This window comes from Lepeophtheirus salmonis, chromosome 10, assembly GCF_016086655.4.
Source record: "Lepeophtheirus salmonis chromosome 10, UVic_Lsal_1.4, whole genome shotgun sequence".
Lineage (NCBI taxonomy): Eukaryota > Metazoa > Arthropoda > Copepoda > Siphonostomatoida > Caligidae > Lepeophtheirus > Lepeophtheirus salmonis.
This window is the reverse complement of record NC_052140.2, coordinates 23,775,777-23,847,865: the sequence shown is the minus strand read 5'-3', so window position 1 is coordinate 23,847,865 and position 72,089 is coordinate 23,775,777. Positions and strand designations below refer to the sequence as shown.

Genomic DNA, 72,089 nt, shown 5'->3' with positions numbered 1-72,089 from the left:
ACACTGGAGGGGAATAGTGTAGTTTTCAGCTATACAAGTTGATTCCAGATTTTCCCCGAGAGTATCTCTTAATCTATTATTTTTTATAAACTGTCTCAATCGTTTACCTGCGTAGGCCCTTCAATAAGTTTTTAGTCACAACTACAGAATACATAAACGTCAAAATATATTTTATACAGGTAAAAATATTATTTCACGATGCAGCAATATTCTACATATTACTACATAAATTCCTCAAAAAAGTAACAGTTAAAAATTATGAATTTCTCAAATAAAATATTTCATTCTATGTCATATTCTTCTTCATAGTGGGCATTGACAAATATAGGCATGATAATTAGCCAGTTTAAATTCTTTATATGGCAATAGTACTCGCATTGCCCGGAGGTATCAGGTGTCGACCATCATACAAATTTTGCTTTAGAAGGGTTATCCCACGTTGCTTGGGCTAAGGAGGGAGCGGAAAATCACATTGCAGGCGAGCATTATAATAAAGCACCTGTATATGATTATAGATGTATTGTTATGAATTTAAACAAAATTGTTTTATTAACTTCAAATAACATACTAACATGTAAATGCATGAAAAAAATTGTTCTTTAGTTGGTAAAAAAATTGCCATGTCAGAATTAGCAAAGAACCTATAAATTTTTTTTGAACGGATTTTGCAAAAAAAAGTTGTTAATGGGATTTATTAGCATTGTAAAAAGAAACACAAACCTACCTAGTTGGTTTTTTTGTACTTGCAAAACCAAAAAAGTTATGGAGAATAATGTCGTCAAAAAAATAACCTTTGATAGCAGGTTCATTTTCTCAAATATTTCAAAAACCATGAATTCAAATGTTCCTCAAATTAAAAATACTATATTGAAATGTTACAGTTAAAATCAAAAATAGAAAAATTATTCAGCAAATTAGAAATATTTCGGTTAAACACCAATTTATATGAGTCAAATTTATATGCAGACAAATATCCAGACAAATTTTTAGAAACTTTATTCAATCTACGAATCCAGTATTCCATTGGAAATACTTTTTTTTGTCATCTGAAAAAAGAAGAACAGATTTCTTATTTTTGCTCATAACTTTTTAATTTTGAATAAATTTGGAAAAGTACTTATTCGTATAGTTGTTTTTTGAGACACCAGTCATTTTTTGATAACTCAACCCCCTATCTAGTCTCTTGGACTCAATGTGTGTAGGTTCTGTACTTGATAGTTCTTAGAGAAGAAAATATGGTTAATATACCAGGTATGCGCCTATTAAAGGAGACATCTTTTTTTTTTTAATTTGAACGTTTATTGTGAAAGGATGGTTACAAATTTAATTTTCAAAGTATGTACCTTCGCTAGCCATACCTTTTTCCCATCTTTCAGGCAAATTTATGGATGCCTTTGCAAACCAGCCATCGATCTATTTTTTGGCTTCAGCGTAAGAATCGAAGCGTATATCCTTGAGTGCCTGGCCCTTCGATGCAAACAAGAGATAATCGGAAGGCGCCAGGTCTAATGAGTAAGTTGCATGAGCAAGAGGATCCCAGTTGTACGATTCAACAAGCTGGCGGGTGGCTATAGAGCAATGCCGTGGTGCATTGTCATCAAGAAAAATTACCATGTGTTGCCTGCTTCATATTTTGGACGTTTTTGGCGTATAGCATGGTTCAAATCGGCAAATTGTTGTTGGTAGCGATCACAATTAACGGATCACACTGGTTCCACTTTTTGGGTGACCCACAACGCTCTTCATTTCTCACGTCAAAATCACCACTTTGGAATCTTTCAAACCACCTGAAGCACTGTGTTCTGATTAGAGCATGTCCACTGTAAGCTTCCACAAGCATTTAATGGGCTTGACAAGCGTTTTTCTTCAATTGGTGACAGAAAATCAATAATGTCTGCACATTGTAGTTCGTAGGCAAAAGTCACATTCATTGAACTAAATGTTTATGAAGTATTTTTTTTATTTTTTCTTATTTTAATAAGACTAGAACTAAATGCTTGCAAGATTTAATTTATTTTATACAGTCCTTTGTATAAAATGGACATATGTATTGGATTGTATTAATCATTTTAAAAAGTATTTTCTTCTCAACAAGCTTAAGAAAAAGCCAGCCGATGTTGTCGCTTGGTTCAGTGATAAGACGCCCTTTAACCTAGGCGAGATGGTGGCCAACGACATCAGATTTTATCTGTCGGAGTCTCTTGGTACCAGGTCTGATGACGTGGTGCATGTGGGTAAGGAACAGCACTTTGCCAACCTCCAGGTCCTGGCTGTTGTTGCGTCCGACGATCAGAAATGTGATCTCATCTTCTTGTAGGACCACGAGAGGCTTAATTCCGTGACGTACTGCCAATACTTGATCGACAAAGTGTTCCCTTGGGTTGGTGCTACTTACGAGGACAGGAAGTGGTTACAGCAGGACGGCGCCAGCTGCCACACTAGCAACTTTACCCAAGAGTTCCTTCATATTGTAACTCCAGCCTTCTTCGATCGGAATTCTTGACTTCTCAGTGTTTGGGCATTTAAAGGAGATACTGTCGGGAGTCCAATACAGTCCAAGGACAACCTGATGTCTGCCCTCAAGAATGCCTGAGCCAACCTCGACCAGAGCTTCATTGCCAAGTCATGCAGCAAGTTCCGGTCCAGGCTAGAGTTGGTAGTGGAGAACATGGGCGGCCATATTGAATAGACATGTGACTCTCATCTTTCATGTATTTTATATTAATACGTCGACCACTTTCAAAATTACAGAACTATTTAACTATTTAAAAAATTTCAGAGTGTTCAGTTTTAGACGCACACACATGTATAACTCAGGACGTCCCCAAGGAGTGAGCTGGAGGGGCTGATATTTTTCTAAAAAACTTAATTTTTCGACAATGAATATAACTTTTTAGAATTTTTTTGACAACTGTGTTTTTTAAACTTTTTGTTACAAAAAAAGCTAAAGTTTTTGAAAATATATATAAGTTTTTGAATTTTTTTTTGAAAATGTAACTTTTTTGAGAATAAATATGGATTTTTTAATTTATTTTTAAGAAATTTAATTGTTTCAAAAAATTAATTTTTTAATTTCTTTTTAAAAAAGAATCAAAATCCAAGACCCCCTCCAAAATATAATCCTGCGGACGTCCTGCCCCTATCATTGAAGCTAAAAATGCTTTTTACTGGTAAGGGAATACTATATACTATAAATATTTTAGAAGATATATAGGACTCATTTAGTTATAAGTATTGTTGTTAAATCTTTAAACATACATTTTTATATAAAAAGTCGTTAATATATCACCTAACCTTTTTTGTCTCAAATATTTTCAGTCTTGATTTTTTTTTCTTTTGTCAAAAACATAATGATTTATGTTAAGAATTAAAAATTTATTTTCCATTTGAATATTTGCTATAGCATGCACTATTTCATATAAAAATGGAATAGTTATAAAAATGATAATTTAGAACACTCATTTTTAGGCATTTTTTCTATAAATTTATTCAGCCATTTTCATTAGTTCAAAAATAGGATATTATATATATCATTTTGAAATCGTCTATCATTGCGTAATAAATATCCCGGCACTTCCTAAACAAACTGTTGAGCAATTAGTTATAATCAACTATTATGATCGTATAAATTGCTTAAATATAAAATTCAAAGAAAATAAATCAATATTTTTGTAGATTATATAATTTGTTAAATAATATTGTAATTTGTCATTTCATGAGAATTCTTGAAGCCTCAGCTCCAAGATATATGTCTATTGAAATTTTGCGTTTGATTTGGAGATAGTTTTGTAACTTATATTAGTTCATTCTTCATAATTAGGTAATCATTTATATATTAAAATGGATCGACATTTTGCTCCTTAGAGATATTGTAAAATTATAGAATTTTACCATACGGACCTACGGACGCCCCTGACATTAGTCTCATTACTAATCACGGCGTTACCTCGCTAACACAACAATACAGTATGTATTGCTTGTTAGCTGTCGATTCCCTCGTCTCCCTTCATACATCATAGACGATGATGTTCTAAATCCAGTCTGTTTTTTAGCTGGCCAACAATCTGTTATGTAGTTCCTTTTCTAGCTCGTGGAAAAGGCTACTACAAAGTTTACTTATATTTTTTAGTTTGGATTATTCCCTTTAGTGGGAGTCAAATGAGAACACCGCTGTGATCAATGGGATTCATACACTCATTACTTATTCTTCGAATCTGATTCATTCCCCTACATACAATAACATATATTTATAGACGTTTGGGGTTTAATGCTAGTTTTCTAGAACTTTCACCTCATCACCTGCTCCCAGCATGTGATGTTTGGCCTTGGTGATTACCATCATACGCGTATCATATCCAGACACACAACTCAAATAAACCTCTCAACACATCATTTATCACCAAACATTATATTAAAATAACAATAACTCATGATAGCTTAAATCTGAGAAATATATATATATACAATAACAACTATCGTTCACATCATCATACATAATACTCCAGTTGGTGATACTACAATAATAAATGAATTTTCTTTCCCTCAACTGTTAACATTTTTATTTAATTTCTGAGTAGTTAACATTCTTTCCTAAATAAATTCAATTATATTCAAAATCCGATAGAATGTTCGTGCATGCTCATAAAAGATAGAAGGTAATCCTTAGGATTTGTTGCAGATTTATAGTTGTAAGTCCTTGTTGGACTCAGAGTAGAATTGAGGATCGAAATAGGAGTCATTCCAGCAAATATCCTTGTTCATATTATTTTCTCCTTCCTTTCTTTTTTCAGCTGATTGTAAGATATCTAATGAAAAGTAATGAGTATTATTCTTTCTCTCCTCCAAAACATTATTCAAATTGTCTGGGTTATTATGTTCATTTTCGTTTTCTTTATATTTAAAATGCCTATTTTACACCTGATTTTCATCATTGCTTATTAATAATAAGAGTACGTCGAGTTTTGAAATAACATATCTGGCCTCAACATGATCATTTTTTATTTTCAACAAACAGCTGTAATCGAAACCTCTGAAAGTCTACTTATATTTGGCATGAGGTGAGCTGGAAGACTGTAGCTTCCTCGAAATGAAATAATTTTAAAAAAAGTATCACTTTTGAAGAAACAAAATTAATGAAAAATAGGGGATTTATTTTTTAGGATTAATATTCTAAAAAAAAGCTCCTATTATCTTAAAACTTCATCCATTGGCTTTAGAAATAAAATAAATAAAACTTAACAGTTGCATTCAATAATAATTAATGGCAATAATATTTAGTGATATTTGAATTTTATCAATGAATGAAAATCTCTATGAAATGGCCAGAGTTGTATAGTTTTTTTTTTTTTTGATGGATTATGGACGATATAAATAATATAATTTAATTAGAGAAAAATGATTCACTCTTCCCATTTTAATTGTTAATTTATTGGATACGAGTACACCATTGAAATCATATTGTAATACAATATAGTAACATGGGAATGTCTGTGTTTGTATTTGTTTGGCAATCATGCCCAAACTAATGAATGGATTTTGCTTAATTTTTTTATATCAGTTTTTAAGGCCCAAAAGACAGTACTGGTAACTCTTTTTTTTGGCTTTCAAGTCCATGTCGACCTTAAAATAGCATTTTTTCTAAAAACGATTTTTTTTGACAAATAAACGGCTATTTTATATTCAATAAAAAATACAGACCGGAAAGTTCTAAGAACTTTTCTTACTTACTGGTATGTATTTTTGCACATTTAAAAAAAAAGAGATTATAACAGAAAAAAAGAAATACTAAGCCAGTTATTTTTCACAATAATAGGACAGCTGTAAATCCATTCTCTCACTTGATACGTCATGGCTAAGGTTGATAATTTTGGTAAGAATACAAAAGCGTGCCAAAAGAAGGGAAGAAATTATTTTGGCATCATTGATTAAATAATATACATATTCTTCTATCAATCAAGAACGTTATGATTCCTGCCTTTATTATTTAATATTATTATAATATTAGATGCTGATAGTCGATAGAGAACTGAATAAAATGCCTAAAATAACGTCACCTTCTGTCTGGATTTCTGGAAATGGAGGCCCAGGAATTTGGAAAATACTTACCGGATGAGAAAGAGATGGTTTGTGGGATTTGTCGATATAAATGTGCCTTTAGTCCCCTGTCTAGAATTACACGCCACTCATTGTCCTCATCTCATAATTAGAGTATGGATATTCATCTATAAAATCAAGTTAACGAAGAATACATCAAGTCAGACTTTAACTTTGATCTCATAAAGATGCTTATTCATTACTAATCAGCCTACGTTCAAAAAATTTATAGAGAAATACACAGGTAAATTCTTCCCTTCCCGAGGAACCATCATTAATTAATGGAGGATGTTGGTAATGATGTCAATTATAGAAATACACCCATTGTAAATTGTGAAGTGAAGATAATTTTTAGCATGTTTAGAGTCATCCACACCAAATTACGAAATGGAACTCTGAATTTTGTACAATTTAACAGTAAGTATTCATTTTTCTTTTTAAAATCTAATCATAAAATATGATTTTATATTAGCTAAAATTATCAAGAATTATGATACACAACTCATTAAATGGCAAAAACAAGTGCTTAAATGGTCACAACAACGGGAGTAGTAGCTTTGGATGGTTCGCAACTAGTTTATCTGACATTAGTGGCTTTACTTAAAGACTTGGGTATGATCTTTAGGTTTTCAATATTACATAGTCAATAAATATTACTTTTTATCACTTAAAGATTAGCTATGGTTGATAAGCTTCAAGAAAATGTGTTCAGAAAACTCATTAAAGGCAAAAACAACTGCTTAAATGGTCACAAACACGGGGGTAGTTACATTGAGTGCAGCATTATAATTAGCAATTGTGCATATCCTTCATGATAATAGTATGCTGTTATACAAGCATAAATAACGTGGTGGGGATATTTTTTGATGGCCTTAATAAGGAGTAATATCGCCGGACATTATTACATAATTAGCTTTTGCCCTAAATCTTTACAATGAATTTAATTCTAACATTTTTTTATTAGGATATTAAATGTCAAATTTTTTGATTTTGACATTTACTTTATTATTACTAATTAGTTAGATCTCATCGGTAGAGATATATCTATCATGTGCACAATTGTATATAGCAACTTCCACATTAGAAAAAAAGGGTGATGATCTTTTTGATTAAACTCCACGTCTGGCTTGTGTTTAGCAACTTAAAGTTATGACATATTTAACTGAATTCATGTCAGAACAAGAAAATATTATTTGGATCAATCTATTATTTCAATATTCTGTATTTATAATTTATTGTTATTATTAGTTATATGATTACAATTGTTTAATTGTGTACATTTAATATAAATGTATGATGGTTTATTTTTTATTGTGTAGATTATATTTAATTTAATCCTTCTTTTTAAACTTAGAACTTCAAATACATTTTGAAATACTCTACCTGATCGTTTTATTAGTTAGTATTCTGAGAATATGGTTCATAAGGAATTACAATTTTATGGAGTGTGACGTTCTCAAATTTACTGTAACGGATAAAAAAACCGTCTAAGTCAATTATACGTAGTATATCTTCATTAAACATTTTTGCTAATAAATACTTTCGTTATACCCTATACCCTCAAAAATCATGAAAAAGCAGGCAGGTGATAATCACATCAGTATTTTAAACAATGATACCATAAGTCTTTCTACCCCCCTTCTCCTTGCACGCGTTTTTCTCTACAGAATTATCAACTTTAGTCATGGCTATTTGATGATGTATTCTTTTTGATAAATAAACAAAATAATAAGTTATTCTATACTTATGCCCCGTTTCCAAAAGAACAGGAATACAATTTCCTGTTAATCCGTCGTCGTTTATAAAAAATATATATTGGCAATTTAATTAATTATGTAAAATTTTTTCATATAGAAATACAAATTTTTGCATCATATAAAATACAAATTTTTAGCTACTCTTTTAATAAAATATTACTAACAATATTATAATATTGTATCAAATAATATACTATATAGATTTTAATATCATAAAATTTATAAATCATTTTAAAAATGGGGAATAAGTAATATGACGGTGATAGTCAGAAGTACATAAGATATAGATAGGAGTTGGTATAATTGACCTATTTGGCTAACTACCATATAATTTTGGGCCTTTTTTCTGTTAAAAAAGGAAAGAAAAGGTTGCGCCTTATAATAAAGGTAACAACAAGTTATAATCTCCTTTAAGAAATAGTCTGTAAAGATATATCACAACATGCAACGATAATATTTTTTTATTTTTTTCTATTATATGAAGTAAAAGAGTTCCAAATTAAAATATAATTTTTTAATGTCCGGGTAACAGCAGGCAAGCCTACTCTAATATCCTTTTATTTGTAAGTACCGATGATTTATGAATAGAGTTGTAACGGTCCTTAATTTGGGACAATGATTCATTCCCGTCCTTTCCTGTTCCTTCCCTGTAATAGATCCTTAAAAAACCTACTAAATGTATCCATTTAGCATTGAATTAATTTTGTAAAACTTATGGTATCTATAAAATACAATAATTATTCTAAATTTTAAGGCAAATGAAAGGATTTTCTATACTAATAATGAATGGTGAAGATTGATTGGCTGCTATTTATGATGATATTATTTTGCAAATATTTTTCTATGGGACGTGTCCTTCAGATTTAGTACATTTTAGAACAATGCATCCCTATTATATATATTTTGTAAATAATTAATCATAAATTATACATTTTTCTTTAATAATTTTGCCCATCCTGTCATTAGAGTGTGTTTTTTTATCATAAAAATGACACAACATTTTTTAACTAAAAGCAAATTATGGGAAATAGATTTACAATACTGGCTTTTGTTTTTAAGAACATAAATTTAAAAAAAAAATAGTAATATCAATCTCATCTTAAGTTATATTTAACAATAGTCAAAACATAAATTATGATAAATATATTAAATGAAGCCCTTCAAGTAAGATAATTATCTCAAATTAAATATAAGTTAAGCAAAACAAAAATAGGATAAATACATATATAGGCTGAGGACTCACAAGTTAGAAAACAGCCGTTTCCACTTTTCCATATTTTTATTTTGTGCCATTTTTATGGCAAACTTTTTTGCAGCAAAAGTTGGTATTTTAACGATTTTCTACACTTTTACTCAATATGCTCCCCTTCTCTGAATGATGGCTTCAATACGGGGACGAGCAGAAGCACAGCTGGCCTTGGAGAAGTCTGACGACTAGTTGTTTCACTTTTCCTTGATCACGGCCTTCAGAGTATGTCATTCGAGTGAGAAGTCTTGTTTTTCTTGCCCTCCAAGACGCACCAAACAACGAAATTTAGTGGTTTACGTCGGGGGAGGACAAAGATCAGAACTCTACCTGCCAGAAGGCAGCCATGCTCCCTACAGAAATGCTGCAACTTCTTGGACGTGTGTGCTGTGGATCATTCTTGGATAAACACATTGTTGTCCCTGGGGAATGTCCTCTTCAACCATGGTAAGACATCGTACCTGAGGACCTTATAGTTGACTTCGGTGTTGACTTTTTTTTTTGACCTTGCAGAAGTAGGGAGGCATCTTGCTGTTGGCGGACGCCACGATAGCGAGGACTATGTTCCAAGGCGGATGTTTGGTCCAAGAAGGTTTCCTTGACCTTTTTTATTCAGCCAAGAAGTTATAATTTATCCTGTTCAGAACACTTGTCGACTAGTGCTCGGAGCAGATCGCACACCCTCTACCGTCTTGCTCGTTACTCGGACATTTTTGATCGCACAAAAACATAAACATTGTTACAAATAAAAAATTTTGGAAATTTTTTGAAAAATTCACAAAACTTTTTTAAAAGTCTTCAGTTGTTTACAAAAAATTTCAGAAATCCGCAGTTCTTCATAAAAAAAATTTTTTGGAAACAAATTTCAAAGAGTAAATTTTTAATATAAATTTTTTTCCAAATGGTTTTTTTTACAATTATGTCCCTTTAGGCTCACTTTGAAGAATCAGTGTTTCTGCAGAAGTTTTCAGAACGACATTGGCGTTATGTACATAATGCAATTCCTGCTTTATTTGAACATATTAAGATAAAAAACTGATGAGAGCTTCCGTTTAGAGAAAAAAAGACTTAGAAAAACTTTAAAACACAATTCTAATATTGGAACATTTGTACATGCTAAAACACATGGAACATCAAATAAGGAAGATTATCCTGATCACAAAGCTCAAAACCCATTCTCATCAGACATTTTTATACTAGAAGCCCCTGAGATTGAAGTTTTAACGTACGTACCATGCTCAAATTTAGCAATTTAGGAACGGCAAATTAATCTTTATCTACAAAAATACAACATGTTCAAGCAAAACTTGCCAGGAACAAGGCTTCAATAATGTCAACTAAAGAAAGGCGTAAAAAGATATCGAAGAAGTAGTTATCTGTAAATGATACAATAGTATATTACTTTTATCATTTTATTGTTTTAGGCTCAGTTTTCTCGCAAACCCTATATTAAAGGGTTCACTTAAGATGTTTGTCCAAGAAAGGAAAGAACACTAAAATCAATTGGTCCAGTCCAACAGTTATAAAAACACTAAAATTAAGGTAAACAAATAAATAGAATGAATAAATTTACAATTAATTTATGCCATATTTTGAAGCTATCCCCTTTCTCATGAATTTGTAATGGTTTATTACACTTTTCTGATTTGCTTGTGGTTCATGAGGGTATGAATCTCTTCTTGATCAAGTATTTTCTTTACCCTCACTGAAGACACTGCGCAGGAAAACTGAAGGCATTTAATATGAAAGCGGTATTTTAAATGATGTTTTTGACGTTTAAAATAACTACCTTCAGTGAATAAGACAAAAATTGTGTATAATTGATGGATGAAATGGTCATCAAAGAGTCTAAAGACAATGATCAACAGCTAGACTATCCAATGGGGCAGGTTACTCTTCCAGAGCACACATGCGAATATGCAAAACATATTCTTGTGATCATAGTCGCTGGAATTTAAAGTAGATGGAAGTAAGTCGTTGGTTATTTCTTTACTCCAGATTTAGTTAATGGGTATGTACTGGGAAAAATTATAAAGGATGTCGTCATAAGAACTTCTGAAATTGGTCTATGTGTAAGATCAATTACCACAGATATGGGCCCGTCAAACCAGGCAAGTTTCTGTTGGTAGGGAGTTAATTTTGGAAGAGAAAATGAATTTGTCAACTTCGTCCCTCATCCTGCAAATCCAAAAGACAATTTTTACTTTCTTTATGATGTTCCTCATCTTCTAAAATTTTTCGAACATCTTTAGGAAACAATATTGAAATTATTTTGCCATCATTTTTGGGAAGAAAGACATTTATCAAACCATATTATTTCTGTAAACATCTACAAAAAACTGGTAGAGTTAGAAAAAGCTAAGGAATTGAAAATTGTTCCGAAGCTTTTTGAAAGTGTCATAAACCCCTTCCACTTTTCAAAAATGAATGTTGCGAATGCAATGACTTTTTTTCCCCCCATGCAACTAGTGTGGGCCTAAGATATTCGACAATCCAGGAGTCTGATGTGTCAATCTTATTAATGTAGAATTTATTGATCTAATTCGTCCTGGTTCGAACTCATGACATCTCGATCACCGATGACGTTTTTAAGTCATCAATGAAGCTATTCAAACTTTAAAAAAGGTAATCGAAGTCATTCGTCAATGCCATGTAGAAAAAAAGGTTATTGGAAGCCACGGCAAACTGGTATCATTTTTTCGACAACTTCCATCTTCCAGTTGCACAAGGAACTCCTTGATGAAGGATTTTCATTCATTTTAACTGAAAGATTTACTCAAGATGCCGTGGAAAATTTATTCAGCCTTATTAGGTACAAAAGCCCAACTTCAACATCATTAGAGGCTCAATACAATCTAAGAATAATTGGATAAATAAATCTGACGAAACGGATAATGCATTTTTTCTTCAAGAACTGACTCGTCAGCTAGAAGAAAATAATGTGTAGTCTGAACAACAAACTGCGGTTTTATATTATTTTGCGAGCTATATTTTCAACCAAATTAAGACATATCAGTCTGTTTGTTTGGATTGTCTTAGTTTTGTTATTTTGGACACTAATGATAGTGGCCCGTAGTCAAAACTCCTTGATCTAAAAGATTATAACGGCCAATCTTTATGCCGCTGTATCAAGAAATTTTTTGAAAGTTTATTCATTGCAGCCAAGAAGCGATTAAATATTTTAGATTATGAATTAAGAGAGTATAACAACTCTTTATAAATATTAGTTTGTGCAATGGCTGTAGATGATTTGATCTTATTTATTTCCTTGATATTTTTGTCGTTGTTGTAGATTTTTTGTTTGTCCGTTGTTTCCCTTGAGTACTTTACCTATTTACGGTAGAACATCATTTGAAAAATGTTTTTTTTCTAAGAAGATGAAAAAATAAATAAAGTCGGGTATGTTTTTCTCAGACCCAACCAAATCAACGTCCTAAACTGTTCCATACTCAACCAGGAGCTCTCCAAGTAATCAAGGAATGCACCTCTTCTTTTGACAAGCATTTCCGATAGATATTCCAAACACTCTTAGTTTCTTTACTCACCTTTTTAATGTCGTACCCCATGGGTTTACAGTAGCAGCGTCGGTCTTAATGCATATATTTTCCACCTTCCACTTCATTACCATATTAACCCTTATCAAAACTGCATTTGTTTATGCCAGGTTTATTTGAGCCCCGCCTTCTTTATTTAGGATCCACACCTCATCCTTAATTCTTTCGGATCCTTCACGATTACCACACCAAATAAAGTTGAACTAGCGTCACGCAAAACTTCATACCTGTCAGAGACTCATGCACTCCATGTGACAGATCTGACGGGTTGGATCAGGGAATGTCACTCCAAGACCCTTCACCACATGATCTCTTCACAAAACTCACGGCTACTCTGAGCCAACCTGCAACGGGGAAGCGGACAACTAGCTTCCTGCAGAACGAGACCACCTGCCTTCTTGTTATATGCTCTCACCTGTGTATTAACCACACTGGGCCTCCTCTATCTTAATCTACCATATTGATCCTTATTTAGCTCGAGTCCTAAAACACTCGTCTCATCAATTTTCTCCAGGGGTTTTGTCTCGAGGCCATACTTCATGAGAATATTTCTCCGCGTCAATCATGTCCTAATTGACGATTATGTAGTCCAAATCGTGATCCGTTTGCTTCCACTACTTCGTTATTCCTTGATAAGACAGATGCTAGAACAGATTTGATAATTTGTGGAGCACAATTTAACCCTAATCCAAGACAAGCCATTTTATACATTTCTTCCATTTAATTCAACATCATTACTTCGGAGCATTCCTTGTGAACCTTGGTTTGCATATAGGTATTGTGCAAATTCAAAAGACCGCTATTATCTGAGAACTGCCTCCACTCTCCTAGTTTATCCCCACATACATCTGCGTCTGCACTACTCCATTCCAAATAACCATTCAACTCCCGGAAGTCCAAAACAGATCTAATCTTCCCTTTCCTTTTTTTGTTCGACGGCCATGAAGGGAATCACAACACCATGCGTCCTAGTGTTGACTTCTAGCCAACCATTTTGGGTCCTTTTATTTATCTCTTGGTAGAAGTGTCCCTTAATCCTATGAGAGATTTCCCGACAACTTTGCTGAGTCTCAGTTCCTTCTTCCAATCCCCCTTTACGGTACACTCTCCATCCTCCAATTTTACTATATAGTTTTCCCCACGAACATGCTCTTTCATGTAGGTGCATGCTCCGAGTATTAATCTTCCCTTGTCCATAATAACCTTATACCTTCCCAGAATATCGTTGCCAATAATCACCTCCACTCCTTCATCTAACTTTTCGCTTATAAGACATTTCACCACGTGTAACTGGCCTCTAACCTCAATTGGTACAATTGCTTCCTCACTACAGTTCCCAATGGATCCATCCACCACCATTATATTTCTCTTAAATATGATGCACTCGCCCTGATAATTGTCGATTAATCGCCAAACCTATTTTTCTTTTATTTTTATGATTGTCTTTGGTGTTATTGCACCTATTTGTCTCCATGGGATACTACTGGCGCAGGCAGGCCCCCCGGGAAGTTTCCCTGATTCCTTCTACATTTCTTTGACAGGTGCCATACCTCCCCATACTAAAAACATCTCATCTTTTCCGTGCATTCCCGTTTGAGATGGTGTCCACCACATCCATAGCAGGTCAATTTTTGCATTTGCACAGCTAAACATTTCTCCGATGACGATTCATCTAAGGTGGGGGGAGGCTTTCATTTCACTCGTCAGACCCTGTAACATAATTGCATGGTGGCTCTCATTCATGTCATCTACAGCCGGTGTTGCTCTCATACGCGAGCTGACATCCTGGGGCATTGCTGATATAAATGTGTGATGAGTTTGTCCCAATGAATCTGAGACTCCTATCAAACAAGTAAGGGGCTTGATTTCAGCCAAACAAACCTTGACATACTCCTATTACTTAGCATTGAGGGCCTTGTAAGCCGTAAACAGACCCATCGAAAATACCTTCCTCAGGGCTTATATAATTTCCTCTTCTTGTTTTATTCTCCTTCTCCGTTAACTGGTAGTACAACTGAACATCCAAAGTTATAGGTATTACTTTTGCCATTTCATCCAGTTCTAGCAATTCCTTAACTAGTTCCACCTGACGAGTCCAGACCTTTATAACACTTGACCAGTCGAACCTTGGCACGACGTTTAGAATCTACATACTTTTACTGACCGTGATAAGTTGTCTTCCCCTCTGATGATTTATATATAATATGATATTTATTTAATGCCTTAACTTAGATTGAGATTGATTTGACAAGATAATTATAGGTAAGAAGAATCGACATCATAATGGAAGATATCAAAGAATGTATCTTTTCTTTATGACGGGATAAGATATGAACAAACTAACAAAATGTTCAAAGCCGTAAGAAGACACACAGGTTAAGAGTATTCTAAACAAATAAGTGGACTTTAAGCCGTTCACAATTATTTCGTTGAGGCGTACATTTGGTAATTCTTTACTTTCATTAAATTCGTTTTTTTTTTTTGCAAGATGTGAATTTTTAAGTATTTCTAATTATTGTTGTGTCAGTCCTTATCTTTTGGTCAAGTCCTGTCGAATACCAGTTTTATCATTCCTGGAGACCGGCCCTTTAGACCATCAGTCCTTCTAAATATAACTACTGTATTTTCCTTTTTGCCTTGACCATGAATTGAAACAGTACAATTTACAATGATCTAAAATTAAAATAAACAAAAACGACAGTCCGACTCGAAACACAAGTTTTTCAACTGATTTTCAAAAAAAATAATATAATTCAGAGTCATTTTTCCCCTTAAAACAATCACCATATTAAAAGTGGGATTAATAAAACTTATGCCAAAGTGTTTTTGTTATAATTTTGTATCTTCCTTTTAACTCAACATATTTACATTTTTAGGCAGAAAAATAATGAAAAACAACATTCTTCTTTAGATAATTATAACTTATTCAATATCCATAACGATAAGGAATATCATAGTTTATATTATAAAAACATATTAAATGTTTAACTAAAAAAAACAAAGCATATAAAAAATATACATTTCCAAGGATTTCTGTTCGATTTTGTATTTTTTAAGGCATCCCATATTTTATAGATGTGTTGAAGTAAACTAACAACATTATCTTCATATTGTGTAGGATTTCATTTTCAATTTCATGACGTCATACTCCGTAACAAATAATAATAATTAATATTACAATACCGGGTTTCGTACAAATTCAAATAAAATCATTACACAATGCAGCAGCATTTTTCCCCGCAGGCTGAAACCACTTTAATTATTATTATTTAATGCGTAGAACACGAGTATGACCATTATTACTTTCAACCCTCAAAAGATTTGGCCTTTAAAGCCTTTTTTTTTTAAATTCACGTTTTAGGGTATAACTATGATTCAGTACCATATTTCGACATGAAAGAACGATATGGAGGAAAATCAAAAAGGACACAAACCCTTCAACATTGGAAAAAAGACTTATTGATTACTTTCTCTTGATTAAAATTAATAAAAAATGAATAGAACCACGAAAAAATGAAATAAAATAAAGGACCTTAAATAAAAGCTAATATCTTTTTCTTTTTTTTTTTTTTTTTTACTTTAAGTGCTTTATATCCTACCTCAAGTTATAGAATATAGCCTATATTATAATTTTTTTTTAAATTCATTAAAAAATGTCGTTGGAGGGGACCAAATATTTTTGGACTTTTTAAGTTGTAGATCAGGCACAACTTATTTAGGGTGCTGATTTTCTAAGGCAGAAAAGCCTTTTAATTGATTTAAAAAATAAGTGGTTGTTTTCAATATCGGAACGTTTAAAATTTTAAAATCATCTAACCTCTCATCTCTCTTTTGAAAAATCGTTTATTATGAGTTTTCCTTTATTGTTTTCTGACATCACTGCTGCATATCATAACCTCCGGCCCACCGTGGTTTGCCAAGGCTGGAAGACTCAGCGGGCCTAAGCTCACTTTTTTAAGTTGGAGATAGCTGGATTGCTCAAGTCTGGAGTAATTTGTCCCTCCTTGTCATCGTTCTCCTCAGCTGTATATGTAGTGGAAACCCCTGAGGGAGGATTCCGGTTGTGTAGAGACTACGGCCGTCTCAACAGAATGTCTGAACTCGACAGATACCCACTCCCTAACATGAGGGATTTCTTACAATGCTTAGGAGGCTCGCATGTATGGAAAAGCTCTTTCGTGGCATTCAGTGAGTTTTTGACTGCTTCGATGGCATTCTGGTGACTTCGAAGTCACTCGAAGAACATCGGTGTCCACTACTCAAAGTTCTGTCAAAACTGCAGGAGGCTGGACTTCGCCTCTCCGGGAAGAAGTGTGAATGGCGAAAACGTGCTTTGAACTTTCTTGAAGGTTGTATCGACTGCAAAGGGAATTTCCCCTTTAAATGATCATGTAGAAGTGATGAGGAATATTCCTCCTCCTAAGTCTTCCTTGAAAGGAACTCAAGGCTTTCCTCGGTATGGCGCAATACTATTCCAGATGTGTTCCCAATCTTGCACATTACACAGGCAAACTGTATCCGTTGTTGCGCAATCATACAAGATTATTTTGGGAAGAAGAGCTTGATGAGGCCTTTCAGAAAATAAAGATTGCTCTGTTGGAGTAGACCTTGTTAGCTTTTCGTGACGAAAGTGCGCTTCCAGCGCTTACAATCGACGCCTCGTTGAAAGTTATTGGTACATCACTTGAGCAGTGGGTTGATGGTGCGTGGGCTACGTTAGCCTATTGGTACAAATCCCTCACCCCAGCCGAACAGAATTATTCTGCATTCAACAAGGAACTCCTGGCATTATATCACTTCTGTTGGTCCTTAAAAGGGGTCAAATTCACAATATCTACTGATCACAAGCCGTAGGTACTGCCTTTGGAGTCTCGTAATCCATCATGGAATTTGAGGCAATTCAGATACTTTGCATTCGTAGTAGAGTTTCACTGCAAGATCCTTCACAAGTTCGACTAATCCAATTATGCTACGGACACATTATCACGACTCCTAGCTCAGTCCCAAGTAGAGTTATTTTCCTTCCTTGAGGAACTTGTACGTGACCAGGTATTGTCTGATACTCGGAAGTTGGAATTTAAATCCAAGCAATTTACGACGAGAAATTTTCGTAACAAAACACTCCTGGGTTTTGGTTCACAAGAAAAATTTAGAGCTATAGTGTCGTCGGTAGATCTAAGGAAAATAATTTTTGAAACTGTACATAGTCTCTCACATCCTGGATTTAAGTTGTCTCTTCGTAAAATAGGAAAGTCATTCACATAGTCATGCCTGAGGGCTGACGTCAAGACTTGGACCAGTGAGTATTTGTCCTGTCAAAGAAACAACAGCACTGAGTTCACACAAATCTTTTGGAACAACGACATTTAATTAAAATCCCAGTAGGTTAATTACCATCCAAGTTGACCACGTTGGGCCACTGCCTCTATCAAAGGGATATCGATTCCTACGTAAGGTTTTGTATAGGGCTATGAGATGGAGTGAGTGCCTTTTTCGCAGGATGTTTATCGAGATTCAGAGTCCCTCAGACCATACACTCAGATCGGGGAGTTCAATTTACTGGTTCCGTATGGAAATGCTCGGGACAACTCCTCAGTTCGTGTAACCTATTCACCATCTCGTTTCACCCTGAGTCCAATGGCATTATTGAGAGGTTTCACACGACTTTCAAGACTTATCTCGCTTCAAGCATCAAGAAGGGTAATCTTAGGTAGATGCTCTGCCATTTGTGATGTTGGGCCTTTGTTCTGCCATCCCACCTATTCTAGGAACAATATTATCTCCATGCACTACGTCGTAGGTTCTGCTCCGAGGCTACCATTATCGTTGACTGAACGCACTGGTGCGCCCAACGATAAGAGCTTGTTTCAGACGTTCAATGAGATGAAGCATGCTCCACCAAGAGGTGTTCCTGAGCCTCTGACGAGAGTGAGGGCCGCTTTGGAAGCTTTTAAGAAGTAGGATTATGTTTGGGTCAGAAATAGCCAATTAACTGTCTCCTACATATTTGGGGTCTTTTAAAGTTATGTCTAAGTCGGACAGACCTTTAGTCTGGACATGGGACATCAAACCGACTTTGTGTCAATCAACCGCTTGAAACCGGCTTTCGGAGTTAGGATATTCCTTCTACGTACAAGGACAACTCTCAGTGATGAGAATCTGCATCTAAAATTATATACTTGCATTTAATTCATATTTTGTTTTACCGTATTACTTTATTCGCATGCAACTAATGTATTATTTTACACAAAAATTAATGGTTTGTAATTGACGCAGACTCTTGGGGGAGTATTATAGGACTTTTAAGACAATACAGGTTGAGATCCTTTTATATGTTATATGAGAACTTTGTTGAAATATTTTAAGTTTAAGTTAGTAATTCTACTTGGCGTGTTCCTTCAAGTATATAGTATTATTTAATAGATATCTAATAAATTGGTTTCTTTGAATGCTATTTATCAAAAATTTTCATGTTAGATGTTGGATATTTATGCAAAGAAGTTTTTATTTCATTATCTTTGTGCTTTAGACTGGATACTTTACTAATGTGGCAATAAAGAACCACGCAAAGTGAAGGCATATTTCACATGTAGGAAGAATAATCACTATATGGAAATTGTGTATTTATTTTAACTAATTGACAATAAAATAATCTAACTTATTGCTTCAAAAATAAGAAACTATTGTAATAGAGAGGTTGCATGATTTTAAATGTGAATACTTTTTCACAATATTAAGTAATTTATTTATAAGTAGCTCATATTATTATTGTCATTTCCTACCAGTGAAGAAAATCCAGTGTAAAATGGTCAATGGGCATGTTAAAAAAAAAAAACAATAATCAATATGGTAGGCCTGACAATTTGAATAATTTTTTAGAAGAGAGAAAGAATAATGCTGATGACGTTTTATTAGATGAGCTACAATCAGTTGTGACATGGAAAGAAGGAGAAAAGGATATAGACAAAGAGATTTGCTAGAATTACACCAACATCAATCCCAAATTCTACTCTGATTCCAATAAGGACTTAAAATTATAACTCTGCAACCAATCCTCAGGGTACACTCCGTCTTTTATGAACACACACACACATGTTTAATTTGGTTTTGAATATAATTGAATCTATTAATGACAAGATGTTCAGTACACAATAATAATGACATCTGCGAAGGAAATAAAATCATTCATCAGATTACCAATTCCCCCAAAAAAACTGGCTGGTCAAAAATTCACCTGATTTACATCACTGTTTCCTGTTATTTTATCATTATGTGAATATAATCAATTTAAAATATTATAAGTGTTCAAATTTTAAGTGGTGCAGTCGGATGTAAACGGATCAATTGGACCTATTTGGCTCATTTGAGAATTGACAAGATTTAAAGAGCTTTCAGGACTGAAGAGCATATATCTGGTGGGAAACTACGTACACGTAACGAATCATAATGGGTGTTTCTAAAAAGTATGAGCTAGGCTATTATTACTCTGAAAGTTAGTCCTTATAAAGGTCATTTAACCCAAGAAACAAATAATTGAGTAGAGCGAATACATTAGAATTCCTTTGTATGAGCCATCAACGTGCAAGACGTAGACTGTATATATCAGATAATATTGTTGAACTGTTGGAGTTCAAGGTGAGAGGGGATATCAACAAAAAGATATAAATTCAATTATTGAAGATTGAAATTTTAAGGAATCAGTAATAGAAGATGCTTTAGTAAAACGAAGCAATTCTTTGAAGAAATCTGATAGTTCAAAATATCTGGATATAGAAAGTCAAAAGGCTCTTTCAAGAATTACTTACAAGCAACCTGAAGTATTGAGAAAATCAAACTGAATTTTTCGAATGATGATTGAATTTTGAAGATTATCGTCAATTACCATCGATGGAATCCTATTTGCAAGAGAATCAACTGGCAAATTTGAGGTAGTTTTTGGATTTCGATATGCGATAAAAATTGAGATTATCAATGGAAATCGGGGATGTGTCAGAGTTGGCTATTTCTAAGGCTTAGAATGAAATCCAAAGTTTTTTTAGTCTCTATACAACATTATACTCCATAAAGTAATATTCTAAAGAAAACATATAAAACAGAAGGTCAGCCATTCGAAGATTTATACATCGATGAGTACAAAAAAATGTTAGTCGACAGAGTTAATTAATAAATGTGGTAATGATGAGAGTTTTGAATAGAATGTAAGAGTGAGTTTGATTGTTGGTTTACAAGATGAAGGTACAAGACATAAGCTAATGACTATTCCGGAAAAAGAATGTATTCTCCAAAAGGTGGCTGATGTTTCTCGAGCAGAAGAGACAGAAAAAAGAGGACAATGAATGTTTAAGCTCAATCAAGATATATAATATACAAACCCCTATTAGAAATTATCAGGGCATAGATAAAAGTCTGAAATGATTTGATGAAAGAGTTAGTAATTGTAAATAATGCTCCAGAAATCCTTAAAAAAATATCTTTCCAGCATGGAAAAGAGAATGCATGAAATGTGAAAAACTGAGTCACTTCATGAGTTCAAGGATGTGTCTGGAGAAAACTGAAATATTGACAACTAAAAAAGTTTAACTCATAGCCATCCATTCAAGTCAGGAAAAGAGACAAGACAAATAAATATCTAGGTGGATGTAATTATGCTATACCAGACTCCAGATCTGAAGCAACGATCACAGATTTGCAATTTTTTATAAAATGCTTATTCTATATTCATATATGAGAAACCCCTTCAAAAATGGTATTAGTAGACCAACGGGGAAGTCATTTTCCCAAGTAGGAATAATTAATATTAGATATGGAGGTAAAGAAGTTGAAGAAGATGTAATTCTAGATGAAAACTGTGTTGGAATACTTATTTCATGGACTATCTGTAAAAAACTAAGGACTCTTCCTGAAGACTCTCCCGCTTAATTACAAGACAATAGATGGATAATATCAAGCATGATAAAAATCAAGAAAAATGTGGATTAAATAATTCCAACAGAAATGAAAAAAAATAAAAAAATAAAGAAACCTATATACAATGAATTATAAGAAACATATCCTGAAGTTTAGATTGATGGCAAGACGCCGTTAAAAAAGAGGAAATGCTCACCAATGAGTATATCAAAAGCAAAACCGTCTATATAACTAATTATACCAGAGATCGGATCTGGAAAAAGGGAAAAAGAATACAAAATGAAAACATCAAAAATGGAAAAAGGAATAGAGAACGAAGAGATTTGCCTCCCATAGTAAAGTCTGTTATAACTCAAGATCATGTATCAAATATATGGATTCATTAAAGTACGCGAAGGAAATAAAATATATTTGATTAAAATAAAAAATGGACGTTCAGGGTTAAGAAATAGAAAATGTATCTGTATTTAAGGAGATTCCATATTTTCTACTTTAATTCAAAATTTCTTTGACTTTTCGCTAAAGGAAAATTTGCTGAAAGAAAATGCTCATTAAATTTATTCATAATAATTCAATATGTCTTCAACCAACTTTTTCATATTTTCCACTCCTCCATAAGCTTGATCCATCATCAAGTTAAAAACATAATCTAGAGCAGTTGTTCCAAAAGTGGGGGTCGTAAGGTGATTTAAAAAAAACAAAATATAAATTAAATCTACACAACTTTGAGTGGCATCAAAACTCAAATAATAATTAATGTACATATTTTTATAAGTACATTCTGGATCCTTTTAAAAAGGTATTTCCCAGAAGATAGTGCTATCATATTCAAGCAGATATCTTCAATATTTTATATGTGCAGAGGAAGATCAGACATCCTTGATAATAAATTCTTCAAAAATGAACTAACAAATATATAGTAATCTTGGAAATCAAATCAGAAACACTTTTTTTAACCCTTTTAATAATTGAAAAAAGGAGATCAAATCCATTTACAAGATATGAGACATGAATTACCTAACGTGAAAACAGGTTCATCAAGAGACGCTCTTCTCCAATTCTAGAGAAATATGATGAACTACGAAGGAACTGAAAAATCTCATTACTATATCATGGATATTCCCTCAGAAAATGTATTACTTCGATGAGGTTTTATAAGAGGTCCTTCCTGTATACTCACTAATAAAGACAATCTGCGATTAGAAGTTAGATCTGAAAGGGATAGAAACACTATTTTCAACACTTTTAATAAATTAGAAAAGGGAAATCAAATCCAAACACAAGAGTTGAGACAATAATTACTTTATGTGAGCTCATCTAAGGCTTTAAACCAAGTAGCGAAATGCGACAGTTAGCCTGAGGAGATACAATGGTTCAGCGTTTTAAAACATTTTTGGAAGAAGTCGCTTTTCATATGACGTCACTCTGTCATATTTCTTACTACTGGCGTAGGCTGGGATGTAATATTAAAGAGAGTGATTGATGATTGATGAAGCACGCCTAACTCATAAGTCATACTCTAAAATAAAGGACTTTAGGCGAAGAGGGGGCACTTAAGGGAAGGAAGGTAGGATTTAGTAGTTCTCAATTCTGATTTGCTTAAAATTAGAAAACTGCTATATGTTCCTCCAGGTACGCAGCCAGTTTGAACAAGTCGTCTCCACCCCTAGTGAAAAGAGCAGAATAAGGGCAACTACGTCACAACAATAACACGATATTGTTGTTAAAGTTGATAATATTGTAGAGAAAAACGCGTGCAAGGAGAAGGAAAAAAATAGACATATGGTATCATTGTTTAAAATACTGATGTGATTATCATCTCCCCGCTTTATTATGATTTTTGAGGGTATAACGAAAGTATTTATTAGCAAATGTTTAATGAAGATATACTGCGTATAATTGACTTAAACGTTTTTTATCCGTTACAGTAGATTTGAAAACGTCACACTCCATGAAACTGTAATTCATTATGAACCTTATTCTCAGAATAGCTAATGAAACGACAAAGTAAAGTATTTCGAAATATATTTCAAGTTCCAGGTTTAAAAAAGAAGGATTTAATTAAATATAATCTACATACTAAAAAATATACCATCATAAATTTATGTTAAATATACAAAATTAAACAATTGGAATCATATAACTAATAACAATAAATTACATATACAGAATATTGAAATAATAGATTGAAGCAAATAATATTTTGTTGTTCTGACATCGGAATCCAGTTAAATATGTCATAACCTTAGGTTGCAAGACACAAGCGAGACGTGGAGTTTAATCAAAAAGATAATCACCCCTCTTCTTCATGTGGAAGTTGCTATATACAATTGTGCACAGGATATATATATCTCTACCAATCAGATCTAACTAATTATTAATACTAAAGTAAATGTCAAAATCATAAAATTACAGAATAAATATACTAATTAAAAAAATGTTAGAAATAAATCCATCTTAAAGATTTAGAGCAAAAGCTAATTATGTCGTAATATCTGGCGATATTACTCCTTATTAAGAGCATCAAAAAAGATTTTCCCCCGTTATTTATGCTTATATAACAACATACTATTATCATGAAGGGTATACACAATTGCTAATTATATTGCTACACCCAATGCAACTACCCCCGTTGTTGTGACCATTTAAGTAGTTGTTTTTGCCTTTTATGAGTTTTCTGAACACCATTTCTTGGAGCCTATCAACCATAGCTAAGCCTTAAGTAATAAAAAAGGAATATTTATTAACTATGTAATATTGGAAAACCTAATGATCATCCCCAAGTCTTTAAGTGAGGAAACTAGTCTCAGACAAACTAGTTGTGAACCATCCAAAGCTACTACCCCCGTTGTTGTGACCGTTTAAGCAGTTGTGTTTGCCATTTAATGAGTTGTGTATCATAATTCTTGATATGTTTAGCTAAAATAGAATCATATTTTATGGTTAGATTTAAAAAAAATGGAATACTTACTGTGAGATAGTACAAAATTCAGAGTTCCATTTCGATATTAGTAAATACTTTTTACTGATAACTTGATCGTCATTTGGTGTGGATAACTCAAAACATTTTTATATGTATTTCTATAAATGACATCAGTACCAACATTCTCCATTAATTTAATGATGGTTTCTCGGGAAGGGATAGGTTTACCCGTGTATTTCTCCATGTATTCATAATTAACTTAATTTTTTAGATGAATATCCGTGTTCTTGATATGAGATGAGGATAATTAGTGGCGTGTAATTCTAGAAAGGGGACCAAAGGCTCATTTATATCGACAAATCTGACAAGCCATTTGTTTCTCATCCGATAAGTATTTTCCAAATTCCTGGGCCTCCATTTTCAGAAATCCAGAGAGAAGGCGACGTTATTTTAGGTATTTTATTCAGTTCTCTATCGACTATCAGCATCTAATATAATATTAATAATGAATAATAAAGGCGTGAATGATAACGTTCTTGATTGATGGAAGAAGATGTATATTATTTAATCAATGATGCCATAAGTATTTCTTCTTTTCTCCTCGCACGCTTTTCTATTCTTACCAAAATTTTCACCCATAATTATAGGTCGGTTTTAGGAACATAGTCTTCCTTGTTTTTAGATTGAATTGTTTATTTTCCCTAGAGTTATTTAATCTGAAATTGCTCTGGGGAAAGAAGAAATTATTTTATTCTTTGAGTTTTCCTTTTTTGAATTTCCCACCAAAGAGAATAGGTCGGAGCTTTCAATTATACATTTATGATTTATTGATTGTTATCATAACAATAAATGTATGATTTAAGATACAATGGTCAACTATTATCAGAGGTGGGAACTTGGACTCGAGACGTGACTTGGACTTGGTTTAATTTAAAATATATATTTTTATACTAACTATAAATGAAAAAATAACACAAATCAAACATCATAACCTTTGAACTAGAATGAACAAAATTATTGGGTTAACAAAACTCCATATTTTGAAGATTTTCTTTAGTTAAGCCAAGCTCAGACTTCGAATGGGCATCTTCTAAAAAGTAAACTCCTAATTATATATCAAAATAATAACTAAACAGTACCTCTAGCGAAGAACAAAAATTTCTGTGCACCGATACATTTTTCAGCTATTGATCGCGTCCTTCGATGTGGTCTTTCCTACATCCTCACTAATAAAAACATAGGTTTATTCTCATATGTATAATATTATTAAATTGCTTTTTAATGCCTGAATAACAAAATATGAACACCTTTTTATTAGATGTATGTAAAAATAGTGTTACTAAATACTTTAAATATTTAGGGGTTTGACCGTTTTTGTCTGTTAAATCAAGCACTGTACCTCATGGAAAACACTCGCATGAATAATCGGAAATGAATAAATATAGTATAAACCTACTATTAATTTTAACATTGTGAATCTACTCAATATATATTAACTTCATATTTATTACATGTACTTTAATTTAACTTCAAACGATTGTAAATATCAACTTCAGCCCATGCAAACTTCATTGTACTAAATATATCATTAGTAGAAAAGTCTCTAATTAATACTGCTGAAGAGGTAGATATTAATAGTTGATGTGAGTCAACCCACTCGTAATCCTTAATCAGCAAAATATGAGTAAGTGGTGCTCAAAGTTATTAGGCAGGAGTTCGCTCATTGTTGTAAATAACGAGCAAGAGTGCGCTATTCATTTTAGAAGAGCGATAAAATCTGTCGAATTTTCGCACATTTCTATAAATTTCAATTACTTTTTTTTGTTTCTACCTCCTATGAAAAAACATCAAAAAATTTGAGAGGTAAAGAATAATTTTAAAGATTGCATTAATCTACAGTTGAAGTTACATTTCAAGATAAACTAGAATCTTTTTTTCCATGCTATATCTGTGACTCTCTGCTGTTGTGGTTGACGAGTTTGTCTCTCATGTAGCTAACTACTCTAAGAAGACTCAAATATCGGTTCACTCATAAACAGACAGCTTCTTCTTGTCTGGAGATACCGGAATTTTCATTTTCATTCAACTACTCTATACTTATATCAATTCATATGACGTGTTCTGTCCTCAAAAATAAAACAATAATAAGAACAGTTTTAGATAAATTAATAATATGTTGAGAAAACTGATGAGTACTTAGTCTTAAGAGTGCTCACAAATAAAAACTATTTTTTTTTAAATACCCGCGTTTATATTTTATTCAAATCTAAACTTAATTGTAAATGCATATTAATTATGATATACATAAGAGACCATTAACAAAAAAATCTTCGTTTATAAGATTACATTATTATTTCTTATATCAAAAATATTTATATGTTTTACATCAGGGAAGAACGATTAAATGTGCCGCAACTTTGCAGCTCCACCAAAACAATATATTTGTATTTGTTTCCGTTGCAAAAGGGTTATCATAGTATTTGGTTAGTTACAAACCGTGCGCAGTGACAACAACATATCTTTAACATTAAAAAGAAGGATAATGTTTTCAATGAGCAAGATCGAAAATGCGCCGCAATTCAACTTATGCTTAGAGATGATCACACTTTTAAAAACAAAAAGATACAGCAGGTGGCCGGTAAGAGGTCATGGCTATAGCAGCAGGACTCCATCCCACCAATAAGTCAATGTCACTCAGGAGTGGCTGAAAGAGAATACGTTTGACTTCATACCATTCTCACCAGATTTGAACCCCCTTGACTACGGTGTGTGGTCCTTCGTCGAGAATAGCACAAACATGACCCCTCACCCCCCCCCCAAAAAAACACCATGCCGGATTGCACATTCGCCTCTCTCCGAACGGCGAAAGTACAAAAGGCATGCACCCGTTTCCGCACCCGAATCGATGCGTTTTTGGTTGCAGAAAGCGATTTAATTGAATCAATATCTTCTCTATAACCTTATAAAAATGTGTGCTGTTTGATTTCAAGAAATATGAAAAATAAAACTGTATTTTCATTTATTCGGTGTGGAAGATATAATCGTTCCACCCTGTATAGTGGACCCTTTATACAGGTTCAATGCTATATGCACACCCCGACAATATTTAATTAATGCGACTACATTGCTAATTTTGTTTATGATATACACCATGGAGCACTACATAAATTGCACCCAGTGTCTTGTTGTCATATATTCATACAGAAAGAAAGATATACAGACAAACTTTATTATTAAAGTTCAAAAGAACGCAAAAGACTCATTCAAAAGAGTCTTGTAACGGAGGAGATGGATTTCTTTCATTGCAAGTGTCAAAAGTGGCGACTTTACCCTCAAAAGGCTCTTTCCATCATTACACGGTAGCTCTCTAGATAGTTTAGTATGAAATTTCGAGATCTCTTGTATGGGCCCCAATAGACCTGAGGGGATTGCCCTGGGCTGTTTTCTTTAACTCCTCCATGTCCAGTTTAGCCTTTTTGACAGAGATTTTCTTCTTGTCCAGCGTTTCAGACTTGCTGACGGCGTAGATGTTGGTCCAAGAGACGTCCAACTGCTTGGAGTGCGCAAATTGAAATTCGTCAATCAAGTTCAAGTGTCATTTTCTCGACTTGTACCTAAGATAAATAGCTCAGGTTTGTCTTGTTTGGTAACTAATTGGTTATGCTTTAGTATTTTAAAATATGAACTAATTTCAATCTCTATTTCAATGGACCTTCCGGTACAGTTCTACCCTTCCTAAAACATATTTTATCTTCATTTTCTGTATTATCACCTTTTTCAAATCATGGATTTCTTTATTTAGATAAGATTATTTTTGATCATGGATCCTCGTAATAAAACTAGAAAATTTATTATTTTACACATTTTTCTTTTCTAAAAAAATCAAATTAAAAAAAAAAGAAAATAACCATGCACATTATTACCCCCAGGCCCCGTTCATACTATAAACAGCCCTCCTCCCACCCTTCGTTAATCGGTACTCTAGTTGACGAGTGTTAAGTAATAAAGTATACTGCAGTTGATATAATGATTCAAACGTTCCCACTATAATAACAGTTGAAAAGTCATAACAAAAATTTCATAGTTTTGAATGCTAAAGCTTAAACTTTTGTCCATACAAAGAATAAATCTATCATTTTAATCATAACACAATAATAATAAAAGTTTAAAACAAGAATTTAAATTCAATTTGTAACAATTAATAAATTTAAGAACACATTATACTATATTAGAGTGAGACTCATACCCCAGAATTTGACGAAACGATCTTCACCTCATTTTGAGTACTGTGTATGAACCTAAAGAACACATTTGTTTAATTTTATGCAAATGTATAAAAATATTTGTAAGAAAATTCGGAAGCAAAAAACTCTAAACATCACATGTTTGGGTTTTTGAGTCTGACTAATAACTTTTTCACCAAATATCTATTCAATAATAATTTAAATAAAATGGTATATATGTGGTGCATCTGCATAAAAACAATTTTTTTTACTTCATATTTCCATCCACCCCAATATTTCATAGAGATATATGAGTTAATTATAGGCTGATTATTCAAATTTATGGAATGGGCTACGATACTCAATAATTTCAACTATAGTTTAGAACCTTTATTTGATTAAAGAAACTTATATTGGTCCCAATATGGCCTTTTTGAAATAAAATCTATAAATGTCTCCCTATTTTGTTGTGAGGATCAATTTTTGCTACTGTTAGTAAGATTTGTGGAACACTCAAAGAAATTGACAAATATTCGTAGGAGAATGCAAATATAATCCACGCTCAATTTTGAGAAAAATCCTTCTAGCTTGCTTTTGTATTGACGGATCAGATATATAAGTTTAAAAAAAAAAATAAAGTATAGATTGTGCAAAGCCAAATATTGACGTTTATCGAAACTCTCATTTTTTTTTTTTTTGTAGTAAATATTATAGTTTCAAATATTTGATAATATTTTTTTTTTATAATTTTACCTTTATTTTAAATATATACTTTTCAAAAAAATAAAACATTTATATAATTTTTTGTCACTTTTTCTAAACATTTATCGGCTTTGTGCTCAAGGTAAATATTAAAATACATATATCAATGGAATTGTGTTCATTGGATTCTATAGACAGTACTCAAAAAAAAAAAGCTTTAGTGTTGTCCGTCTAAATTTAATTATTTCTTGGGTACCATTCTCACTATGGTGCATCGTGCTGCCCATGACTTTGTAAGTTTTTGATGGATTTTCTTATCTATTCTTTCAAATGTGACGTTTAATAATTTGAATCTGCACGCAAATAAACCAAATTAAAGGATGTTCCTGGTTACCAACAATTACTTACATATGTTGTACAGTTAAATTAAGTCTTTAGTCAACCTTTTCTCATTGATATAATTTTTTAATACATAAAAAAACTTCGCTAGAAGAAATGCCGAAGTAAAAAATATGTATAAAGTGAACTTTTTCTTCTCTTTTTGCTATTAACTTTATGGGAGTTCATCAGAATGAGGAATTCTCATGAGGATTTTCCTCCTTTTTATAGGTACAAATCCTAAGCTGACCCTAACATATTTGTTCAATTATCTTTCTTTTTAAATTCATTTCACATTGTTTTTCAATCACAACGGATACATATCACGAGTGTGTCCAAAAAGCTCTTTTGCTAAGAAATAAGCTAAAAATTATCGATGATCTATCAAAAACAGGATATATTCAAACATTGTATACCTCGAAATAAGGAGTCTCAAAATTACTTATTTACAAAAGTATCCTAATGACGAGGTTTTTGGACAATTCGGATAAAAAGAAACCCGAATATATTCAACTTTTCATATGAAAATAGCGGTTTCCTTTATTCGGATTTGCCTGTATATATTTGATTCCATAACAAATAGAGCCTTAACGGGCTTATCCTTCCTAATCAAGGGCTTTCATTTGATAGAAAGTGACTAGATTCTAGTAAAAATAAGGAAGTAATGAAAGAAATATTCCATGGATGGTCTATATATTGATTAGTGCTGTCACAAAGAAGTTAAGGTGCGTGAACCCTTTATGTGTTATTTAATTCGAAAAAAATTGGTTATTAGATGTAAAGTTATGCATAACGTATTTATTTAATGACTGGAAAATAAAGTCAGTCTTAAATTAGACTCAGAAAAAATGGGGATTATCCTTTTCTTGGATTATTTTTTTGAATGATCATTTTATAACAAGAACAAAATATTACTTTCTGAAAAAACGTCATTATGGACACAATTTACGTTTAAAAACGTCATAAAAAGTATTTCCCTTTTCTTTAAAAACAGGCATTATAAAAATAACTTTTTTGAAAAGAAAAAACATAATTCGATAAATGTGACTATGAAAAATTAAGTTAAAAGGCCGCCCGGACATTTTTGGAAAGGCTAAGTGTTCGAAAAAAGGAGAAAATGTCAGACGAAAAGTCGAATAAAAATTCAACTAGAAAAAATTCGCTATATCTCTTTAGTGAGCTATTTCTCACGATTTATACATTGCATAAAAAAAACTTTAAAGTATTATTTAAAATAAAGCGTACATTTAAAAAACAGATCATTTACATTTGTGTGTTTGGTGAAGCCAGTTGCGTGTTACAGCGTTCTCAAATGGAAGTAAAAACAGAGAAAATTCTATACATTATTCATTATTATTGGCAGACGGGACAAAAAAATTGTGCTGTTTATGGACTCAATTGAGTATCGAATGCAACATCAGGTGATGCCTACGATTGTGTTCTTGTAATATTCACGTAGAAAATGTCTATAAAATAGTGGAAATCGTTGAAGGGTACCGGGATGTGAGCACTTACTCCATTGACCAGGAACTGTAGATGAGACAACAAAACGTTGGAACCATCCAAATCGGATACTCTTAACTATGTTAATTTTATTGTCAAAATGAAGCGAAAAAACGCTCAGAACTTTTTAATCTTATCTCATATATATAAATGATTGATGGGCACTCAGAAACACTTTTGATGTTGAAGATTTTTGTCCCTATGTTTGTATTACCAAGTACCACATTTGAGTGAATAAATAAGAAAATCCCAGAATACAGACGCCCTTGATACGCCCTAACCTACATGTATGGTAGCGCTAAAGCCACAAAACGTGAGTAGACTGAGTTTTTCTATGGTTCATCATTCATACTTTAATTTGTCATTTGATTTTGTACTTTTTGTTAATAACAATAACGAGATATGTCAGTATAAAATATAAAGTTTGATAATAATTAATATTGACGAATATTGTAACATATTGAACCGAAAATCAAAATGGTGTAAAATGCATTGTGCTTTTAATAACTGCATCCACTTGGGCTTTACCTCTGTAAATCTGTAAAAGGAAAGCAAGATAGATACTTTGTTTTATGTAAATAATAAATGACGCATGTATAAGTTGTGTACAAGTTGCAACCCAAAAATGAGATGAAGGACTTACAGTCCATGTGCTATAGTCAAGAATGGTAGGAGAGACCCTCTCCATGGATTACAAAAGGCAAGGAACAAAAATTAAATGACATATCAAGGGAGTAAACATGGGGTAGGATGGATGTAGTGGCTCCTGGAACATAGGGCCATTGGTAGGGTTGTATGCAGTGGGGATATAGTCCCCAAAATCAAAGAACTTTTGCTTGGTACTAAAAAAAATTCCACCCAAAATATAATTCAAAAAAATTTGTTTAAGAATTTCTTTTCTAAAACAAAATTATGCAGGAAAAAAAAATTATAATTATAATAATAAAGAAAGGTCTTCTTGTTTAAAAAATTTTAAATGTCGTAATTCTGGAGGAAAAACATCAATTTCTTTTTTTTAAAACACTTTTTAAAAGTTTTCCGTCTCTAATTTGACAAATTATTGGTAAAATTGCAATCCAGAGACAGTTGCTGGAGAGGCTGTAGCCCCCTCTCAAATACAATTTTTATCGTCAAAACTACATAAAGTTATTGGCTTGCGTTTTCATAAAAATTAAATGTAAAAAGCCTTCCAAGTTTTGATTTCAATATTAAAAAAGCTCATTCCATCAAATTTAGTTCTTCCGAAAAATTTTAGCTTTAAAAATATTTGTAAAAAAGGTTTTTTGTTTCTTCTAAAAAAAAAAAAGCAATCTCAAAATAAAATCCAACAGACCCCTCTGCATAATCAATTCTAAAAGTATTTGCTTGCTGTTTACATATTGGAAATTATTATTTTTGAATCAAATTTTTTGACTACCAATAACTTTTCAATTGTATTTCCTCAGAATTGGATGATTGTATATAAAATAAAATCAAATACTGACATCAACATTTAATTTGGAAGAATATGAGTTAGTTTTGATGTAGATTACAAAAAAATTTTTTACTCAAAAGTTAAAATGAAAAGTTATCAAAAATCAGATTTGATACAAAAAACTAATGACAGACTTTTATTTTCGCGTCAAGCACTACAACAATTGACAATGGAATTTAAAAGATTTGTTATTTGAGTTGAAAAAAAGTTATATATAATGTAAAATTTTCATTATTTATGTCATGACTGGGAAATAATTCCAATGTCTGTTATATAAAAACCGAAAAACAATTGAGTATTATCCTTTTCCAGGGCCAGGATTAGCATAAAAGTTGTAAAAAATCAAATAAAAAAAAAAGCTATCATATTTATTTAAAAAAGACCATAAGTCCTTTATTTATAAAATGTTTTATTATAAAAATAAAGTATTATTTGCTAAAAAAACGTCATTGATATATATTAATAAAAATATTTGTGAACTGGACTAGTTTGGGGGAAAATAGGAGGGTATTTCTGATATTTGAGTTCAAAAAAAAAAAAAATAAATAAACTGTCTTGGGCGGTGACTCAGCGACTATGACAACCAAAAAATCAAAGGAAAAATTTACAGGAATGAAAAAGGGAATGCAAAAATTGAATGTTCCTTAGATGGTCGACATATAGATTACACCGTGACTGGTAATTTTCTGTTAATTTTTCCTCCGGGAAATTTTGCCGGACGACAAACTCGCCGCGTTTTTTTGTTTTTTTTTTTTAAATTATCGGCTCGAACTTGAAGGGTGTATCTTGATCAGATTAATTGCCTAAGGCGTTACTTCACTAACAGGAAAAGATAGAGTGAGTACATCACTTTTGCCTCAACAAATGTTTTTGGGATTTGAAATATTATCATTAAATTGTAGAGTTACATTAAATACCACGTGATGCTGATGTAAAATTAGAACCATGACAAATTTTATAGTTTCATAATTGTACAAAGTTCATATGAGTTTATGAAAAGGAACTTCTTATCAAAAATGATATTTTATGTACAAGAGGTTCCATGATTGAAGGTTTGCTCCCCCAGATAGTATTAGAACTTATTGACTATTGCTTTATTATTATTTATTTAATCAGGATTTTCCTTTTTTCTTTTTCTCCGAGCTTGTCATGCGGCAAAATTATCAGCGGCACAAATCTTGGTGGCAAATTACCGGCTGCCAAAAAGGGAGCAGCCAAGTTACTTAGAACCAAATTATACAACAAATTCTTGCCTTTGGATTTAGATGGTGAGTTCATGCTTTCTTTTATCTCAAGAAACATGCCCTTGACGACAAAATACTTTTAGAGACATGGCCTTCAAAAGGCAGCAGTTTATATACTATAAATAAACCTTGATAGTTTAATAAATATACAAAAACATTATTTTAGTCAACAAATATTAAATTACTTTTAAAAATGTATATATTTTTTGGAAAGCGATTTTTTTAATTATGAAGTTCTATGACCTCACTTTATTTGAAAGTATGGTTTTATCATCGTTGTCATAAAACATGAGGAATGCTTAAAAACTCCATAGATTAGTTCCTTTTTACGTAATTTTTTGTACTTACAAGGCACTTTTTCCGAAAAAGACACAGATAAACTAAAAGAAAAGGTTGAAAGGGGGAAAATAAGCAAAAATTAACATTGAACTGTAGAAGTAAAAAAAATATTTTTCAAAAAAATTATCTATGGGCCACAGAAGCAGATATTTCGGGGCATAACAGATGGGCAGAAAAGTACTGGGCGTCACATTGAGATGGCGCTATTTTTTAAATTCACCTCATATTCCGTTAGTACCAATCTTCAAAATACAGTTGTCAAAATTTCATAGCAATCTAGTTTTTAATTTGTGAGTCATTATAAACAATTTTGTGTTTTAATTTTACAAGTTCTTCTTGTTTGGAAAAAATACTGTACAAATTAAGCAATGGTTTGAAAAGTGTTATGGGGACTCCGTTCCATTAAGCCAATAAAAAAAAGACAATTTTGTACGAAGAAAAACGTGTTTTCTTGTTAAACTTGAGACTGTTCAGTCCATATCTTACGTACAGGTCATTTTCATGTGCTTGGAAGTAAAAGCAATCCGAAACACACCATTTCAAGCCAAGGGTTATAAGAGAGTGTCAATTTGGTCGACCAGTGTTGTTAATGATGTAATTTGGGGCTTTGCTAATTCAAACTATTCTGCACCACATTATAAAGTCATATTATTACTCGTAAAAGCATTATAACCTTTGAAATATTTAATATTTCAGAAATAAATGATAAAATCATCAATTGGGATTTGGTAATTGAAAGGACTGCTTTTGTAGGTAATTAAAAAAGGCGTTATGGCGTACAAAACCGCAACTCGTACACAACAAATATAATTAATAGCAGTGTGTACATAACACTGACATAATATTTAACTATTTTAATTAACATCACGATGAGATAAACATTGACTTTAAATCCGTTCAGTCAAATCAGTCTCCTACTTGATTAACTTTGTGCCCAACGCTTTCTTCTTCCTCAGAGGACTGTCCTGGAAGTAATAAATTCCCAGAGTTTGGTAGTTTCATGTCTTGTCGACGCGTCTCTTCACAGTTTGCAATAAATATCGATGTATTAGAGTCATCTATAAGGATTTTGGAGACAGCTCTTAAATCTGCTGGGTCATCAGATTCAGATGAGTCTCTAAGAACACGAAGGAGAGACACTCCTCTGAGTGCCGTTTGAGTTTCTGCATTGGATTTTGACGTTATGTTGGCTGAAGAAGGGAGTAGGATTTGTGATTGTGGGTGATGGGTTGCTGAGGCTTTGGTAGATATATCAGGAGCAGAAGAGGACAGAGATGAATTTCCTGATGGATGGATCATTACACGTTTCTTTATTTTTTTTTATTGATGGAAACCCTTACCTTTGGTATATTTTTGATGAGAAGAAAAGTTAAAGTCGTGTGTGGGTATGTCCCGCGATGAGGATCGACCCCCTCCTCCTGCAGTAGAGCTCTGTGGAGAAGTTACTGGATTCGGTGTCGTGGGGCTATATATTTCTGGGACTGTTGACACAGTTGGAGGAGGAGGTGTTGGAAGTGCTATAGAAACCTTTTTTATTTTAGGCTTTAGTGTATAATCAGGGGTATCTTGAATAACTATTATTCGATTATATGCCTTCCACTTTCGACATAAATGAACGTACACCTTGCACTGAATGTACATAAAAACCACTCCCCCAGTAAATCCAATTGCTACCACTATTAATTTGGTCCAAAAGGGCCAATATAGATTCCCATCCTATAATATAACGAAGAAATTGATTATCTTATTTATATAAATAAATGATTATTTTTTCATGTCCTTATTTCAATTAAATGTTCAAAGATTGTTTTCATGAAACGTCAGCTTTTTTGATTAATATAAAGGAATGTAATGAACTATTGCTTTGTAATTGAGTGTCAAAATGAGATCAACAAACAAAATGCCTTGAAAATTATTATCTATCAAAAATATATCCTTTAAATACATAGTTGCTTATTTCCCTAACAAAGTAAGCCAAGTAAAAATACATTTTTATATATGTTTGTCTTTGACTTGAAATAGTATTCAATGCATATATTGAATCTTTTTTCATTCTTAAAGCAGTTCGACAAAGTGACATAAAGATTTATAAGAAATTTGTGAGTTTATGTTGTAAAAATATCAATTTTGAGTTCCCAAGATGGCGTTGCCTTCAATTATGATGCAATTTATGACGTCAACAAAAACACTCTATTGAATTACATATTTTGGATAAAGAAAATCAATCATTATACAGTCAAATCTGGTCTAACAGCCACCTTCTTTATGCGTGTCACTGCACTTAGCGGCCATATGTATTTTTCTAGTTTAGAATTATTAAAAAATGGGAACTTGGTTTTATGAGGTCACCTGAACTAAGAGATTGTTTTTTCAGTCTACTATGCTTGACAACTTAGTACAGGCTTGACTGTATGTAAAATTAAAGATATACCCTATATATGGAACAAGTACTCATTTTTCTTTTCCTTAAGTTATTCTACAAATAGATAAAGAGATTTTATGTTCCATGTATAGCAGGAGTTATCAACCTTTGGCAACCGAAGGCACACATGTAATTGTCAAAACAATTTCGAGGCAAATAAATTTACAAAATAGAAACAAAAAAATCTTGTACCACTGGCTAAGTGGAACCCAGTATGCTCTCTGCGGCACCTCGATGTTCTGTCACACACCGGTTGAAAACACTTCATGTATATATGTACATAGATAGTACAATATATGTAAACACATAATAAAAATCTTAATTTATATGAATAGCAAATAATTTCCTTTATTTCTTCAGCTGTTCGATCGATAAGGACGTACAAAGACCAAATCACACATGTAATAGCAACAATATGGAACATAATACTGCATAGAAGCTTCCTCTTCTCCAGAGATGACATATCCAGCTTCTCCCATTCACAAAAGGGTTTGACCTTAAAACAAAATACAGACATTTAGTTATATTAAATGTAACAAAAATTCTTAAATATATGAAAATGTAGATACATATTAGTAATTTTATTAGCAGGACGGGAAAAAGTCTTGATAAGATTTTCAGTCACATGTTTGTATAAGTATAGATGGTTTAATTAGAATGTTCTAGCGATTTACCGAAAGCTTAGGTTCTCAGCTTTCATTTGATATACGTATAGGACATATTCACGATCGACGAAAAAAGAGCTTGATTTTGGCTTTTTGTTTGCTCTGGCAAGATCATGTTTTTACTCCCAAAGAGGCCACAATCCTTAACATGATTACAGATGCAAGATGCTTGGTTTAGGTGACAGTCCTAATGTTGCTGCATGTTTTACTAAAGCAAACCAATCGGTCATTTTGCTTGTTGTAGCCAGGGCCCACAATAAATATTTTTTCACCAGAATTTTTTATGCGATTTTAACTTTGTTTTAAGAAGACATTAACAACGTTCCTGACGGAGTTTTAGTTATTTTTGTGAAACGTGGGGCCTGTCAATCCTCTTGAGTGACTTACCACAAGTCTTATTGACAGTCTTAATCAAAGCACTTCATTTCCTAATTTGGTTTCATCTTGGTTAGTCTACAACTTGTAGGCTTGTCTTTAAAGTTGTTCCCTCGAAATACAGGGACCTTACTGACATTCATGGTCTTCATGATGTCAGACGTGTTGTTGCCGGTGCAGACTATAACGCCCATGTTATCCAGTTTATTTTTTTTATGTTCTACATATAAATTAAAACTTTCGGCTGGAACTTTTTGATTAAACTTACTAACCCTATCAAAATGTGACTGAAAATGTGCTCTTTTTTCTGTACAGGAACAGTCAAGTGTCATTTGCTATACAATTACTTTTGTGGTACCGAGGAACTGACGCTTTTAAAACAGTATTTTACATTATTTGATATTGGAACCGGCTCTTGCAACGAACTTACATTATAGACAATGAAAAAAAAAAATACACCTTATTAAATGAAAAATCCCTAAAAAAAAATAATTATAAAATTTTAATCAAACACTAGTTTCTTTTAAAAAAAGTAATACAATAAATATTACCAAAAAATTGAAGTGACCAATGGGATAAATGAGAGGGCTAGAGTCGTAAATAATAAAGTATTAATTGGCATTTAAAAAAAAATATTTACCTAAAAAATAAAAGGCCTTTCTTGAAATAGAGATACAATTATTTATTTTTTTAATTGTCTTTTTTCAGAAAAGCTCATGCCTTTCAAATTTCTTAGTCAAATATTTAGATAATTAGCTTTTTTTAGAACTCTTATTTTTATTTCTAAAAAGTCATTTTTTTTTTTTTTTTTTTTTTTTCAAAATGGCTTTTTTTTAAAGGGCAACATTCAACCCAACCCCTGTCAAGTTTCATTACTTCCTGTCCCTTGTGAGTTTCTGTAAAAGTTGTGATTACTATCTAAAAATAAGTTTTATTTTGCAGATTTTCCTTTTTTTCGAAATATAAATTGTACTTAATATAATAAAAATCGTGTATATGGATTCAACGCGATCATTTTTGATATTATATAAGGGTGTGGTTTCCAAGAATTAGCCAGGAAATAAACTTTTTTAGTGTCTTCCACAGATATATGTCTTAGGGATCATCTCATCCCTCGTCTAAACTACCCACTCACTTACGGAAGATGCAGGTTTACAGATCTAAAGGGTTGTGCCCTCCAGATAAGAGTACACATATTGGACTCCCTCCCATCTGTAAGAGAGTGGGTAGGGCTGTCCCAAACCATACAAAAAAAGAGTTTTACCATGCTAGGGTTGCCGATTGAGGGTTGGAGGAGAACTTGAAACAGTTTCTCATCTATAGCCGGATCCTAGCAAACGGTAGAGCTCTTAGGCGCTACTGGGCACAACTAAAGGTTCCAAAGAAAACAAAAAATCCATCATAGAGGTCTGTAGATATAACAGACCTCTATGATGGAGTGATCCCCATGAAGGCTCTTGAGTTAAAGAAGGTCAAGATACGGGGATTATCATGCTCCTCCAGTGATCAGCCCTCCGAGTGGTACAGAAAAGTACTTTATTCAAAAGTAGACACAAAGGGGATAGAGTTGTCAACAAGGACATCAAAACTTATCTTTCTTGCTTACTCGGCAAATGAACGTTTCAAACAAAGAATTTCCCCTGCTGTGCAAATAATGGCCAGCCCCGTCAGCACTCAAGATAAGCATAAGTACGGGACGGACGAGTTCAAAAAATCAATATTTGCCCATTTTGATTTCGGTAACAAATATTTAACGAATGTCTATGTCCAATTGTCTAAACTTGAAGGCTACCAGATAAGCAGCCCTGAACTAAATGATATCATTGTAATAACTGTAGTAATGAATTGGAGAGGGTAATGTCTAAACAGGCCTATACTGACCTAAATAAGGCTCCAGGCATCCTTCCAATGTTCATGAAATGGATCCAACTAAAAGTCCTAACAACCTTGCATGCTCTATGCAAAATGGATCGTATTGATGCAAAGGCCAGGGTTTTAGAATATCTGATTTACGCACATTTAGTTCCCCTCCCTTTTCCCCCATTCACAAGCGGGTAAAGAAGGGACTTAGTTGAACAAGTAACATATATTTCAAATTAAATTATGTTCACGTTACAAAATGTTGCTTGGGTATAATTCATTTTAGCTATCACCCAGGACACTATTGTTGATGTGACAGGGGGGAGAGAAATAAAAGCAAATTTTAGCAAAGTTTTGAAAATAAAATTTTATAGCGAGGGGCGAGAGCCAATTATCTATATATATTTTAACATAACCCTGCCATACCCAAACGTGGCTTTTATTTGATCTTAGCCTCCTTATGACTGAATCGTGTGAATTTGCACTGCATTACTAACCCAATATCTTTAATCTCTTATGTAATATGGCCATTGGTTTATGGAATTGTAATATGGAAAGTTTTTATAAATTTTAAACAATAGAGAAATTATACGTTTTCAAACATTCTCCAAGGGTTTTAATCGGATGGCCATCCGACACTTAATAACATGATGGACAAGTCGGAGCCAATGCCGTTTTAAGCTATTATGTTCAATATTAAACTACTCTAAAAAGTTATTTCTGATTATCCCTTTGATATATTTTACTTTAATGTACATTGTTTTTATTTTTATGTTACTTATATATGTCTCAACTTTTAAAATTTTCATATATGAATGTAAATATTCGTACTAGAGCAAAGGAAGGCAAAGAGAAAATAACTATGGGGAACATGGTCCACAAGGGATCCCTGTTTAGGGAACCAAAAAATGATTAAAAGACCAAGTCCCTGTCCCGAAAAGAACCTAACAGAACAATGGGCTGTGTTTCTGCAAGTGTCCAGTCTTTGCCTTCCTTATTTAAATAAAGAAGGGATCCACGTAAAGAAAAACCTAAATAAAGTATTGCATTTGGAAAAGGAAGGTTGATGCGTGTGCTCCTTTTTCTTTTAGATGCATTATTTAAAAAGTCGTGGGGTGTTAACTTATCACTTTTAAAGAAGAATTCTCGCCTATCTTTGGTGTAAATGTATTCAAAACTGCATAATTACAAAAATATACAGGAATTTAAATATAATTATGATATTTTTCCTCTTCTAATGATAAATTGCATCTAAAAGGTTCTTTTCTTTATAGTTATTATTCATTTTCTCTCCCCCCAAAAAAATCATATAACAGGCAAGTGATATTAATAAGACCCTTAATTCAGGTATACTACATATATGTCTTGCTCCCGCCTTTAATTGATGTCCTTACACTAATCCAATCTTTACTCATAATGCATATTATGAATAAAGGAAGGACGGATCCACATTTTTTCCCCGGCTTGTTGTTGGTTTAGATCTTTAAGCCTAAATGTTCGGGTAAATTTTGGTTACCAGAACTTTCCGACACAAAAATTATACTTGCCTCGAATTTTGGACCCAAATGAAATAGAATCCCGAATAAGAATAATTGTTTATTGAGTGCTGTTGTCGAAACAATGATATTATTATAGGTATTATTATTTTGTATGGAACATAATTATTAGAATTATTTTTATAATAACATTGGGCATGCCATTAACTACTTATTCTCTAAATCATATATATATTTGTAGCTTAATAGATACAGTTACAACTATATTTTTTATGTTTACTGTACTGTTACTTTAAGTTGTCATGGAAATGATGAAGACTCAATCAGGTTGAAAAAATCTTTTACGTAATGGATAGGGATACCTACTAGATAAAGAAAATCTTTTGGAAATGTGCTAAAATTGTTCATTTTACGTTTGTACATTCGACGTTGTGTCTTCCAACGTTATGTCCGAGCACCGAGATATATCACTATAAACCATAGCGATCCTTAGTGATGACAATTGTGTGTATTTTAGTCGTGTATACAAAAAGGAAAATTTCAGAAATATTTTTGAGTCAAGCATCTGATTTTGTGAGGAAGTTTCATGGGATGGGCTACAAGCAGTTGGGATAAGGGAGGAAGGAGAAAATGATACTTACAAGGACATTATGAAAAATTACTTTGATATCGGTCCTCAATTCTTCTTTTAGTCAAACAAGGGCTTACAATTGTAACTCTGCAACAAATCCTCAAGGTTGTTCTCCGTCTTTTAAGAGGAATAATTAATAAGAACATTTACATTTTGCTCTTAGGAACATATACTTTTCCATTAAAATTAAAAACCACCTCAATTAATCCAATATTGACATCCCACTACATGAATATTTAATATGCTCTATAGCCTACAATATTATGTAAGACTAAGCCCTGCGCCACGTTATATAATATTGACTCTCTTTCGTCCTATCAATTTACCGCATTTTTTTCCCAACAAAACAGGCTAATTAATTTTTCATTTTGAATACCGGGTGAAAACTAATAAACTAACCTACTCATACAATTCAAAAGTCTTAGCTTATACGTGAGGGATTTGAAAAATTCTGGAGCTAAACTTGTTGTATCCATGAAATATCAGCTCTCAGATAGCATAAATTATCTTTTAACTGAGCTAAGATTGGTCAGGGTCGTATCCTCGGGGAGGGGTCACACCCTATAAATTATAAGGGTTGAAAAAAATGGGATGTTCCTCAGTAAATTTCTTTTTTTTTAAAATGAATATTTTATACAAGAGTAAAGCGAAACAAATTCAGAGGGTCAATGGAAAAAATATAAGTAAATAGTACTTGCCAAAAACACGTAATAAATATAATTTGACTCAGATTAATAAATAGGCTTAACCTTTAAAAAATGTCATTCAAAAATATAATCAAACAGAAATTTTGTAGTCCGTAAATATAAGACGTCTGTCGTAAAATGTAGAAAAAAAAGCAATACCCCGTACAAAGAAAAATCCCTGAGAATGGAATCTGAACGAGACACAAAACTTTAATTATCTTTCTTTAAGACTATTATTATCATAGTTATAGTTGAGGGTGGCAAAATTGAATGAATAAGACAACGTTTAGAGTACTGGAGATAACTTTGTATAAACTTATATTTTTGCAACTATAATTATTAACTAAGAAATTAGAGTCCCAGCTTTTTTCTTACATGGGAGCTCTAATCCCTGACATCATCACAGAGGCCATCTACTTAGTCTAGGTGATAGCCTGAATGTTGTTACTAGTATTACCAAAACGAACCAATCAGTCATTTTGCTTGTTGTAGACAGGGTCTACAATGAACGTCTTTCCAATTTCAGTTGTGTTTTAAGTCAATTAAAAGTTGCTGACAACCCTTTTGACATAGTTTGTTATGGAAAGAGGGACTCTCAATCCTCTTTAGTGACTTTCCACAAGCCTTTTTTTACAGCCTTAACAACTGTGGACAGGGCCCATCTTCTAGTTCTTTGCGGACTCGGTGAACTTTATTACCTAGCTCTCATTCAAGACTTTTGACCACTCTAAGTCCCAATTGTATTTAAAAAATGGTATATATTAATCAAACAAATGAAATAGTTTTTTCAAGACTTTTGACTCAGTAAAAAATATATAATTCAAACAAAAATAGTTTTCTCTGAGTAAAAAAGTTGTTTTCTATACTTTTGTTAGCCTAAGCTTTGCTTCCGTTAGTATGAATGTCACAACATTTAAAGATTTAAATGTTAGAAATAATATCTTGAAATTAAATACAAGTAGTGTTGTATCGACTCGTAAAGTTATCGACCAAACTTGATAACTATTATGAGATGTTAGTAAGTATTCTAGCTCGATTCTCTCACTCTCCATAAGATGCAATTTCTAAGATATATGAAGAATATTAGGGAGATTCTGAAACTTCTCTTTCAGCTAAGATACTAACTTCACTCCATATATACTCCATCTCCTTCTCTAATCTTTAGTTATCAATATCTAGAAAGCTTTTTAGTAATTCCTATTCTAAGCCTTTTAATAAACTCAATGTCTGTAAGTTTGCGCCTTGGTCTTTCATAGAGAAGAAAATATACTTAATGTATATGGACTTCAAAGATGAGGTCAGATTAAGTAAATGTTACAATTGAATGTTTACATTTACTTGATCAGTGCAATTTCATCTAACCAATTAATGGAATATTAAAAAGATGAAAAATGATATAAATTAGTAAATAATTGAATTAAATGTTTTTCCTGCATTTTGTTGTGTGCCCAGCTGTTCTCATTAGACAGAACATATCCACTTTGTATACCCTTACCAGAGCGTTCAGGGGACTTTTTTATATATTCATGAAATGCCCGCTTTTTCATAGATTTAGTCGATTTCCAAGTGTCAAAAGTGAAAATTTTTGTGCAACAGAGGTCAACTCTACCCATATTTGACAAAACAATATTTTTATTATTTTCAATTTTCTAGCATAAATGAGATATTCCTGTGAATTTGGAAGAAATAATTGAAAAAATCATTGGAAATATGATTTTTTTTTACTGGTAAAACAATGCATATCAATAGTGCTATCTCCGTCTAGTCTTAATCTAGAACTTAATATTACGAGTGTAAAAACTAAAATTGTAACCTCCCCCTCCTCCCCCCCACCCTCCGATATCAGAATAAATATCAATAATTAAATAATAAAGAAAATATTTTTTCTGTAAATGTTTTGTTTTAGTATTTACTTTATGCTGACAAACTGTCTTAAAAAATAAAATAAAAGCTTGAATATAACAAATGACAGTTTTTACATGTTTTCTCTTGTTGTAACATGTCTAATCCTACCCTGTACTATATCTCCTCCTACCCTGTATCATGTCTCCTCTCGGCGTATCAAGTATCCTACATTCGGTTAGTTTCAAAAACACCAATAAATGCCTATTAATTATTGTACTACATCATAAATACTTTGGAATTTTTTGTCGTAGGTAACGCCCCTGTCATGTTACCCAGGCGTTGAATTAACTTTTAAATTGTGAAACTTATGACATTAAAAAAAAATGATTTTTTGTCACATGTATCCTCACTCTCCTAATATCTCTACAAAAGTGAGGATCCAAATATAATTTATTAACGACTTTATCCCCCTTATTTTGAATTACAAAGCTTTATTACGTAACCAAACGACAGCTAAAAACATAATAAACAAGTTTAGTTTTTATCCCATGTCTCTAAGTATAAAAATGTTGGAGAATGAAACAAAAAAAGGAAGGCGTGTACCATCTTCTGGGCCATGATGTCAGAGACTAGAAGCTCCACTTTCTACTAGTCTTTTCTAGAAGTGACCTAACGTGGGTTACCTCCCATAATATTGACTAAAAGAACCAATACTTATGCAGCAACAATATGCCTTACTGCTGGCTTGCCTCCATGTGGTCCTCCTTCAGCCCTGACTTCTAGACTTTTCAGTTTGGTGTGTCCTGTAGAAAAATGGCTACTGCACATCTAAACCAAATTAGGATTTGCTCCCAGCTCCTATCATGGCAACATGTTGCACCATGGACACGAACTTCCTCGTCAAAAGCTGCCAATTTGTTTGCTGGCGTGAAGAGGCCGTTATTGTTTGTGAAGTAGAACATTCTGAATAACAAATATGACAAAATATATACGTAGTATTAAAACAAGTTGTAATTTAGTTTTGAGCTGTCTTTTCGTTATTCCATAAAAATTACTATTTCCTAATTTAGTCTTGTTTCTTTAAGTTTTGAGTTCGCCTTCGTAGTTGAAAATTTTTATGGGCAAGGGTAATTACTGTAGCTTTTATCTTTTTTTATCGTATTTATGGACTTGAGACTCGACTTGACTCACTCAACTCAAGTCCACACAACACAAAATAAATGATGACGAATATGTAGATTAATTATTTATTAAAAACTACATATGTGTTCTTTATAACTTATTTACGAGGATAGTTAATCTCATTCTTTAATTTGGCAACTCTTTGTCCTTCTCCAAAAGAATAAACTTTACTTTTTTTTTGGAGAAATATTAAAATATATGAAAGTCACTCAGTCTTATTAAAACAAAGACAGCCACGAATTTCATTAACAAATGTTATATGCTGTATTTGTCAACGAAATTCCTTTATGCTTGATTTAATATTTTACCTTGAGAATAGATTTCTGTAATTCTAAGGTGAAAAAGTTTTTATTCGATTAATTTATGCGGGAGTTTTAATGCGTAAATATAAATGTCAAAAATTACATAGAGTTAGTGTTGGATCAGTTCTAGAACTGATTTCCTAATCAGTTAAGTTGTTGCAGTTACCGTATAATACCGATAAGAACTCGTCCTAGGACTGAAATTTTTTATTCAGATCGGATTGATTGGACAACAGTCTTTTTAGGTTATTTTTTTAGACCTATCCAACAATATGTATATACAGCCTCGAAGATGAAATCCATACCCACTCTTGTATTCACAAAAAACAAGACATAAATCCGTTATTTTTAATCTTTTTGTTCCATATAAAAAACAAAGTCATTGTTGGTAGGTTATGTGGCTTGAGGCTTACTCGATATCATTTCCCTTAGCCTGAATTACAGACTCTGAAGCGGGAGCAGGTCTTGACGACTAGGTCCCGGGGTATGGATGCGAAGTGATCCATGGTTGTGGCTACCAAATTTGAATACAATTCATGGTGGCCAGGGTCAAGATCTGGCCGCTTTGCATGTTGCAAGATAATAGTTTAAGATCGTCGTTAACAAATGCTCTGACTTTCTTGTCACTCACTTCAAGTTTCATTCCCATTGAGACGAAGGGCCTCGTTGGGGACCGGTCAATGATGATGCGCACCTTATCGATGAGCTCCGTATCCCAGACCTTCCTCAATTGCTCATGTTACCTACGACCTCGAAATAGCCCTCCGGGGGTTCTTCTAATCCTCTAGTTTCTTCTAGGTTTCCTGGATGTAATACATTGTCAGCCCATTGGGGTTACAGATGGGATGGTTGCTGATTTGTCCTTAATTATAAATAATTATACATAACTACGACATATCTCTGTTCGTTCTCTACGAACGTAATCTCCAGCAGCTACGAATATAGTTCTTCCGTTGTGACGAAATTATATCAAAAATAAATGTTTTTGTATGCGTATTACGTGGGATTAAAAAAAATGATATGACGACTATATTTGGTTCCAGGGGAGTGATTTATATAGTTGTATAGAATAACTTTGGAACTCCATTGCATTGGTACTCGACATTAGTGTTGTGTTAGTGCCAATTTATTGGTGCCAATCCAGTCTTAGGATAGAGCTTATTTATACTGCGTTACAAAAATTAATCATAAGATGATTTAAACCAGTCCCAAAATTCTGAACCCCAGCCCAAAAAAATTGTCTTTCATAAAAAAGCATGATTAAAAACTTTATTTGTAAAAAAGTCCTAAAATTTATGAGGTAGCCCTCATTCCAAATAAAAATCTTTTCTAGCCGTATGTACAAATGAATTGTGCATAACGGGATTTATGTTTTTTAGTAATAAAAGTATCGAAATACCAATACCATTTTTGGTACCACAACGAGTACAAACTTGGGGTTTTCTCGAATTTATTGGGGATTTACATCCACTGGGTTGCTCATGGAAATCTGAACAATTACTAATTCAATAACTAAATAAGATTGAGTGATAGAAATTAATTCAGATTTTGATATATCAAAACATAAACAATTAGTTGAAAAAAAAAAATCTGAGCTCACTAGCGACAATGCCAGAAAATGACACTTGAATGTGAAGATGAATTTCCATTTGGGCAATTTAAGCACCTAGGCATGTTCAGGACCACTGTCTACGCCATTAGTAAGTCCGAAACATTGGAGAGTAAGAAGGCTCTGTCAGAAAAGACAAAATAGACCCAGAAGAGTTAAATAAACAGTCTATGAGTGTGCAGGAAGATATCTTGGGGTTTCACACCAGATTTTCTAGAGAGCTATGAAAAAATTGGGTGTAAATAGCCTTGTGAGGATGGAGACACCAGCATTCAAAGAAACCCATCTCATACGTTGCAAGACTCTTTTGAATAAGTCTGTTGAAGTTCTTTTGAACTCTTTTTTTTTTTTTTTTAACTTTTGCCCCCCCTACATCTATGATGCCGACCCCCTCCACTTCACCTTTAGGCATACTGCGTCCGTCATCAAAAAGACCGAGGCCCTCAAATCTACTGTCAGCCAGCACTGGGACGCCATGACAGAGGACTGCATCTGAAGCGAGTGCCAGGTCTTCCGCTACCGCCTGACAGCCATAATTGCTGCTAAGGCCGGCTACATTAATGATTAAGATAGCTCAAACACACATCTATTTACAGTATTAGTTTTGTGGAAATTCTATTGTAAATTAATAAAATATATCTTGTTGAAGTTTAAAATTCAAAGTGTACAGATTTTAATGGACCACTAGGTAAAGATCATCCCATATTTAATTATTTCATAATACTGTGTGGATAAATTTACCGCGCCAATTAGAGCTCCATAAAGCCATTATTACGGTTATTTAAAAAAATTGTTCCGAAATTTATCAGTTTTCATATGCTGTTTTATTGGTTGCAATACTTCAATAAAGAATGACAATGGAGCAAAAAGATAACGGACTTAAGAACTTATCTACGCGTATAACTCTGTAAATAAGGTCGTAGACAATTTGGGTTACTCTGTTGAACTTGTCCGTAAGGCTGAAATCTCATTCTCAGTAGCAAGAGCCTCTTTGGGAAGACAGAAAGTGGAGAACACAACAAGATTGTCTCTGAAGACTTCTTGAACAGTGAGTCTTTTGAAACTGAAGGCAGTACTAAGTGGTGAATCCCTGGTTGGATGCCAACTACACCGAAGGAGATTACTGTTGGCAACAAGACTCAGCATTGAATCATAAGATCATAACAACTCAAGCTTAGTGCAACGAACACATCAATGGTTTCTGGCCTCCAAACTTGAGGCTCTCATCCCCAGACTGCTCGCCACTGGTTTATCAGAGGCGTCCGCAGGATTACAGGGTGTCCACAATAAATTGGAACTACTTTAAACTTCATCCAGATCCATATTGTGGATATTTGGGGTTAAATCATACTAATATAAAAGGTTGCGTGAACAATACACTATAACTTTCACTACAATTGTTTTGACAACAAACAATAGTCATCATGGAACAAGCAAGGAGAAGCACCATCTTAGAATGGGCTCGCGCAGGACACAAGCCCTCTGCTATCTACAAGCTTCTTAACTACCCCAAGACCTCGGTGTACCGGGTTTTCAATGCCTGGGAGGTTGAGAGGAAGGTCTGCTGCAAGGCCCACAACATAATAAGTGACCGAATCCGCACTCCCCGCTTCCTTGAAGGCCTCCGGAAGTCCATCAAGGCTTCACCGGGGAATTCCTTGTCCGGGTTGGCCAATAACCGTGGAGTGAGCAATCAGCAGGTCTCCAAGGCTGTGAATGAGGACCTCGGTTACAAGTCATACCGAATGGCCAAACAACACATCCTCACGGCATCCATGAAGGCCACCATGCTCACAAAAGTGAAAGTGTCTCCTCAATGACCTGAAGAGCCATGGAGGAAGAATCATCTTCTTCTCCCACGAGAAGAACTGGACTATCGACAGAAGCTACAACGTCCAGAATGACAGGTGGCTTGCCAAGGAGAGAGAAGAGGTCCCTGCAGTCTTCACCACAAAGTTCCCGGCCTCTGTGATGTCCCTGGGTGTCATCTGCAGCACCGGTTAGGTGATGCCTCCTTTCTTCTTCTATCCCAAAGAAAGGGTTAAAGTGATAAAGTACTGCAAAGTCATGGAGGAGTTCGTCATCCCCTGGATGAAGGATACGGCCGCTGGGAGGGAGTTCATATTCCAACAAGACTCAGTGCCCGCACACATCGCCATGAGGACCACTAACCTCCTCAACTCCCACGACATCACTTTCTGGGATCGCAACACCTGGGCCTCCAACTCACCCGACCTCAATTTGTTTTATTACTACTGGTAGGGGAAGTTGGAGAGGGAGGTGTGCAAGGTCAGCTACGGCATCACTGAAGGGCTCCATTACGAGGGATTTGAATGCTGTCGATTCCGCGGAAGTCATCAGGGAATGCAAATCCTTTAGGGGCAGGATGGAGAAGATGGTGGCTGCTGAGGGAGGACATGTTGAATAAATTTATTGTTTAATATCATGTCTAACTTTTTCATAGTAACAAATACACTCCAAATTCCATATTTATCAAGCAGGTTGAATTTTAAGATAGTTCCAATTTATCGTGGACACCCTATATATAAATATATTTATTTTTTTTTTTTTTTTTTGGGGGAGGGGTTCTGGGTATTTATAATTTTTTGAAAAAATAGAACATTTTCAGAAATAATTGTTGATATTATAAGGTATACTTATGCGACAAAATTAGTGATGAGATGATTAATCGGAATGGGGAATGAGAGAATCGGGTATTTTTTTGTTTTGTCGGAAAAATTATGTTTAATTACCGACTCTGATTCTTCTTTATTACTGACATTTAACTATATATAATTTATCTTGATTATTAAAAAAAAAGCCGGTCAGAAATTAAGGAATTTTCGCCGAAAACGACCATGTAAAATATGTCGAATTTCTTCCATTGGAACCTCCTTACTTTACGCACGGTAATTCACGACTGAACCCTCCAAGCACAATAGTGTCCTAAAGCATATGTAGTATATACTCACACCTTTAAAACATTTTATCGTATGATATACTTAGATAAAAAAAAGACGGGAAATACGGCTTACTGTTAAATTTCCCCAACATATTAAATAAGATACGTTTTAACAGCTGTTCAAATATATTCTATTCGATTCTATATGCAATTTTTATTTACCTAAGCTGTCTTCATTATTCTGAGGATTTGTTATGTAGCTATAAGTTTTAGTCCCTGTTGGACTCGGAGTAGAAAAAAGTATCGACTCTGATCTAACTCCTGCATCTTTCATTGCTAGATACGATGTTGAGTTCGTGTTATTTCCTTCATGTTATAGCTACTCGCAGCTAATTTAATGAGACGTCATGGCAGCCAATTGATCTCCTTCAAAACATTCTTTAAATTTACTGGGTATCACTAATATTACACATAATGGTGTTACATATTATTTGAATCTATGAGTGAATTATAAGCAGTTTGTTTTTTTTTATCTTGTTTTCATTCTAACCCAATTCAATGCAAACATATTGGATTTTTACATAACTAAAAAGATAACGATGTGACTAAAGCAAATTCAATTAAACAAATAATTATGATAAGTTCATTTTCTACATCATATAGAATACAAAATTATATAAGAGTAACTTTCCTTTAAAAACTAAACTCAAACACGCGGAAAAAGACAAAAACAAAATAGGAATGAAATTAAAATTGTTAAATGAGATGGAAGCTCTACAAAATGAACTCATTTCAATACAAAGCGTTCTATAAACATAAATATATAATGTTTACATTATGCCTTCTTCTTTTTTGCTGTAAAGGGCATTCTTAACATGTCCAATTTGATTTTTTATTCATCCAAAATGACTGTTAGTTTTCAAAAAATATATAAAAAGAAAGTATATTAAATCTTTGGTTACTCTGTTGGGGTTTTAGTACTACAATTAATCACTTTAACCAAATAAATTGAAGTCAATATACAGGAGGTTGTATAGTGTATATGGGTAATATGTATTAATGTACAGTAATGTGGCCAGTCCAAGGAATTCCACCACATAGTTATAATTTCAACTCAGAATCCGGCCTGGCATGGGCTTTTACAGTCTGTTTTTGGGTGGCAGATATGGTGTAAATAGGCACATATTCATGTCGGGGTTTGTTCCGGCATACTACTTCAAATTAGCCGAAAATTGTATGTATCATACATAAATCTTGCTTTTTTTAATGCATGCAATGCAAACTTAATCTTGGTTATAATTTATCAGTTATTAGATAACAGAGTTGTCAGATTTCATGGAACAAGGATAGTTGTTCATTTTTCATTCTCTCTATCCTGTCACCCTTATGAACGAAGCCATTAGTTCTTCTCTGGTTCACTTTCAATTGTTGAGCATGACGTCCAGGCCCAAAATTTTGAATTCCTGCCCGGTCCTAAGCTTTAAGGACGCTTTCTAATCGGACTCAAAAAGCACGCCGATTGGACAATTTTTGATAAATGACGCCATTATAGATATCTACCATTGACGTTATCATAAATCAATCTTCTATCATTTCAATATGCCTAATTTAGACTAATTTCAGAACAATGGCAAGACATTAAATTGTTTTCCAGATACTTAAAGTCTGCAAAAGAAATTCGAATGATATTTTAACTTAATTTTAATAAAAATGATGCCTTGTAAAGGACGCTTTAAAATTTGAGACGTTTTACGAGGGCCGATAATAGGGATGACACATATATTAAGTATCATATTGGGAACTGATATAACCCTAATATTTAGTGATGAAAATTGTGAGTATTTTTAACATGTTTAAAAAAAACCAGAAAATTACATGATAACCCTGACAATTTAAAAATTGTTTTGAGTAGAGCTACTTAGCTGTCCTGAAGTTTCATTAGTTCAGCTGTAATCAGTTGGGATGAGAGAGGAGGGGGATACAAAAAAATTAAGAAGGACAATGGTAAGTTGTACGCCGAGTACAACGAAGACCTACACCTATAACTCCACAACAAATCCTCAGGGTTATGCTCCGTTATATCGGAGCACACACGAATGGTCAATCAGGGTTTGAATATAATTGAATGCAGTAGGAAAGGAAGTTTACTACCCAGGAGTTAAATTATAATGACATTATCTGAGGAAAAGAAAATTCATTCTTCTGATTACCAATTCTAAATAACGGGCAAGCTAAAAAATATAGCTGATTAACATAACTATTATTATTATTTGAATAGAATACTTTTTTTTTCTTCACTAACTTATGGGCTCGACTCAAAACTCAAGTCGATACCAAGATAATTAACCTAGTGTCAAACTATATGAGAGACACTGTTTTCAAAATAAAAGATTGGAAAGCACTCCCAATCTAGTGACGTAATACATATACATCAAACAAATATAAGAGAAGATATATCTTTCACTACCAGGCACTTAACGTCAGGATCGAGATAAATTAAGGATATCTTTCTTACATCAAGTCTGGCTGACGTAGTAGAAAAAATTATGACTGATATACCTTGCCTTTAACATGGCATTACCTCGATAACACCACAAAAGGCACAATTTATCACTTGATACGTCAAGGCTAATTCATAATTTATTATTTTGATAAATACGGATTGATTGGTTATCATGAGACTGGAATTGTTTGTAATGAAAAAAAGAGCGGGGGAAGAAACGAGAGCAAGACATATAATGTACCTAAATTAAGACACGTGTTAATATCAGATGCTGTTATAAGACTTTTGGGGGGGAAATAAATTAGTTCTATGTAGAAGAAAACCTTTTACATTTAAATAACATTTCAGCAGGCAAAATATTATCATTATATTAAAATCGTATATAATTATTCTATAATGCATTTTTTTAAACAATTTACACCACAGACAGGCAATAATGCATACATCATAAGGGGAAGTTATCATCAAGACGACTGATTAAATAGTGTACAAAATTAATTATGAGACAACATAATATCCGTTTTTCCTTCTCTAATTTTTGTAAGGGAGTTTTTTCATGGCAAACTACTCATCTCTAATTTTAAAAATGGGATGAGTGTTAAGAAAAAAAAAAACTTAGTATAGCGATTAAAAAGGTAAAGGGTGTTTTCTCTTTCTTCTTTTTTTGTTCATTATTTAGTCAGTCGTGGGTTTGTTGACATCTTCCTCTAAAAGAAGAATTCTCTCTAATCTTTGGTGTAAATTGACTTAAAATCCATATTAATATAAAATTATGTATTTTAAACAAGGATACCATAAGTCTTTCTCCCCCCTTCTTCTTGCACGCGTTTTTCTTTACAGGATTATCAAGTTCAGTAATGATGTAAATCGTGTGGATTTTTTATCTGGCCGTTTTTTTGTAATTGAAATTGGTAATCTGAAGCATGAATTTTCTTTTTCTTAGCTGTTCTGATTATTATTTAATTCAGTAGCAAACATCCTTTCCTTAACATAGTCAATTTTATTCAAAACTTGATTGAACATTCGTATGTGCTCATAAAAAACGGAGAGTAACTTAGATGATTTGTTTGGAGTTATAATTATATGTCCTTATTGGCCTCAAAGTAAAATTGGGAATCCATATCGGAGTAATTCTACCAAATGTCTCCGTTTATATCCTTTTTTTTCCTTCCTCCTTTATTAGAGATGATTGTAGCTGATCTCCTACAAAACATTTTCAAAATTGTCATGGTTACCATTTTTTTATTTTTTTGACATGATCATAATATATACGATTCTCATCAATATATAAATATATATACAGAGGGAGGCAGAAGTATTTACACTTGTTTTAATGAACTGGGTAAAAAATAAACCCTAAAAATAAAATGTATTTAATTCCGAAATAAACAAATATATTTAATATGTAGAAAGCCATATACAGTGTGCAAAATATAGATGTTTACTTGACTTTAAATCAATAAGTTATATGGCTTTTGTAAGACAAAGGACGAGACAGCCAATAAATTTCTATTTGAATACGAGACGCTCCTTCCAATTTATAACGCCATCGGTAATTTTATAGAAGAACGTTTTGATGTTTAAGATGTACATCTTTATGACGTGCTTTTTGTAAATGATCATTGTCGTTTCTTAGTAGCTGCAACAAATATAAATAATATTTTCTGCAACCTGTCCAGAAATAGCTGCTGCGAATTATTATTATAAAAAAGCCATGCTCAATAAAGAAATATATAAAACTATGGAACTTTAAAGTGTAGTGTAAATACTTTTGCCCGCCTTTTTAGGTCATTTTCACCAGAAAACGGAACACAAACACGACTTAAAGATGAAGAAATTAACATTTTGATGAATATTTCATAAGCGATATGTCATGAAGCAAAGTAATAAAAAGCATGAATAATAAGTCATCCTTAAATGATAGCTTTATGATTATGCATCAAACTTACCAATTATTGCATTGGTTTATTATACATCGATAATCAAATATTCGTCATTTAGCTAATTTCTTCATCTCTAAGGCTTCAAAGCTCCTTGTTGGATTAAATTATAAGTTCAAAATGTCATATCTGACCGGTTTTATTGTCAACAATACCACAAAGTAGATTTAAATTAAATCAATTTTCTCGTAATTTTTTTTGTAGAACTACTTATTAATATACTGACTATCTTATTAGTCTATGAAAGTTTTTTTGACTATCCTATACATATATAAATTTATAGCTAGACTTTAAATAAAATATTACTTAGTAATATTATAATTTATAATACAGTAATGAATAAAAATCTTTGTTGGATTTTTAAAAAAATTTCCTTTTAAATTGGCGTTTTTAAATCTAATATTATTATTTTTATTCACTTTATGGAGCCGAGTTTTCATAACACTATTTAAACTATCGCTTAGCATGAACAGTATTTTTTCCCAACAAAAATTTCTGTAAAATTAAAAACCGATTTCTTTTAAATATATTCTTTTAAAAATACTTAAACTAGCATCACACTTAGCTCAATAACTCAAGAACTAAAGAACAAATTGTCATCCAATTTTGACTAGTGTCTTTTGAAGGTTGATACTAACTGAAAATGAGATGAATTTTTATTTAAACATAGCGCATCTATATGTAAAGCCTGGGATTTTTCAGCCCATGTATTATGTAATTTATTTCAAAAATTATTAGATTAATAATATGACAATGGTTGTCTGGGAGTACTTGGGGGATAAGTAGTAATTTCTGGAGCAAAGGTGCGTGTTATAATTAAGGTAACGTTTTGTTTCATATATTGGTCAACACAATCCTAATTTGGTATACAGTGTCAGGGAAATGATTCAAATCTGATCATTGGTGTTAGGGTTTTTCAAAACCCCAGAAAAGTACTCACGGTACGATTTAAAGGGAAATAATCCATTAATTAATTTTTATTTAATAATATATAATTCTTTGACATCTTTTTTATTTATTTGAAAATTAAATATATGATTCTAACTCAATTAATGTTACTTATCGTTTGTCCATAATATGTCATAGTGATAACAATTTATCTTTTTAATGTCACCATTTGACATCTTAAACAAAATAAATAGCGAGAAGATAAAATAAATAGTGAGAAGACCACACAAATAACATTAATTGAAAAACGATTATATTCTAAAGTTGAAAGGCTTTTATATATTTACTCCGTTGCAAAGATAAATTAAAAATCTAGGACTGTAAATAACTGTATTTTTATTTTTGGATATGATGTGATTAATAACAGATATAGTAATAATTAGAAAAAACAAAAAACAAGTATATCGCCTAAAAATAGCTTTAATTATAGCAATTTCATTACATCGTAGAATATGTAATGTAGCACGTCTACACAAAAGCAAACTACGATGATTTTTCTAAAAATTGAGCTAGGAGAATATTTTATATACTGTCCTGAGCGTCTGACGATGTTATTATTAATGTATGAAACGTCCGTTATTTTGTGAAACTAATAGTTGAAGATCTACTTATAATAAAGTAAAAATTTAAAATACCAAGACACATAAAGAAGATTGAAAAGTAATTCAATTTTGTAATGTAATAAGTTTATCGAGTGGTCCACTAAAATCTGACCACTTTTGAATTTTAAACTTCAACTAGATATAACTTATATTTACAATAGAATTTCAACAAAATTAATAAATTATAAATGAATGTGTGTCTGAGCTCTCTTGATCATTAATGTAGCCACCCTTAGCGGTCATAATGGCTTCCAGGCGGGGATGTAAGACCTAGTACCTTCTTGGGAATGTAGTCTTTTGGTGCTGGCTAGAAGTGGCTTGGAGGGCCTCAGCGTTTGGATGACGGACACTGAAGGCCTTCTCCTCGACATGTACCCAAAAGGTATAGTTGAGGGAGTCGGTATCAGTGCTGTAGGGGTACCAAAAGTGTCAAAAAAGAGTTTAAAAGAACTCAAAGGAGTCTTGTAATGAAGGAGATGGGTTTCTTACATTATTGGTGTCAAAAGTGGCCTCTCCACCTTTACAAGGCTCCTTCCACCCATTTTTGTTATAGCTCTTTAGTGAAAAAAAAAGTATTGGAAGAGAGAATCTTATCTGTCATAATATTTTATTATATCACCTACAAACAGCTGTGACGTGGGGTAGGGAGGAGATGAAAATAAATAAGGATATAGGCAAGTATTACTCCAATACAAATCCTATGCTCCACATTGAGTCGAACAAGGACTTACATTTATAACTCTACAAGAAATTCTCAAGGTTAATCTCTATCCTTTAAAAGTGCAGTCCGATTTCGTATGCATCAATGATAACTTATATATAGTTATAAAGGAAGTCCACTCCTTAGGAATTAAATAATAATGACGACAGCTTAGGAAAAGAAAATTCACTCTTTAGTCTGCAAATTCCAGAAAAAATGGGCAACCTAAAAATTGCATCTGATTGTCTTTACAAAAGATAACTTTAATGTGTCTTCCATACTTCTTGTCTGCCTGGCGTGATTGAATATTATACCGTATTTCTAAGTATCTTTAAAATAAATAAAAGCCATGATTCAAAACATATTTTCAAAAAAAAAAATATATATATATTTTTATATGCAGCCTGTCAACACAAAAACAAGCTGTTTTGATTGAGTTTATTGTATTCTCAATCAAATGATCTTACATTCTGAATATAGAACATTTTTGATATAAATATCATATTGGGATCAGTTAAGCATATTAAAAGAGAAACTGAAGATGAACATGAACACCCTGACAATTTGAAGAATGCATTGAAAGTGGGCACCTTAGCAGTCATGACGTCTCATTTGATCAGTAACAAGTAGTGTTAACAAGGAGGAGAGAGATAAGACATTATAGAAGGACATAGACAAGGATTACTCCAATCTCAATCCTCAATTCTACTCCAACAAATGACTTACAATTATAACACTGCAACAAATCCTCAGGGTTACTCTCCGTCTTTTAAAGCTCACACAAATGTTCAATTGGGTTTGTGTATACATAAACAATACGTTATATGTAATTGAAAACAGCAGTATATGAAAAACTGTATGTGAAATAATTATTTTGCTTTAGATTATGCTCGAGTTTTCTATATTATTTGTGTAATCTCTCCCAGATCCCGTTTCCATACACCCCGGGCACAAGGACTTTGAGGAGCATCAGTTGGGAACTACTGTTCTAGAACATGGGCAATGCACATAGGTATCTCAATCCCCCATAGAAATTCAATTATTAAGCCTGTAATGGACCTAAAGATTTTTAAATATCTTATATATATTCCTATCCGTTTAAAATGCAGACATTGTTTTCAATGGCGTGCCTTTGTTCTATTTCTTATGTTTTTATGTTTAAGCCTAATATTTTATTGTTATCAATTGTCTAAATAAACTGTTAAATAAATGGCAATGTCAACCGAGAAAATAAGAGTGGTATAACCAAAAACATGGAGTAGTGCAGAGCAGCAATTCTGGAGCTATCTGCAAATGGATAAACACTACCAGAGATATCTATTGGACCTCCCACCCCTGGATTTTTGTACTTTTTTACTCCTTAAAGGATAGGTATAGGGAGTCCAGTACACAAGAAATGATCGAATGAAGGCCGTTGTGATTAGGGCATGAGCCAGCCTGGAGCTTGTAAAGAATTACTGTGCAAAGTTCCTCAGCTGGTTGAAACTGATCATTTATGCAATAGGTAGCTATAGCATATTTAGAAATTAATAAATAAGGTGTTGCCAAGTTTAATAGTGATGACGTATCACATACATCATTTGTAAAACAACCGCTTCTAAAAACGAAATTTATTGTTGAAAAGATATTTATAATTTGTTTTCCGGACTATATAGATAGCGTTTGAGAATGGTCTTAAAGGTTTTTAATTGCTGTTTTGTTGAATTTTTAACCAAGCGCCCCAGTAAGTAAGGAATTATGGGACATACATTATTACAAATAAGTTCCGAGCCCATTAGATATTTATCAAAGAATATTATGAATAATCGATTCGTAAATAGTGTATTCCATAATTTAATAGAACCAGGGGTGAGAAGAAGTATCTGGTCATATTTCTATTATTTTTTTTAATCCAGTGCGTTTATCATCTTGCTTTAACTTCGCCTGAACGTATAGTCCCTAGACAACAACTTTTTGTAAACATATGATTGTTAGTAAAGGGGAAGAAAAAAAAACTCAGACGTTCTACACGACTCGGTAGTTATAGACCCTTGTTTTTAAAGGACCAAACTCGTTCGGTCCAATAAAATTATAAGGATCTTAGATGGATCGTGGATTTATATACCCAAATTCCGGTATTTCCAACAACAACTCGTGACCCAAACACTCAAAAGAAAAAAAAATCACTTACTTTTGATTGCATGATGTACAAATATTTACATAATTCGCATCTCTTAATGTCCGAAGATTTAATCCATTTTTGAAGACACCCCTGATGCACATATTTGAGTGATCCATCACAGAAACATGGAGCAATGAGTGGCATGGACGGCTCCGCTCCACAATGACATATTTTACAAAACTCTGTTAGACTCAACGAGGAAGCAGCCGTTGTAAAAGATTCCATTGCTACTGAACAACATTCTTCCTCTTTAAAAAAGGATCCAGGAAGGTCAACCTCATCAGTAAGGTTATTTAGTGTATCATGTTCATGTATTTCCGTCTTTGAGGATGACGTCTGAATAGGAGCAGTTGAGGTGGAGGGTTCTTCGGGCTGCTTACGCTCAAGATCCACGACACAAATTCCATCAGACATATTTGAAAATAGAAAAAATATATTTTTTCCTTGTTTCAAAAATACTTTGTAAAGGAGTCGAAGAAAATTTGTTGTGCCTTAATTCATGTTGAAGAGAAGGTTTTGTTTTGGTAGGAGAGCTGTAAAAAGAAGGAAATGGTTTTGTTAGTGTTGCTCTATGTGTACAAATATTATGGGTGTTCTAAGTAATTGCAGTACAAAAGCGTAGATATTGGTCCATTCTCATGAATTTTTAATTTAAACTCCCGTTCAATTATTTTTATTTCTAGGATACAGTCATTGTTTTTTGTTTTGTTTTTTGTTAGCTTAAGGCTTAAAATACTACGTGTTACTGTCAGGGATTAATACATATTTATATGTCATGTATTGTATAGGGTGAATGATTTCATTTTAAAAAAAAGTTTGGAATAAATATAAGAAAAGGGGCTTCAAGCTATCTAAACAGGAAAAATGATTTTTTGTCACACACACTTATTTCTTCAACCAGTATTCGGATTTAAAAAATATACCCAAATACCTAAAGCTTAATGGATTCTAGTTTATTTATTTAATAAAATCAGTTCCTGACTCAATTACAGTTTCTATACGAAGCCGAAAACACGAGCAGGACTTCGCCAGTTTATCCTATGATCAATCTTGAAATTCCTTCTTGATCCAACTGATAAGTTCGTCTTTGGTGTTGGAGGTGGTTCAGTTGTTTTGTTGTTCAATCGTGGCCCCCACAAAAAAAAAAAAAAAAAAAATCCATCGGGTTTAGCAAATTAGGGGAATCAAAAGTCAGGGACTATCTTCTTTTCATTACATACCATGATGGCCAGACACAAGACCTAAAGAGGTGGATGTTATGTTCTAATGGTCCCATAAACCTCTTTCGATAATCTTGTGTTGAATTTGTTATTTATAACGGATTAGACACTGGTCCACAGTTCTTGTCCGAGATGATTTCAGTGTTCATGCACCTCTTGTCTATTTACTTGCTGTTCACTCGTTTTTCGTTTGATACCAATAAATCTAAATTTACGGGGGTCATGAATAAAAAGTAATTTGTCAGCTGATGGTTTTTTTTTTTCCCCTCAGATAATGCTAGGATCAAATTTACCTACTGAGACAAACTGCCCTTTAACTCCGTAGGGGTTGGGACAGATAAATTGGGAAATCTTTAAAGGCTTATATCGAACAAACTAGATGCAGTAGAGCCATAATTTTTTATTATTTGAAAGCTATATTTAAATCACATCTGCCTCTTTTGATAACCTCGGCCACATGGCACCAGAAGCTTTGGCAGGCTCCATCTTTGCGATTATACGAGTAATGGACTTCTTCAGGGTCTCCACAGATAAAAGATACTTGGCACAGTGCCTCATACTCCCCCTCCCCCAGGGATAGAAATCGCATGGTTTTAGGTTTGGGCTGTTTGTAGGCTAAAAATAAGGGCTCCAAAAGTGAGGACATTTAGTGGTCAAGGCATACTGTACTTTTTGGCATTGTTGGTTGGTGCAATGTCTTGATGGAAGGTGCAATTTCTTCCTTGAGCTAGTCCGCCTATCTAGTGACAGAGTACCTCCTCAAGTACTTTCGTGTTCACGTCCACCTTCTAGGGAAAGTGGGGGGCATTACGGTCTTCACAATGGAGATGACACCCAGGGTCATGGTTCTGACTGGCTTCTTTGTTTTCATGATGGTGTGGACCTCAGAAGGGTCTGAACAGATATATCTTTCGTTGTTGCAGTCAGATGAATTTTAAATCGTGAAAATTTTCTCGTCTGTATAAAATCTGAAGAATCATCCACTTCACTTCATTGAGTTGATCTTTTTTTTTTGTTAGCTCCCACCTTGTGTTTTTTTCCTGTGGGTCTTCCCATCGACGTCATATTGATTACAAATCTGGCAAACTGTATATTTCAAGTACTTGAGACGCATGATAATCTCATGTGGAGTTAATCCCACATGACGTAATTAACATAAAACGGTTCTTTTGGTCTGCACCATTTCTAACTGTCGACTGATTAAAAAAAAAAAAATGTTTACACGTGGCTATTCGGAACTAAAATATTTTTTATTACACAATATATAGAAGCAGAGATATAATCCTTTGAAATTGTTCCCAATTTATTTCAACTTCCCTGTACTTAAAAAAAAATAGAATAGAATATAAAGATACTCGTATTTCGCTAAAATCTAATTAATTTACTTTTAACATTTTTTGAAGGTTTAAACAAAGGAAAATTTCTACCCAATTCTTTTGAAACGACGTAAACAATATTTACATACTTTAAGTCGCATTTTAGGGTTTTTCTATAAATACATACTTTCAACTTATTTACGTCTCAAACACAAAATAAATTCTAATTTAAACACATACCCAAAAAATACTATTAAATTGTAAATCAATGTTCTAATTTCTTAACCCATTTATTGATGATTAACTGCCAATAAATAAATCCACGTAATAACTTTGCAGATATGTGATGAGTGAACACAAAACAAACTTGAACAAATATCAAGAAAACGATAAATGAAACACTAGGATTTCTTTTCGGAGTGACAAAATACTTTTTTGAAACTTTTTAGAATTAAAATATTTAGGACGATACTAAATTTGAATAAATAAGACGATTATTTAATAGAAAAAAACTATAAAATATGGCGTAATTTCTTTTTGCTTGGTGTCCATGATTGATAATTGCTCAAACAATACTGAGTCAAATAATCATAAAACTCTCTGATAAGTAAAGAAGGGATGTGTGTAAAGAAAAAACTAAGTATAGCGTTTAGAAAAGGTAAATCGGTTGAGGCGTGAGTTCTTTCTCCTATTTTGTTCATTATTTATGAAGTATTTCATTTACAATATTTGTAGCTATATTCATTAGAGTAAAGCCTCACATTTTGAACTTAGTTTAACGATATTATATTTTTTTTTTTGTAGAGATACAAGAAGTCCTTCCATATCGAAGGTGTTTGGAATTATTCTGACTCTATGTATAGGGTGGTATATTCTCCTCATTTTTCGGGTTTTTTTTTTTAATATTATGATAATATATAACTAGCACTATTACGCTTTTTGAATGATAGCCAATGAAAAATTATAAAGATGCTATTTATCTTTAGTTTATTTATGCTCATATTCTAAACTAAAACGATTTATTATAAACTATAATTATACAATAGGTAAATTTCTATGGTAAAACCTCCTTGTATACAATATATTGAGTTGTTTCTGTCCATTTGATGTAAATATAATCAAACCTGCACCCCCTTTTGACACTCTTGAAAATCCATCATATAATTGACCATGTGAAAATGCTGATTTTGGTAAATATAAATCCTTTTTTTCAAATATTTGACACTAGAATTTATTTATTGTAATTGGCATTGCCAACTTGCCATGTTCCTTCTTCAAACATAACGAATATTGAAGATAGATACTAAGATGAACTCGCTTATCCTCTTCCAAATTCTTTTATTTAATTCGTATTTAATATACGTTCTTCCTTTTTTTTGTTAAAAAATAATTCGTTTTTTGGATTTATAATTTTTTTGGTACATTTTTGAATCGACACCCCAGACCTTTAAAAAAAACTTGGAATTAAAAAGGTTGCTGAACAAATATTACCCTTCTTCTGATCATTTAAATTTTACAGTCTTGAAACAAACAGATTAAAAATCAAGTAAATACCTGATTAATATTAAATTTCCCAATTATGTTACAAGTATCATGTCTGACATACATTATTTTAAGTATTTTATAATGAATAAAATGTTTCTGTTGTCTTGTCATACTAAAAAAATCAAGGGAAAAATTGTAAAAGGTGAACTTTGATAAATAATTTATCTCATTTTATGGTCCATATTATTAGTTGGGTCCAATAAAAATATGACGGTCTCAGATTCATTAAGGGGTTCAAGACCAAAACCCAATACTAGTTGTTAATTAATATTCAAAGAATATAGGGTAAAATTTTAGGACTTATAGATTCATTTTGTGTTGTTAAAAATATATCATTTCATAAGAAAGAGCTGTTCAAATTCGGAACCACTGTTAGACCTTTGGACTTAGTTGGTTAATTGATTGATAGCACAATGGACGATAATTTATAAAAGAATAAAATTTAACCAAAACTCAATTTAGAGAAAAACTGTTCTGGTATGCTTTTGTGTTGAGAGTCCTTACATATACATTCTGTCAAAAAAGTACGGGGAATTGTTAATTTAAATTGCCCATGCTGAAGGGATATAAAAACATTTTTTTATTAGGTCGACAGCACTATCTTTTATTATGATGCCAAGTTGGAGCGTATTCTGTAGACCAGTTTGCTTACAATGGCTGGGTAAGTCGTCAGTCTACTTCACTTGGGCTCCACGATATTTTAATGAAGCTTGTTTTCATATCCTACTCTTAGACCCACGTTTAATCACTAGTTATAATGCGTTCCATGAACTTTGGGTCGGAATTTGGACAATAAAATAGGTTCGAAATTACTTGCTTACGGTAATGTTTTTGCAGAAAATTTAGCTTTATTGGAACAAGCCGTGCAGCGACTAGACTCATGCCCGAATTCAGTCAGAGTTTTACGAACTGACTCGTGACATGATGATTTTATTGTTCCATAATTTCGTTTATTGTAAAAATCCTGGAGCACTAGTAAGGTAGATTGACTTATCCAGCTATTGCAAGCAAACTGATCAACAGATCGCACTCAAATTTGGCACCATCATGAAAGACAGTTCTGCCAACCTAGAAAAAAATACATTTTTAAATCCCTTCAGCGCGGGCAATTTAAATATTCAATTCCCCGTACTTTTTTGACGGTATGTATGTTAGTCTTTAATGATTTTCAATAAATTATGCATGAGAAAATAAATTATACGTACTTCTCTGTACAATTCGAGTAAATGTATAAAAAATAAATGAGTAGCTTCAACTGTAATATTAAGCATGTCATGAATGGTGATTTCTAATTCCTAGGACTCATTTGTTATTTCCTAAGACAGTGGTTTGATTTTGTTGTTGTTGTACAAAGGGATAATAAAATATATATTTTATTTTTTGAAAAAAAAAAATACAAATATTAAGTTTTCTAGTAAAAAGTCAAAATTCCTTAATTTGGGGGGTGGGGTACATCCCTCCAGTTCACCCTCTGCAGACGCCCCTGTAACTGTCTACCATTGGGGAACAGGACATTTACTCCACTGGATAACAATCTTGGCATTTAACAACCCGAGCAAGAAACCCCCGTCCTTTTAGAGCATAGTATTTTCCTGCCCGAGGCATCTACCACCCGAACCTTTTACACCTCTTTAATCATTATTACTGAGAAGTACTGTTAGTAAATGATAGAGGTCCAAAGTCATAAATGGTTGAGGTCCAAATTCATAAATGGTTGAGGTCCAAATTCATAAATGAATGTTATGGTTGTTAATGGTGGTTGTTAAGCAATGGTAATTTTGAGTTCATTAAATCATTAAAATTTGAATACTAAAATAAAACATTTTTCATTTTCATTTACATTAAAATAGATACTTTGCCTGATTGTTTCTCCATAGGCATGACATAATCTGTGAAGTAAAAAGTTCTGAGCGTTTTTTCGCTAAAATTTTACATTAAAATTAATATAGATAGGATTCTCCGATTTAATGGTTCTAAACGGTTTTCTGGTTTATCTTCAGTTCCTGGCCAATTGAATAAGTGTTCACATGCAGATCCAACTCGACAATTTCCATTATTTTATCGACATTTTCAACGTCTATATCATCAGAAAAGAATCGTTGGAACCTCAACTTTTCTGTTGCACTCGATACTTTATTTCGTTCAACAGCATTTTTTCGGCGCCTACTCTTCCTTTTCACTTTAGTTGTTGTGATACTGAATAATGTATCAAAATTTATATTTTGATACACCAAAAAAACAAAAAAAAAACTGTTAATGCACTTTTTTAAGTGGACCTTTAGCCATATTTTAAGTTTTTTTAATGTAATGTATTAATCGTGAGCTATGGCTCACTAAAAACATATAGCAAAAAACGTTCAGAACATTTTACTTAACCTAATATTAGATTCAATTAATCTTTGTAGTTGATATTATGACAAAAAGCTGGCAAAACGTGAATATATTTAAAAAAGGTTGTTAAAAATTAAATGTTTGGTCGTAGGTATATTATTTATTGTAATAAGGGGTAAATTCTTTGGGGGATAAATAGCTCACGGAGTAAAATGCTATAGGGTAAAGGGGAAGGAGTAGGGGCCTCAGGATTTACAGATTGAAAACCGTCACTAGTTCCCACATAAATTGTTACCAAAGATACTCCAAAGAAAGAAAAGACAAATATATAAATGAAGAAACAAAATTGCCTCCTTAAATTATAATTGGCTTATAATTTTCTAAGGTTATCATTTAACTCGCGTAATAGTAAAATATGGGATTTTGGTAGAGCAAGCCAACAGTTATATTCTCCTTAGGCTCTATAAAAAGTCCCATCCCTGATGTTTATTTTTTTTTTATTCAAGAGTGTTTGAATGAGTGAACATATTTAGGGATGTGAAAATTGTACAAATCCTCGTGAGCATATATTCTATAGAAATTATAAGTTTTGTAACGTATAAGATATTGTATTAATTATTTTTTCATATGTTGGAAATTCAAATGTATTAACGAGCAAGGAGCATTAGTGTTGGGTCAATCTTTATTTAGCATTGCAAACTGCAGTTCTGCAAAGTTCAGACTAGGTCTTGCATTTTTCGGATAAAAATTTAAAAAATCAGCCCTTAAAACATATGAATAATAATGAAAATCTAATGTACAATGAGCATGTTAAAAAAAGTAACAGAAAATCAACATGGTAACCCAGACAATTTGAATAATCTTTTAGAGGAGAGAAAGAATCATGCTCATGACGTTTCATTAGATCTGCTACAATCAGCTGTCACAAGGGACGAAGGAGAAAAGGATATAACAAGGAAATTTGGTAGAATTACTCTGATGTTGATCCCCAATTCTACTCTGAGTCCAAAAAGGAGTCACAATTATAACTCTACAACAAATCCAGAGGGTTACGCTCCATCTTTTATGAGCACGCACGTATGTTCAATCAGGTTTTGAATGTATTGGAAATGGAAGTTCACTACTCAGGATTTATAAAATAATGACACGAGCTGAGGAAAAAACTGGCCAGGTAAAAAATGTACCAGATCCCTATAATCATACATATAATCGGATCATCACTGCAAATGAAATTCAGTCATTGATGGCATCTGTCAACTGTATTTCTTTTTTTAATCAGTTCTAAAACTGTCAGTCTGAGGACTGCGCCGTTCACAATGACTGATAGAACCGGTCCTGAGACAGGAATGGACCAAACAAATAATGGCAGTTAATGGCACTGTCATTAAATGAAACATAAGCAAAAAAAAAAAAAATTAAATACGTTATAAGAGGTTCTGGCCTTTTCTAGAAAAAAATTTAAAAAATAAGTTCCTTTTTAATCAGAAAAGTCACTTTTATTTTTAGTTTTTAGTTTGAAATACAATTTTTTCCCGGTCCCTGTAAAATAAGTGATCCAAATTTTCCAATTGACATCCAATTTTTCAGACTCAAATAATCTAGGGGGACACTCTCCCATGGCAACGGCCTTGGGTACATAGGAGGCCTTACATGTGACAGCAAGACTTGGCTCATTCCTATACCTAAAAAAAAGTATCACAGGGCTCCAAGACACTTTTGACGACTTTATCTCCCCGGAGTTTTGTTCCTGGATCTTAATCCGATGGATTTTTTTGTATGGGACGTGATCAAATAACAAACAAACCGATACCCATGCAACACCAAAGACGAACTGATCAGTCGGATTAAGAAGAAATTCCAGGATTTGCCCAGGGACCAATTGGCGAGAGCTTCCTTGAGCTGTAGGCCGTGTATAGAAACTGTAGTTGAGACTGGAGGTGATTTTATTAAATCAAATAAATCAGAATCCATCAAGCTTCAAAATCTGTTTTTTTTTTTATAAATCTGATGACTGGTTGGAGATCAAATTAAGTTAGAAAATAATCCTCGCGGCAACATATTGCTTGTGCACCCTGTATAAGTAGATAATTATATAGTCCTATTTAAAAATGTCATTGACTGACAAGGCTATTTTTTATAGATAATATATCAAAGGTGTGTACATGACTCATTTTCCGGTAATGAATGCAAAAATGCATTACAAATCACTTCATTGCAAGGAGGCCCATTTTAAACCTTAAATTATACGTTAAAATATATATTTTTGCACATTGGCATACTATTGGGTGATTTTTTTTTTTTTTTTGCCAAAAGGACATTTTGTTGAATGATAATTTGAAAATGCGCAGTTTGCAGAAAATCCTTTAGGATATTTCCCCGAAAAATGATATTTTATAAATCGATATATATGATTGTTTATTTTAATTCAATTTAAAAAATGATATGATAAATATGTAATATAAGTCAGACAAGGTAAATTAATGAGCGTTCTTCTACAGGAAATTATTTTATTTATTTATTTATGTTCAGTCATTAGTATTATATAAAAGTATGCTTTTACATAGATGGAATCTTTACCCTTGTAGTAATTAAGTGTTAATAACTTCTCCATTATCAATTAATTACCATTCATATTGGAAAATCCTAATGGATTGACGAACAAGGATAATGAGGGGGATTGCCGGATATTACAATTGTTCCTCAATCCATTATATAATATAAGTTAAAATAAAGGAGACTTGAAGTTCAGCTGATATTTTATATTATATCTATGGAGTAGAAATATCCAAGTAGTAGTACTATGTATGTATCTCCAACAGCTGAAAAACAAGAAGTTTTCCTTCTTCTTTTTTATTCAAAAGATTCCGCATCCATTTGTTATATAGATCAGCGCCCATAACAACATAAAAAAGGTTTAAAAACTTTAAAAGATACAATACCACAAAGAATTTTATAATGAAGTTAAAAATAATTTGTTCACCAACAACCAATTCTGCAGATCAATACTAAAGCAAGCAAGAATAATATTAATAGTATTTATCAATTAATTACATATTATTTCTGTCATTAAAATATTTGGATAAATCCTTTGGAGGTTCAACAAATTACACTTAAAGGTGGCAAAAATTCCTTGTCATATATATAGTTGAAAACCCCATTTATGTAGGACCAAAATAAAGTATTATAGATTAAATGAATGTTTATAATACACCTTATAGAGTATTGAATGTCATCCCAAAATTTGAATATAATCACTATATAATTGATCAAAATACAGTTACTTTGATTACATGTATCTGTATAGTTTTTTGTTTTTTTAAAGCATCACTTTATGGTCTCAGTATGCTTAGTAGTTCAATGTTGACAATTTTGATCCCATCTACACTTCAGTTCAAAGTGGAGTCCAAGAGGCAGCGCGCGTCAAATCTTCTTGACGCACTAACTCTTACCTGGAGATATTTCCCATATTATTCGCAGCTCCTTGAAGCCAGTGGCTACTATCAGGAAGCTTAAGGAGGTTTATCAACGGAAATAAAGGCCAAGCAAACGACAAGTATTGCCAAGTAGCCCCATGTCGATTATAACACAATCCGATCGGCTGTAAATGACCTTGGGATTACAGAGAAGCTCATTTGTCTCAAATTGGTCTAAGAAAAACCCAGGTGGGATTCTGGAAATGTGGCTCCTTCATCACCTGACCTTCCACCTCTCGACTATATTGTGCGGGGAGAAGTTGAGTTGAAGGCTTTGTGATACCAGACAACAATGCGGTAGATCTCAAAGCCACATTTGAGAGGGAGTGGGATTTCGTCATGCAAGGCATCAGGGTCCGTGTAGAGTCAATATTGCCTGCAGGGAGAGGGGGGGAGCATTTTGAAAGATACATTTTGTATCTACATTTAATTTCTTTCAAAATAAAAATATTTATTCAAATTTTGTGGTTCATACGTCCATAAGCTAATGGAGATGAATGTTTCCAATTTGGTTCCTATTCCTATGTCTATGAAACATTAAGCTATATGTTGGTCTTGAATAGAAGTACCATAAAAAAATTACCACAGATTATAGTTTGTATTAGAACATGTATAAATATATATTCTTTCTACTAGTTTAATATTTAATATTAATTGCCTTATATATAATTCAGTGTGCTTGCACTTGTTATGAACAACTTCTAGGAGACCCCTTGTCACTGACTTGTAGGTAGACCGCACGCAATATCTACAAGTACTTTTAAATTTTTAATTAAATTAAAAATATTTATGTTTTTCACAGGTTTGAGTCATGTTAATCATCTTAAATTAATCTCAATTAAGGATTTATACTGTATTTAAATATTTCTTGATGAAGTAATTTTTTTTGTCTCCTTTCAAACATAGAATTAGATGTGCTCTGTAAACATGAGATCGTTGATCGTTATTCCCTTACCAAATCCCAACTTTTCCAAACCAGCCGTAATCAAAATTAGAAGAAAGTTGAAAAACAAACCCCCCTAAAGCACATCTTTTATAATTGTTGTCCACGCTTCCTTTCAGGGAGTCCTTGTTAAGCCTGGAAACTCCATAAATCTCCTTTTAATTATAAACTACATGACAAAGGTCAAATGAGTTATGATCAAGTGAAGAAGAGGCCCAGCACTGCAATATTTTTTTCATACATAAGGCTGTATCAATTATTTTTACTTGAGTAACGAAATCTCAACAAATAATACTCTTCTTTTAATGATGCTTAAGTTCATGAGTCGGTAAACAAAATGTCTGACTCTGTATCCCATATACAATTTCTTTAATAAAATTTTTAATAATTTATATATGTGCTATTGAGTCTAGAGACTATAAATATAGATCTAATTTATAGCTATAGGTAGTTATTAGTTATATGTAGTAAATAATTGCGCCAGGTATAAGAAAATATTTGGCGTATAATATATTTAACAAGATGAACAACAAATGAAATGGAATCAAAATCTATCTATTGCAAATAAATACATTATTATGTTTCTAAATATGATTTATGCACTCGTAACCGAGGAACAGCAATCATTATAACAATTAAATGCAATGCTGCATTTTTCCCTCAATACATTGACTATTCACAATACTAAATAATGAAATAGAATGGTCAATAACTATGCCCTACCCAACATAATGAATTATACTTTAGAGATCTTGGGTAATTGTTATTGTATAGACTATAGAGCACATTTGAAATTGGAGAAGCAAACTCATAAATGAGTTAAATTATTTAATTTTCATAAATTAATAATAATTAATACCTATAATTTATTACCATTTAGGAAAGAACTTTACAAACATTCAATGCAAGGCTTATATGTTAAAAAAGTTTTATTTATATAAATTATGATAGTTTCTTTAGCGGGAGTCGTAGTCGCCATAAATTTTCCGACTCCTGACAACAACTCTCCCAAAAAAGACACTGACTCCAACTCTGAAAGCCCTGAATAAGAGTCTAATAATTATGAACTACTCTGTATAGATGATGAAAAATAGTAAATTTACATTTTTTTCCTTTTTCCTTGATATTTATTCAAGAGATTATTTTTAAGTTTATTCACCGCGTATAATAAATCCGTCATTTAAATTAATCTAAAAGAGATTAAATTGCATTTAAAAGATAATAATTTATAGCAATATTAAAAAACACCAATATGTTCTGCTTTATTTAAATTGTAGTATAAAAACTTTGTGGGTCATTTTGAGGATATAAAAGGCCCAAAATTAAATATTGACAGAAACAAAAGATCCTTTGTTTTTTTAAGTTAAAAAAGGATCACTTTTTTCAATATATTATATTTTGTAAAATTTATTTGACAAAATTACCAAGAAGGCATCTAAATTTCAGACTGATCAGTTCATCCGTTAACTAGTTTACCTCATAGAACGAAACTACATGTTACAATAGGGATTGATAAAGGACTATAAATGAAAACAAATTGACTTACTTGAAGGATCAGATGAATAATGAAGTGTTCACAACATTCAATCTACTTCTCTCGAAAACATTTACTATCCAAATAGTATATAATAAGCTTATTTTAAACACTGTGAAAGCCTTTTTGCAAAGGAGAATCTCAACTTTTTTCCTCTGCGCTTCTTAGACATAAATTGACAATTATATATCTATATTGATATATTCAGACCTTACTCAAGACTTTTTAATGAAATAAAAACAGCTGATGTTTTGTTGTATATATATCTCTCCCTCTCCTCTACTTTTTTTCTTTCTGCTGTCAGTGAATTTACCGACAGAAGAGTTTATAGAGTGCCGGTTCCTGCCATATCTCTTTTTCCTCTCAAGTCTTTGTAGTAAGATATATTTAAGAGAAAGCTAAGGCGTACGGTTTCTCTTTCTAATTCTGGAGTTTTCATGTTAGATACTCAATTTTTTTTTATTCTTCTGTCAAATAGTAAAGGGAGTAATTTGAGTTAAGCATATGCATACTTTTTCAAGTATTTTCATAGTAGATCTAGGTTTTGTTGATCAT

At 32.7% G+C, this 72,089-nt stretch overlaps 1 protein-coding gene across 1 annotated transcript; it reads right to left on the bottom strand.

Moving 5' to 3' along the window:
* Positions 1 to 28,490: 28,490 nt before the first annotated feature.
* On the bottom strand, positions 28,491 to 71,815 carry LOC121125600 (uncharacterized). The gene is made up of 5 exons (XM_071891370.1): positions 71,547 to 71,815; positions 59,182 to 59,705; positions 37,114 to 37,261; positions 35,684 to 36,061; positions 28,491 to 35,626 (listed from the first exon to the last, which is right to left on the bottom strand). The coding sequence occupies exons 2-5, from the start codon at positions 59,584 to 59,586 to the stop codon at positions 35,250 to 35,252; spliced, it is 1,308 nt and encodes a 435-aa protein (XP_071747471.1). The 5' UTR covers positions 59,587 to 59,705; positions 71,547 to 71,815; the 3' UTR covers positions 28,491 to 35,249.
* Between the last annotated feature and the right edge of the window lie 274 nt (positions 71,816 to 72,089).

What these genes read in the sequence shown, in the direction of transcription:
- LOC121125600 (XM_071891370.1), bottom strand. Translation starts at nt 59,586, where the DNA reads ATGTCTGATGGAATTTGTGTCGTGGATCTTGAGCGTAAGCAGCCCGAA. An exon ending in TGTACATCATGCAATCAAAA is followed by an intron (nt 37,262 to 59,181) that starts GTAAGTGATTTT and finishes TTTTGTTTTAAG; the next exon opens with GTCAAACCCTTTTGTGAATG. An exon ending in TCATCAAAAATATACCAAAG is followed by an intron (nt 35,627 to 35,683) that starts GTAAGGGTTTCC and finishes TCCATCCATCAG; the next exon opens with GAAATTCATCTCTGTCCTCT.